The sequence below is a fragment of the Phascolarctos cinereus genome, unplaced genomic scaffold, assembly GCF_003287225.1.
Source record: "Phascolarctos cinereus isolate Bilbo 61053 unplaced genomic scaffold, phaCin_HiC Scaffold_9;HRSCAF=440, whole genome shotgun sequence".
NCBI classification, from domain to species: Eukaryota; Metazoa; Chordata; class Mammalia; order Diprotodontia; family Phascolarctidae; genus Phascolarctos; species Phascolarctos cinereus.
This window is the reverse complement of record NW_027556402.1, coordinates 15,376,566-15,448,654: the sequence shown is the minus strand read 5'-3', so window position 1 is coordinate 15,448,654 and position 72,089 is coordinate 15,376,566. Positions and strand designations below refer to the sequence as shown.

General features: G+C 40.7%; 1 long non-coding RNA gene across 1 annotated transcript; it reads right to left on the bottom strand.

Moving 5' to 3' along the window:
• Positions 1–17,647: 17,647 nt before the first annotated feature.
• Positions 17,648–39,427, bottom strand: LOC110209664 (uncharacterized). Its single transcript, XR_013483925.1, has 6 exons — positions 39,207–39,427; positions 24,842–24,975; positions 23,815–23,879; positions 22,502–22,537; positions 19,269–19,685; positions 17,648–17,821 (listed from the first exon to the last, which is right to left on the bottom strand). It is a non-coding gene; the product is annotated as an uncharacterized LOC110209664 (long non-coding RNA).
• Positions 39,428–72,089: the final 32,662 nt, after the last annotated feature.

Genomic DNA, 72,089 nt, shown 5'->3' with positions numbered 1-72,089 from the left:
GAAGTCTTCACATGCTTGGGGTAGACATCCCCCTAACTCACCCACAGGTTTGACGTGTTTTGGTTACCCTCAACCTGGTTTGTCCTGACAGCCAAAATGGTTTTCCTGAAGTGTGGCCATGGAGCATGCTACATCTAATTGATTTCAGATGGTTAAATGATCCTGGGATGCTAATCATAGGCGATTGGTGATGGGGATAGCATACCAGATGGAAGCTCAAATGGAAGGCATTATAGAAGAGTCACCTAACCCCTCAGGGTACCCTTAGAGGACTGAGATATAGCCTTGCTCTGTGGGACCTGACTCATCAGCATGACTGTGAGTTGGGATGAGAATCCCTAGGGCTTTATAAAAACTACAAAGAAATAATGCAGTAATAGGCCCTGTCCTATCTCTTGGTCAGAACACATCTGGCGTACTGTGCACCTGAGCTTAGCATCCCATTTTAAGGAGGACATTAAGAACCTGGAGGGCGTCATAGGGAAGGCAACAAGGACTGTTAAGGAAGGCCCACTTCTGCAATATGGAGGTTGGGTGAAGGAACTGGGAATGTTTATCCTGGAGATGATAAGACTCAGGAAGGACAAGATAGCCATCTTTAATATCTGAATGGATGTCCATTGGAGGGACTTGGGTGACAATAGGGAACGGAGCTGCAAGAGATGAGTAGAAGTTGCAAAAAAGGTAAATTTTGGTCCTCAATAAGGAAAAAACCCCCCACCTTCCTAATAATTAGAACCATCTCAAAGTCTCATAGAGTCCCTGAGACTTAGTGAGTTGACCCTTAAGCTTCAAACAAAGGCTGGGTGACTATTTGCCATTTATACTTTGGAGACAATTTTTCTTCAGGTTATGTGTAACACTAGATGGCTACTGAGATCCTTCCTACTCTGAAACTCTGTGATTGGTCGTTACCAATACAATCCATGATGTGAGGCAGCTATAAAGTACTGGCCACCATCCTTTCTCTCCCTCCCCTGCCCCAGCCAGCTTTCTGATGCTATGACTAAATAATAATAAACATAGAGTTATATTTAAAACAAAATTTAAAACAAAAGCTATCATTTTGCTTTAAACATTAGATTTTAATAAGCTTCCTGTACTTTTAAGAATGGTTTGCTTACATACTAATTGAGTTCCTAATGGTATAAATCCATGCTTTTACAATGGAAATCCCAAAATGGGATTGGATGGATAGAAACTCCTTTCCCAGAATGTTCTGCTGGAGTCTGTCATACTATGAGGCATACCTCTACTTTTTATTACTCTACGATGATTTTTTTCTATACCTAATCCTGATTCCTTGTGATGACTACTGGCCTATTTTCCAAAGATTGAGATTTATTTCTTTAGATCAGAGGTTCTTAATCTTTTCGGTGTCATGGACCCCCTTGGCAGTCTTGTGAAGCTTAATACTACAACAATTTATTTTCTACATTCATAACTGCAGAAAATTCAAAATTTCAGTAGAGATTAGTAAAAATAAAGATGCAATTCCTCTCCATCTCAGTTCATAGACCCAATGCCATGTTAAGAACCCCTTCTCTAGCTAAGCTCCTTACATGGTCATGAATCCTAAGTAACTATATAGGAAATATATGTTATAATTATATGTAACATTGCCAGGACTTACTTTCAAGTCACTCTTTACTTCACTTTGCCAAAATATGAATAGCTTTCTCTGTTTGGTTGTTTAGATTCTAAAATACTTGCCAGTCAAGTATTTTAAATGCAAGGTGTGAATTACAGTTTTAATGGATGATTGGCCATGAAGAAATTGAAGTGAACATTGAAAAATACTAGCCAAAGTGGTCTTGGCCAACAGGGATTTAGAGTGAGGGCAGCAAAAGGAAGGACTTTTCTTTCTTAAAAAAAAAAACAACCTAAAAGGGAATCATAGGCTTTTAATTAACTCTGAAAGGTGATCATTGGACCCTTCCCAGCCAATAATTGGAGCAATGTCAAAGAAAAGTCAAGTTGCAAGTAAACCCAAGAGCAAGGAATTCCCCAAGAGATGGAACATTTTTCTATTTCAGTGGACATTGTGGAGCCATGAAAAATGAAACACAGCCATGTGACTTGGGAGCCAGTTAGAACAGGCACACCTGAGAATCCAGAGAAAAATCATCTGAGACATTTAAATTAATTTACTTATTCAGTTACATAACAATCAAATTATCAAAGAATTACTTTTATAGTTAGAAAAAATAATAACAATTCATCTGGAGGAACAGAAGGTTAAGAATATCAAGGAAATCAGCGGAAAAAAAAAGTGAAAGAAGGTGACCAGATCTCAAACTGTACTTCAGAATGAATGGAGTGGTAGATCAATGGAATAGATTGGGTCATAATATGCAGAAGCAAATGAATACAATAATTTAGTGTTTGATAAATCCCAAGATTCCAGCTATTAGGACAAAAACTCACAATGAGATAAAAAAAAAACCTACTGGGAAAACTGTAAAATAGTCTGGCAGAAACTAGGTATAGATCAATATCTCACACTATATACCAAGATAAATTGAAAACGGGCACATGATTTAGACATAAAGGATGATTTCATTAACAAATTAGGGGAGCACAGAAAAAAGATTACCTATCAGATGTGTAATATAAGCATGTAAGAGATAGAGTTTCATGGGAGGTAAAATGGATAACTCTGGTAGCATTAAATTAAAAAGGGTTTGCACAAACAAAAGCAATGCAGCCAAAATTAGAAGGAAAGCAATAAGGGTTTCTCTGATAAAAGCCTCATTTCTCAAATATATAGACAACTGAACCCAATTAAAAAAAAATTAAGCCATTCTCCAATTGATAAATTGCTAAAGGATATGAACAGTCAAGTTTTCAGAAGAAGGCAATGCTCTAAATTACTAATAAGTAGAGAAATACAAATTAAAACACATCTAAGGTATCACCTCAAATTTATCAAATTGGCTAAAATTACAGAAAAGGAAAGTGACAAATTCTATAGAGGATGTGGGAAAATAGGTACCCTAAAGCACTGTTGGTAGAGCTGCAAAGTTGTTCAACCATTCTGGAGAACAATTTGAAACTATATACTCTAAAACTGTGCATACCCTTTGACCCAGCAATACCACTACTAAGTCTATACCCCAAGGAGATCCAACAAAAAGGGAAAGGACCCATTTGTGTAAAAATATTTATAGCAGCTCTTTGTGGTAGCAAAGAATTGGAAACTGAGGGGATGCCCCTTAATTGTGGAATGGCTGACTAATTTGTGATTTATGAAGGAACATTTTTATGCTGTAAGAAATAATGAGGATGATGGTTTCAGAAAAAGCCTCAGAAGACTTATATGAACTGATGCAAAGTGAAGTCAGCAGAACCAGAAGAACAATCTATACCAAAAGTGGGGAACCGGCAGCCTCGAAGTTACTTATGGACCCTTCATAAAGGATTTGTTCTGTAAAGTTTGGATTCAGTTAAAGGGCCACACTTGATGACCTAGAGGGCCATGTGTGACCTTGAAGCTGCAGGATCCCCACCCATGAATGCGGTAATAGCAATATTATAATGATAATCAACTGTGAAGAACTTATCACTTGTGGTCAGTACAATGATCCATAATAATTCCAAAGGACTCATGATTAAAAATGCTATCCACCTCCAGAGTGAGAACTCTGAGTGCAGTTTGCAGTACATTTTTTTCTCCTATTTTTTATTTTTCTTGCTTTTTTTTTTTTAACAATAGGGCTAATGTGGAAATATGTTTTGCATTCTTTCATATGTAAAATGGGAATTGTTTTTCTTGCCTTCTCAATGCATGGGAGAGGGAGTGGATAGAGGGAGAGAATTTGGAACTGAAAAGAAAATTAAAAGTAAGAAATATATTTAAAGAAAAAAAAGAAATTATACTAGTGACTTCTTTCCAGATTGATGCACACATTCATCTGTCCTTTTTGCATGCAGGCAATCAGTTCTGAGCTCACCTAACTATGGTATCCTCCAATCTACATCCCTCCATTGTGTCAAGAGAGACATTGTAAAGTATTTTATCAAATGATTTGCTGAAATCCTGGAAAATTATATTGATGACATTCTGTGATCTAATAGTTTAGCAACTATCAAGACAGGAAATTATGTTAATGTTTCATAATTAAATTTTAATGAACCCATATTGACTCTTTTAAAATATATTTTTTATTATTAACTTGAAAAACATCAATAGACATGAACATTTTGATATACAAGGAACAGAAAAAGATAATGAACGCAAATTTCTATTACATGCATCTTTTTAATAAATATTAAATTTAATACATTAGTAACAAAACTGCTCTGCTTGCCCATGTCCCCTTTTGAACTAATTTCTTACTGCTCTTTTCTATGTATTTTTAAATTGTTTCATTGATGCTCTTCTATTTTTGCTTTCTCTTTACCTTCCCAATTTCTCTGTCCTGAGCCCATAACTCTGCTTCTGAAATGGAAGTCCCACCCTTACAACAAACAAATACAGTCAAGTAAAATACATCCAGGTATTGGTTGTGTCAGGAAACGTCTCATTGTGTACTCTAATCTATCACCATCTATGAAGAGGTGAAAAGTGCGCTTCTTTTGAACTTATGATTGGCCATTGCACTGATCAGAATTCTGAAGTATGACACACACTGAAACACACATATATACGTATATATATATATATATATATATATAGTGTGTGTGTGTGTGTGTGTGTGTGTGTGTGTGTCTGTGTGGTTGTTTTCCTGGTACTGCTTTCTTCAGTCTGCATATTTATAGAAGCTTTCCCAAAGTTTTCCTTCTTTTTTCTTTTTAAAAAAGATTTATTGATTCATTTTGTTTTCACATTAGTCATTTCTCCTTTAAAAGAAGCCCTAATGCTAAAATAATCCTTTCATATAACAACGAAAAACATTTAAAGAAAACCATAGACACAGTGATGGAAAGTATATGCCACTCTCCACCTCCCTAGTGCTGAGCATATAGACCTCTGATGAACAGGAGGAATGTTTCCTCACCTATAGTCATTACATGATAGATCATTGCACCAATTTAAGTGGGATTTACTTTAAATGTTGTTTGCATTTCCATGAGTACAGTCATTGTGCAGAGCACAAAGAGGCAGCTGGATGGTTCAGTGGATAGAGCTCTGGGCCAGGAGTTAGGAAGATGGCCTCAGGTAATTATTAGCTGTGTGACCCTGGGCAAGTCACTTAACCTCTGCTTGCCTTAATATACTGGAGAAGGAAATGGCAGACCACTCCAGTTCTTTGTGAAGAAAACCCCATCGAATGCATGCGCATGCTATGGGTGCATGGGGCATCATGAAGAGTTGGACACGATTCAACAAATAGACAACAACAAACACTGGACACAAGCATTATCATGTTTCTTTGAATATCTCATATTCCTCATTTTTTTATACTGCAATACCATTCCATTCTATTTATGCAGCACAATTTGTTTGGCTGTTCCACTCTTTTTCTGTGGTCCCCCCCCCTACTGTAAAGATTGCTGCTATGAATTATTTGGCATTTATAGGATTTTTCTTATAGAATCTTTCTGTGGTCTTCTTTAATTGCAGACTACATTAGGGTTAGAGTTAAAGGCTAAGAAAATTTTAGTAAATTTTCTTGCATAATTCTAAACTTTTCCAGAATGGATTGACCAATTCTTAGCTCCATCAATTGTGTATTAGTGCAGCTTTCATCTCACAACTCTTCCAACATTGACAACTCCCATCTTTTATAATCTTTATATATAATTTTATAATCAATTTGTTTGAGATGATACCTCAGAGTTGTTGTTGTTGTTTTTTTTCTCAAATGATTGTGTAACTGGAAACTGGGCAGTAGGGACCTAGTCTTAAAAATGTGTTCAGTGGGCTCTTCCTGCTGCCCACTTACATGGGGTCTCAGTAAACCTGTTTCTGCACATGTGCAATGGATGGGCCTAGCTTCTTTCTCAGAGTGTGCATAGGTATTTTGTGATTGTTTCCTGTCCACTTATTGCATGGTTAAGAAAAGAATTTTAATGGGCTGGTGAGACAAAACTGAATGTGCACACAAAAAGGCATGAAATTAATATCTTTTCTGTAAGCCTCATGGGGAGAGAAGTAGTACTATACTTGAGGGATTGGATACCTATTGGCCAGTCTCTTGTTATAGTTATTTTTAGCTTGCATGTGTTTGGAAATATTCCACATCATTTGGTGACTTATTTTGTGGGGAGAGAGAGGACAGTACTTTGTATTTTAAATTGTTAATTGTTTATATATCTTAACTATCTGACTTTTATCAGAAAGATTTGATGCAAACATTTTTCTCCACTCTAATGCTACTCTTCTTGACCTATTTGCATTGATTTTGTCAGTGCCACAACTTTTTAATTTTATACTCTAAAAACTGTATAATTTACCTTTGTGAACTCTTCTCTCCCTTGTTTGGTTTTGAATTACTTTTCCAATGATAGTTAAGAAGCATTCCTCCTGCAATCACTGCTGATGGTTTTCATTCTTCTGGAACTCCTTTAGCATGAGTTGCAGTAGCCTGGCCTAAATCTATTTTCTTCTAAACTTTTTTTCAGAGTTCCTAGAATTACTTCCCTTAGCTGTTTGTATTTTTGAGTTTACTAAGCACTGAGTTGCACTGTTGATTTTCTTTTGGGTCTCGATTATCTAGTCTGGCCCATTGATTATCTTTTCTATTTTATTAAATCAGTGCCAAATGGTTCTAGTTATTATTGCTTCTGATTCTTTTTTTATTTATTTGTTTGTTTGGTTTTTTCTAGGCAATGGGGTTAAGTGACTTGCCCAGGGTCACACAGCTAGTAAGTGTTGTGTGTCTGAGGCCGGATTTGAACTCAGGTCTTCCTGACTCCAAGGCCAGTGCTCTATCCACTATGCCACCTAGCTGCCCCTGATTCTTTTTTTATACCATAGATGAAGTTCAAGTGAGTGAGTAGGACCCTGTATGTTCTATTATGTGGCCATATTAACTGGAATTCTGCCTCTCTATATTTCAACTTCAGTTTATTTCAATACTTGGTTTTAATGAAGGTCATAGCTGATAAGGATACCTCTCGAAGACAGGTAGATAGATCCAAATGGAAGAACAGTATCATTGGTTGAGCTTACTAAATCATAATACTAATTTTTAATCTCATCCACTAGTTATGTATATTATTTTCCTGAAATGTTGCCAGTAAAACTGCATTGTACCAGATTCCAATGTTATTCATGCAAAAAAAAAACTGATGGTTTTTCTTTTTTTTTTTCATTTTTAGCAAATAGGTTCCAAATCTACTGCAGTTTTTTATTTGAAATACTTTTAAACAGGTAAAATTATAATTTCAAGTTTTTTTCAAGCATGCATATATGAGAAGTTTTGTAGGTAACACATCTTTTTGAACTACAAAATCATGTAAGAGTGGAAAAATTTCTCAAAAGTCATTTTTTAAGAATACTCTTACCATAGCATGAGTTTCTTTTTAAAAAGCAATAACTTTCTCACTCATTGGCAAAGCATCATCTTTTTCTGTTATCTATGGTAACTAAACACAGATATGTAAGACTGTTGGGAAACGGGGTTCAGACACTCCTTGGTACAGTTAGGGAGGTACGGGGGAGCTGTCGCAGCCTACTGCTTCCCTAGTTGCAAACTCTCAGAGTTCTGTTCTCTTTTAGGAAACAAAACTGAACCAAGTGACTGAAGGAAGCATTTATTTACGGTTCTTGCAAGAAGCAGGTGAAATGGTACCCCAGAGGGACACACAGACACACACACCAGACACACACACCCAGGAGCGAGAGCAAACCTTATATCCCCATGACGGGTGGCAAGTCCCTCCTAGCTGACTTTCGTTGGTACAAGTCAGCATAGGTCACAGACTTTCCGAAACACCTACGACATGTTTCCCTTGGTATGTTTCCCCTCCCTTCAGCACATGACACATGTTAAAAATGGCATCTTAACCCCGCTTGGAGGTGGAGAAGCTAGTATTCATGAACCCATTACCCAAGCCCACTCTAAGTAAAGCTTAACCTTTGTCCTACTTCCAGCCTCTGTAACCAAACAACCAGTTTCATCCGCTTTTAACCAGTCCTAGAACCTCTGACCTAGAGCTACCTTTTCTCTCAATTTCCTTATATGGAAATATAATCATTTCTTAACCTCTCACAAGGACCAAAAGCAATTTCTCCAAAGGGTCCTAGCAAACTATCAACAGCTTTATAAATGAATACTTCAAATTACTAGTGAAAAAAGAAATATAAATCAAAGCTACTTGGAAGTTTTCATTGACACCTAATAAATTGCAAAGATGATAAATGATGAGAAGAATCATTGTTGGAGGGCTTGTGGAAAGACAGTCACACTCGTACTCTTGGTGGAGATGAAAATTAGTCCAGCCATTTAGGAAGAAATTTTGAATTATGCTAAGTCAGTGACGAAAAAGCCTACATCCTTTTATCTAGAGATTTCGTTGCTGGGCATCTACACACAGGGAGTCAGTTATGGAAAGGTGGTCGATTACATATTCACCAAAATTATATCAGCACTTTTCATAGTAGCAAAGAGCTAGAAACAAGACAGATTCCCATCAGCTTAGGGAATGGCTTAAAGCAGGTTGTGGTACCTGAATGTGATAGAGTATTATGGAGCCATAAGAAGTAATGAATATAAAAAACACAGGAAGGCATGGGACAATTTATGTGAGGTGTTACAAAGTGAAATATAAGCAGTGTCTGGGATATATACACAATGTATTTATACAACGCTATATACAATGATTACAACAATGTAAATGGGGAAAAAAGTAATAACAAAATCTAAACTAAAAGCTATGTAATTATAGTAACTAAGCCTAGCCCTGAGAAAGAGATATAAATAGGTGCCTCCTTCCTAATTTTTGCCAAAGCAGGTAACTAGGAATGTGGAAAATACAACCGCATGTTGTTAGACCTGATTGATGGATTTGTTAATTTTCCTAAATGGTGTTGCCTAATCTCTCTCTCTCCCCCACCTCCTTTTTAGTTCTTGGTTATAGGGATGGTTGTCTGAGTGAGGAAGGGGAAGGGATATGTACCGGGAAAAGGAGGTGTTATAAAAAGAAGAGATACCAATAAAAAAATTTTAAATGTGACCTTTACCTTGAAGGGACAGATTAAGTGTATGTGTTTTACGTTGCCAGGAGCTAACCAGAAGACCTCTTTGTGGAACAAATGTTGGCATATGTAATCTTTGAGAATTAAAGGATTTTTAGTTAGGGAAGTTTGTTTTGGTAGTACTTACCATATAAATACTTTGCGACAAAAAACATGCTTCCCCCCAATACTCAATCTAATACTCTACAAGTATTATTTGTCATATATAGTATGTATCTTCTAATATCTTTTTTTTAAAGAAAATATTTCTTACTCTTCCTGTAGCGTATTTCACGAATTTGGAGAATCAGATAAGTTTTTTAGGTAATTGAAATCACAGGGACTAATTTTCTCAGATGCTTACAAGTGAAAATAGATATAAGATCTCAAGAACCTTGGCCCAGCCCAGTGTCCTCTGGCCCTCAGCATCACTCTCCTCTTGTCTAGACCCTCACCTCCCCTAGCCACCAAACAACAACAGAGCTAATCCAGAGCGGCCCCAGGAGCAGTGCTCTCTGCCACGCCCTGGCCACAGCAATCACTGTGACTACAACAATGGATCCCCTCTGAGTGGGAGGGGTGGGAGTGGCTGCCCTGAGCCTTTGTCCAGTAATGATATCCTTTGGAGCCACTGCCCCTATGGCTAACAGTGTTCCACCTCTTGCCTCTCTTTGGATCCCTGTGGTAATCAGTTACCGGCCACAGAGCAGAAAACTATCATCCCCAGCCTCATCCCCCACATACCACACATCTCCCACTCTAATCTGCTGACCCCTTCCACTGTTCCCTTTGAAATCCCTGTTTAATCATGGATGAACTTTCCTTCATCCTGCACTTCTTTGTCTCATGCACCTTTTACTAGTCGTCATTGAAATCTGTCTTCGCCCTTATGATACTGCCCAATCCACTGTGTTACTCACATACCTTCACTCATACCCCAACACAGTGGTTCTGGAGAGTGTTGGAATACCTCTTGCTCCCTACTGTCATTTCCAAAATCTCAGTTTACCTTTATACCTCTCTTCCTCTGAAGTTCAAAGTATTAAAATTTCCCACCCAATTCAGATTGTGGTGGCTGTTGTATCCTGGCTCCCAGGTCATTTTCCTCTTGTCTCAAGGCTTTTTTTTGGGGGGGGAGGGGGGCTAGGCAATGGGGTTAAGTGACTTGCCCAGGGTCACACAGCTAGGAAGTATAATGTGTCTGAGGTCAGATTTGAACTCAGGTTCTCCAGAATCCAGCGCTGGTGCTCTATGCACTGCACCACCTAGCTGCCTCTGTCTCAAGGTTTTTAGCACCTGGTTTAGCACCTTCTCTACAATTCTTGTTTTTATATTATGGGACATCAACATTTGTGTTGATACTCCTTCAGATTTCCTAACTTCCCAAGTCTTCAGTGTCCTTAAATCCCGTGACCTAGTCTTTTATTTCACCTTGCCCATAAATAAGGATGGTTACACACTAGATCTTATGATAACCCACAAGTGTTCTGCTTCTATAATGAAAACTTCTATTAAAGAATGTCTTCTTCCATAAAGAATATCTTTTAAATCCATTCTTCTATATAACCTTAACCTAAGTGTTACCCCTCCTAAACCCATTCTTGGCTTCTCTTGAGATCTCCAATCCCTCCCTGCCACCTTCAGCATTTTCTCAGGCTATTGCCACTACTTTGATCAATAGTCGCCAGTCAATAAACATTTATTAAGCACCTACTATGTACCAGGTGGGATTTTTGGGATGTTAAGGGAAGAGCATCTCTGATGAGAGGGCTTGCTGAGCCCTTTTCAGGGCTGCTCATTCACCTTTGGTGCCCACCTGTGGCTCCAAGAAGCTGTAGCATGGGCAGTGGCCACAGCCCAGTAAACCACCCCTGCAGACAGGAAAAACCAGGTGGAGGGTAATGGACATGCCTCATTCCTGTAGGTGAGGTTGGGGAATGTGAAGAGCTGCCCTGGCAGAGTGGGCAGATGACAACAGTTTGTTCCGATGACTGTGAAAGCAGCTGAAGCATGTGCTGCGGAGCTCTGAGAGATTGGTCAGACACTGAAGACACCAAGGTCATCCACTGCATCCCAGGCCATTGTGTCATCTTGACTTTTGTTTTACCACTGGGCTTTGATAACTTTGGAAGAGAGAGTGAGGGGACAACTTTGTGCAACTCTCCCTCACTTAAATCCAATTCACGCGCAAGTCAAGGCATCACCTGGGATGTCATTAGTCCTCTTTGAAAATGAGGGACAAACAATAACACCAGATGTTCAGCTAAGCCCTGGGGACACAAAGAAATTTAAAGACAGTCTCCGACCTCAAGGGGCTTACAGTCTCAGGGGGGAGACAACATGCAAACAAATATACAACCAAGCCAAGTACGGGATGAATTAGAGGTGATCACTAGGGAATGCCTGAGGTTTAAGGTGGATGAGGAAAGGCTTCACTTCCTTTCTGCTGTAATCTTGACCCTATAATGAGCCAATTCAACTTGAATCCCTTGTCCATTGTCCTGTTCCAAATGATCCCTTGACAAACTTCCGCCCTGGATTTGTCCCATCATCCACTTCCTTCTGCTAATAAAGCTGAAGGAAGTCATACAACTATGCTAACTGGGCATATTATAAATTCCTGTTGCCCAATTTTAATTAGGTTCTCAAGGAAGCTAGGCAATCCTTCTATTCTTCCTTAATTGATTCCTTATTCCTTATTCCTTATTCCACAAAAGCTTTTCCAAATGCTCTTTTCTTTCTTTAACCTTCTCACACTACCCTGTCCTCCCTCTTTCTCAGCTTTGGTTCTGGCCTCTTGATGGAGAAACCCAACTTCTTCATTGCAAAATCTCTTAGCATTATTTCACATTCTCTTCTCCTTTCCCTGAATCGTTGAGATGGTCATTCTCTTAGCCAAGGCCAGCCCCCTACATGTGTCCTTGATCCCTGCTATGTGCTTCTGTCTTCTCTAGCTGTTGGCAACCTCAATCATCCCATCTCCCAAATATTCAATCTTTCTCTATTTACCAGTTCTTTCCCAATTACCATTAAAAACACCAAAGTCTCCCCCATTTCTTTGAAAGACTTCTATAGATCCTGCATATAATTCATGAGACCCTCAAGCTATCATCCTGATCCACCTGAGCCTCTTCTGTTTCTCAAACTTCTAGACTAAGCAGTCTGTTCTAGCTGTATCCACTATCTTTCTTTTCACTCCTCAACCCTTCGCAATCTGCCTCTTGTCCTCATCCCTCAACTAAAAGTTCTTTCTCCAAAGTTACTAATGATTTATTTTTTTCTCTTAAAATATTTTTAATTTTTACTTTCAGTTCCAAATTCTCTCCCTCCACCCACCTGGTCATAGGTGTGATCTTTGTGGTATAGTGCTATAATCTCCTTGCTAGCATTTTATTTATTTTTTAAATTAATTTATGTCGATCTGAAAGTTTTGTTAAAGAAGGCAAACAAGTTAGGTGATACATGATTATATAGTTTATTCCCTTTTAGCTAGCGAGTCATGTCAACATGGAAGCCAGAATGTGATTCTGACTCTAAGATTAGGCAAAATGAGAGAGGTTTTATACAGTTTACAGTGATCAGACTCAGGATGTCTGTGTTACAAAAAAATACAGCCTCCATATGTTTTTTTTAACATATAGCATGGGAAAGGAATTTTCTTAATTGAATAGCTTGTAAATACAATAAAATAGGAGAATGTCAAAGTGTTAATTGAAATTATAGACCAAGATAAGAAGAGTCCCATTATTCAAGAGAGTGTCTTGTCCCAGACATCCTGGGCTTAGTGATAACAAACAGGAAGAATGCTGGTCAGTTCCATCTGGTCCAGGAATTTGCTGACATAGGAAGGGGTGTTTTAGTTCACTCAAGGAGAAAAAGATTAATTCAGGTTTTTGGCCCTTATTGGGGCTCAATTGATCTGAAATGATTATCATTTATTTTTATTTATCAACAATCACTTCCATGTGCTTTTAAGTTTAAAATTTTTCCTCCCCCTTCCTCCCCACCACCCTCCCCAAGACGGAGCACGATTTGATATAGGCTATACATATACATTCCTATTAAACATATTTTCACATTAGTGATGTTGTAAGGAAGAATTAGAACCAATAGGAGGAACCACCAGAAAGAGGAAACAAAACTCAATAGAAGAAAAAGAAAAAAAAAAGCAAGTAGTATGCTTTGGTCTGCATTCAAACTCCGTAGTTCTTTCTTTGGACGTGGATAGCATTTTCCATCACAAAACCTTTAGATATGTCTTAGATCCTTTCATTGCTGGGAAGGGTTAAGTTTATCAATATTAGTCATCACACAATGTGGCTGTTATTGTGTATAACATTCTCCTGGTTCTGCTCATTTTACTTAGCATCAGACCATACAAGTCTTTCCAGGTTTTTCTGAAGTCAGCCTGTTCATCATTTCTTATAGCATTGTAGTATTCCATTACATTCATATACCACATCTTGTTCAGCCATTCCCCAATTGATGGGCATCCTCTCAATTTCCAATTCTTGACCACCACAAAAAGAGCTCCTATAAATATTTTGGTACATGTGGGTCCTTTTCCCATTTGTATGATCTCTTTGGGATATAGCCTTAGAAATGCTATTGCTGGATCAAAGGGCATGCACATTTTTATAGCCCTTTGGTCATAGTTCTAAATTGCTCTCCAAAATGGTTGGATCATTTCACAACTCCACCAACAATGCATTAGTGTTCCAATTTTCCCACATCTTCTCCAACATTTATCATTTTCCTGTTTTGTCATTGGCCAATCTGATAGGTTGATGTGGTACCTCAGAGTTGTTTTGATTTGCATTTCTCTAATCAATAATGTAGAGCATTTTTTCATATGACTAGATGGCTTTAATTTCTTCATCTGAGAACTGCCTGTTCATATCCTTTGACCATTTATCAATTGGGGAATGACTTGTATTTTAAAATTTGACTTAATTCTCTATATATTTTAGAAATGAGGTCCTTATCAGAGAGACTGGTTGTAAAAATTCTTTCCCAATTTTCTGCCTTCCCTTTAATCTTAGTTACATTGGCTTTGTTTGTGCAAAAACTTTTCAATTTAATGTAATCAAATTAACCATTTTGCTTTTCATAATGTTCTCTATCTCCTGTTTGGTCATGAATTCTTCTGTTCTCCATAGATCTGATAGGTAAACTATTCCTTGCTCTCCCAGTTTGCTTACAGTATCAGCCTTTATATCTAAGTCATGAACCCATTTTGACTTTATTTTGGTATATGGTGTGAGATTTTGATCAATGCCTAGTTTCTGCCATACTCTTTTCCAGTTTTCCCAGCAGTTTTTTTCAAAGAGTGGGTTCTTATCCCAGAAGCTGGGTCTTTGGGTTTATCAAATAATAGATTACTATAGTCATTGACTACTGTGTCTTGCATATTTAACCTATTCCACTGATCACCACTCTATTTCTTAGCCAGTACCAAGCAGTTTTGATGATTGCTGCTTTATAATACAATTTAAGATCTGGAATGGCTAGGCCACCTTCCCCTGCATTTCTTTTCATTAGCTTCCTTGATATTCTGGACCTTTTGTTCTTCCAAATGAATCTTGTTATTATTTTTTCTAACTCTATAAAACAATTTTTTGGTAGTTTGATATGGCACTGAATAAGTAAATTAGCTTAGGTAGGATTGTCATTTTTATTGTATTAGCTCAGCCTACCCATGAGCAACTGATGTTTTTCCAATTATTTAGATCTGACTTTATTTGTGTGAAAAGTCTTTTGTAATTGTGTTCATATAGTTTCTGGGTTTGTTTCAGGAGGTAGACTCTTAGATATTTTATAATGTCTACAGTGAGCTTAAATGGAATTTCTCTTTTTATCTCTTGCTGTTGGGCTTTGTTGGTAATATATAGAAATGCCGATGATTTTTGTGGGTTTATTTTTTACAGTCTGCAACTTTGCTAAAGTTGTTTATTATTTCAAGTAGTTTTTTACTTGATTCTCTAGGATTCTCTAAGTATATCATCATGTCATCTGCAAAGAGTGATAGCTTTGTTTCTTCTTTACCTATTCTAATGCCTTCAATTTCTTTTTCTTCTCTTATTGCTAAAGCTAACGTTTCCACTAGCATTTTATTAAATATTTTTTTTCATCAATAATGATTAGGAAAATTGGTCTCTACTTGTCTTTCTGTTTTTGCTGTTCTTGGTTTAGGTATCAGCACCATATTTGTGTCATAAAAATTTGTGGTAGAATTCCTTCTTTACCTATTTTTTTAAAAAAAATAGTTCATACAGCATTGGAATTAATTGTTCTTTAAATGTTTGGTAGGATTCACCTGTTAATCCACCTGCTCTTGAGGATTTTTTTCTTAGAGAGCTCCTTCATGGCTTGCTCGGTTTCTTTTTTCTATGATAGGGTTATTTAAGCATTCTATTTCCTCTTCTATTGATCTGGAGAGTTTATGTTTTTGTAAAAATGCATCCATTTCATTTAGGCTGTCAATTTTATTGGCATACAGTTGGGCAAAATAGTTCCTAATAATTACTTCAATTTCATTTTCATTGGTGGCGTGTTCACTTTTCATGTTTGATACTGATAATTTGGCTTTCTTCTTTCTTTTTTTAAGTCAAGTTAACCAATGGTTTATCTATTTTGTAGTTGGTTTTTTTTTCACAAAACCAGCTCTTTGCTTTATTTATTAGTTTTCCTCAGTACTGCTTTGGCTACATCTCATAAATTTTGGTATGTTGTCTTATTGTTTTCTTTATCTTTAATGAAATTATTGATTGTTTCTATGATTTATTCTTGGGCCCATTCATTCTTTAGTATTCGATTTATTTTTAATTTGTGCTTCCAAAGCCCTTTATTGAATACAATTTTATTGCATTATAGTCCGAAAAGTGTGTATTTAATATTTCTGCTTTTCTTCATTTGTGAAGGTTTTATGCCCTAATGTGTGGTCAATTTTGGTGAAGATGCCAGGTACAGCTGAGAAAAAGATATTGACATAGTATATATATGTATATATACATATACACATATAAATATATACATATATGCACGTATATTATATACACATATATGTGCACATGCACACACATATAGACATATGTGTATATATTATACATGTGTGTGTGTGTATAAACTAGACATTCTCTGTCCTGATGATCTCTTGGGGTCCTCCTCCTCCTCATTCCTCAGAGTAAAAATAGGTACTTCCCCCAGTGTCCAACTCCCTCCATTATGAGAAGAGCCTCATGTATATTGACCTCCAAGTATTCACTGGTTTTCCTTCCTCTTCATCTCCGAGCCATAGTTTTCAACCTCTCAACATAGATCTCCATTACCCTTTTCTCTTTCAGGTGTATTTTCTTCTTCATTTCTACTTTGAAGCCCTTCTTTCAGTTTTTCAAAGAAAGTTTCATTCCCCTTCATAGCATGGAGAGTGGAGAGACAAGTGTTTCTTGAATTTCTTCACTGAGAATGAAGAGACCTAGGTCCTACTCCAGCTGTGTGACTGAGCAAGTGTGTGACTTTGGGCACTCTCTGTGTTTCAGGATTTTCAGTGGCAATGGGTATATATGCAAGAAGCCTTCTGCATTTCTAGGGCATACGTTCTAGAGGTCCCTTCAAGTGGAAAAAAAATCCTCGGTACTGATAATAAAGATATTGAAAGACAAAACTTCAGCAGGGTCACTTGAGAATGGGAATCTGACCTTTGCTGATGCATAGATTCTGCAATCCAATGTGAACCAGCAAACCTTTATTAAATGCCTACTATGTGCCTGATACTGTAATAAGTATGGAGATAGAAGGATAAAACAAATATATAGTGAAGGGTTTTGGAAGCACTGGGGAAATATGGCATGTAGACATTAAGTTTATGAATAATTATTTGAGATGGGAAAAGGTATGAGCAATTAGGATTTCAAAAAGATTCCATAGACACTCTTCAGTGAATGTATTACTACCTGCCCTCACTACCGACACTGTCGCAGTATGTGATATTCACACATGCAGTGTTAAAGGTTATTTTCTCATTTACAATGAAAGATTCCTCAAGATAAGCTTAATTACATTATTCCCCATCCCCCCATTAATGTTCATTCTGTGGAATGGGTGTGTGCTTCATCCATTCAGAACCACAGATGACAGGATCACACAGTTTGAGAGTGGGAAGGAACCTCAGTAGGTCACATGACCCAAGCAATTAAAAAAAAAAAGAATTTTCATTACAATGGACCTGACCAGCATTCCTCCATCTTTTCTCTGAAAACTTGATGTTGCAGGGGTAGTTAAGGAATGTCCTGGAGGCTTCAAACAGGCTGAGTTTGCTAATAATTTCTCAATATAAGTGCTGTGAGGGAAGAAACAATGTCGGATCTCAACTTTTTACATTCTCCACCATTCTCCATTTAGCACCATTCTCTGCACACAGGGGCCTCGAAAAAAGTATTTGCTGAATAAACAAATTTACAAATTGGTTCTCAGTGCTGCAATAGTTGGGAGAAAAGATGGAGACTAACATTACATATAATTGGATTATGAATCAAATGGTTGAAAAAAGCTTTATTGGAGACAGGTTATGCATTCATTCCTAGGTGATTAAAGAAGAGCCCGTGTTCTTAAAATTTCTTATTTCCCATCAAGTCAGATAGCGTTGATTTATTTTTAATAGTCAGCTGATTTCCACACAGTATTTATAATTAGCATGATCTGAAATAAAAAACAATAATACTTTAAACACATACAACTTTCCCTTTACATTTCATTAGTTTCACGATAACTGTTTTCGTAACTGTCAGAAAAACGTTTCCCATTCATTTTAGATTATTCACAATCAACCACTTAGCAATGCATTCAGTAGTGTCCTGTTTCCTGTATATGATTAATTAAAAATCATCTTTGAGCTGAGACCCACAGCAAGAAGAATAGTAAGCAAGTTTGTGAGCTGTCATTGTGTTCACATTTTTTTGTTGTTCAGTCTTATTTGACTCTTTGTGACCCCATTTGGAGTTTTCTTGGCAAAGATACTGGGATGGTTTGCCATTTCCTTCTCCAGCTCATTTTATAGATGAGGAAACTGAGGCAAAGTGACTTGCCCAGGGTCACTCAGCTAGTAAGTGTCCGAGGCCAGATTTGAATTCAGGAAGATGAGTTTTCCTGATTCTAGGCTGGACACTCTATCCACTGCACCACCCAGCTGCCCTTCTGTTTACCTTACTCTTCAGCTGTTAATACCTAAAAGTACAAGGGAAATCTACTCTACCCTTTAAGAAATTAACAATAATAATAATAACTACCATTTGCATAGTGCTTTAAGGTATGCAAAGTGCTGTGTACATAGTATCTCATTTTATCCCCAGGTGCCAGGCCTGGAGTCAGGAAGACTCCCCTTCCTGAGTTCAAATCCAGCCTCAGACACCTACTAGCTGTGTGATCCTGGGCAAGTCACTTACCCCTGTTTGCCTCAGTTTCCTCATCTGCAAAATGAGTTGGGGAAGGATAGGCTAAACTACTCCAGTATCTTTGCCAAGAAAACCCCAAATTGGGTCATGAAGAGTCAGACATGAATGAAAAACAACTGAACATCTTCACAACAACTCTGGGAGTTAGCTGTTAATTATTACCTCAATTTATACATGAGGAAACTGAGGTACCTAGAAGTTAAAGGGACTTGCCTAGGGTCACAGAGCTAGGATTTGAACTTAGATCTTCCTAACTCCAGGTCTAATGTCTATCTGGTTACCTGTAATTCAAATTCAGTTCCAGCTTTATGGAATTTAAGTGTAAAGGTAGACTTCAAAGCTAATTTCACTTACTAATGACAATAATCAAGGCTAGGTACAAATAAATGATTAATAGTGGGAATAAAGTGTTCTTGAAAATACTATAAATGTATTGATTGCACTTTATTTTGTAGGTAAATCTTTAGAAACGATTCAGATGCTCAATAACGTATCATCTTGATGCTCACAACAACAAAAAATAAGTCAAAGATGTATGATCTCTATGCAATGAAATCCAGAGATTATATTTTAAAAATCTGGTTTACTTTTTCTTTCCCATTTGAATGAAACCATGGGAAAAGCCATAGATAAGCAGATATGGATAATCCTCATGTATAATAGATAGTCCTTAGATAATCTCTAAGGATTCTTACCATTTCTTGCCTTGACGTTTTCCTCGTGTGAATTCAGAACTAAGTAACCGTGTATATTGCTGTTGTTACGATGTCTGTGCTTTCAGGATTGGCAGCAGGAGTGCTTTCAGCCCCGGTGACAGCTGTAATGGTAGAGATGGGAGCGGGAGGAGGAGGGGCTGTAGAGGATCCAGGAGGGCTCCCAGGAGCTCCATTTGCAGGGCCATTAAGACAAAGCCTTACACAGTTCTCTTGTGGGAAGAACGGTCCTTCCCCATCTCTTTCGTGTGCAGCAGGTGGACTTGGTGGCCCAAAAAAAACTACTGGAGGGGTTGGACCAGGACACCCTCCAGGCCTGGGTCGTCCTCTGGGACCCTGTGGTCCTCTTGGCCCTCTGAAAGGATTGCCGGGTCCTGGATTGTGTATGTCATCATGGTGCTTAGTACAGAGAGAATACATTGGAGATTTATGGGTAGGGATTTACTTAAATAGTATTTATTGAATGCCAGAGACAGAATGAGACAGAGAGAGATACAGAGAGACATGGAGGAAGGAAGAGAGGGAGGGAGGAGGAGAGAGACAGAGAGAAAGTGAGAGGGAGAGAGATAGGGAGAGAAAGAGGGTAGAGAGAGGGAGAGAGACATGGAGGAAGGAAGGGAGGGAGGGAGGAGGAGAGAGACAGAGAGAGAGAAAGAGGGGGGGGAGAGGGGGGGGGGAGAGAGAGAGAGAGAGAGAGAGAGAGAGAGAGAGAGAGAGAGAGAGAGAGAGAGAGAGAGAGTGTAGAGAGAGGGAGAGTAGAGAGAGGGAGAGAGAAAGAGACATGGAGGAAGGAAGAGAGGGAGAGAGGAGGAGAAATATATAGAGAGGGAGAGAGAGAAAGAGGGTAGAGAGAGGGGGAGAGGGAGAGAGAGAAAGAGAGAGAGACATGGAGGAAGGAAAAGAGGGAGGGAGGAGGAGAAATATATAGAGAGGGAGAGAGAGAAAGAGGGTAGAGAGAGGGAGAGAGAGAGACATGGAGGAAGGAAGGGAGGGAGGGAGGGAGGAGGAGACAGACAGAGAGAGAGGGAGAGAGAAAGAGAGAGAGAGAGAGAGAGAGGGAGAGAGAAACAGACATGGAGGAAGGAAGAGAGGGAGAGAAGAGGAGAAAGGCAGAGAGAAAGAGGGAGAGAGAGAGAGGGAGAGGGAGAGAGAGAGACATGGAGGAAGGAAGGGAGGGAGGGAGAGAGGAGAAGAAAAAGGAGGAGGAGGAAGACAGAGAGGGACAGAGTCAGACACAAAGAGAGATAGAGACAGAGACAGAGAGACAGATTCAAAGAGACAGAGAGCGGCACAGTGGACAGAGTCTTAGAGCCACATAAAGCCCTTAGTTCAAGTCCTGTCTCTAACAACAAGACTAAAACCCTAAATAAATGGCTCCACCTCTTAGCATCCCAGGCCACTCTCTAGAACCAGGCTGTATAGAAGGGCTTGTCTCTCTGTGATAGCTGAGGATGTCATTTACCTCATCAAGAGCTCCCTATACTGATAACATCACAAGTCTGGTGCAAAACAGAAAAATTGAGCGGCAGCAAGGTGGCATAGTGGATAGAGCACCGGCCTTGGAGTTAAGAGGACCTGAGTTCAAATCCAGCCTCAGACGCTTGACACTTACTAGCTGTGTGACTCTGGGCAAATCACTTAACCCTGATTGCCTTGGAAAAAAAAATCGACAGCTCCCTTGTCTAAAACCCTGACCTCTGTCTGGTGGGGAGACATAAAGGAAGTGGAAGATATGGTCCTTGGCCTCAAAGAGTTTATAGTCTAATTATCATCTTGTGAAATCACACATGGCACATTAAGGCCACACAGAGAAAAAGCAAAGTACAACAAAAGGAGAAAATAAGTCACAGGGGTGGGGAACTTGTGGCCTCGAGGCCACATGTGGCCCTCTAGATCCTCAAGTGCGGCCCTTTGACTGAATCCAAACTTCACAGAACAAATCCTTTTATTTTGCTATGTTCTTCTGTAAAAATTCCTCCCAGTGGCCTCTAGGTGGTGCCATAGAGCACAGAGCATTGGGCTTGGAGTTGGGGAGATCCGAGTTCAAATTTGATTTCAGACACTTACTAGCTGTGTGACCCTGAGCAAGTCACTTAACCTCTGCCTGCCTCAGTTTCCCCATCTATGTAATGGGGGTGATAATAGAACCTCCCTCCTGGGATTGTTGTGAGGATCAAATGAAAAAAATATTTCTAAAGCTCTTTGTGAACCTTAGAGTTAATGAAACCACATGTAACTATCTAAATAGACATAGGATCACATTCGTATTTGTCTGGAGCTGACGGGTCTTTTTGTCCAACTCTGTTCCACTTTGGGCAAAACTGAACCATATCATCTTGGTGCCTCTGGTTATTTAGGGCAGGTAGACAGGGATTAAGGGTATAAACACTTGCAGTGTCCAGTGAGGCGGTTATGGCTTAAGCCTGTTTCTGCTCGTGTCATACGTGGCAGAGACATATGAACCCACATATATGTACACACATACACATGCATATACACATATATACATACACATACATATACACATGCACATATATACATATACATACATATCTATTCATCTATCCATCCATCCATCTCTCTATCTACCTACCTACTGCTCTGGTGTCCTGTCACCTTCATCCCTCATGGGTTTAGTTCTGTTGCTGCTGAAGGGGCCTTCCCAGCTTTTGGTAGAGATTTGGGGGGTTGCGGGGAGTAATTTACTAGTCTTTCTTTAAGTGGTCACTAGTCTCTCAGTTTGTTTTGCTTCTCTGTTTTTTCTTTATTACAAAAGAGGATTGATTGTGTTCTAAGTGGGATGAGCTATACATGGAAATGGCCTTGATGTAAAAACAAAGGGGCCCAAAACAGTTTTGACAAAACTCTTTTGTGGACATTGGGTCTATGTGCACGTGTAGGCCACACACCAATATAGGAAGGGTTTGGCTGAATTGTTCTTATCTGGCTTCTATCTGTCCTGTTACTATTAGAAATTCGCTAGGCTGCTTTTTATCTCAACCCATTTTCTGTTAGTTGGAGAATAGAAGAAAACTTGTACATGTTGTACTCTCTTGTACTTCTCATGGAGAGACTACCTGAGGAAAGAAGGAAGGAAGAAGGAAGGAGGGATGGAAAAAAGAAATGAAGGAAGGAAGAAAGGAAGGAAGGAAGGAAAGAAAGAAGGTAAGAAGAAAGAAAAGAAGAAGGGAAGGTAAAGATGACATAAAACTTACTTTTCTATGGTGTCTCCTCTTATGTCCTTCAGCTGGCTAAAATGTTGTCCACATGTAAATGCGTAGTAAAAAAACAAAACAAAACAAACGAATTAGACTCAGTGCAACATGGCATAGTGGGTAGACAGCTGGCCTCTAAGGCTGGAATTAACCAATCAATCAACATTGATAAAGCCCCTACTATGTACCAGGAAGTGTGCTAGGTACTGGGAATACAAAAAGAGGCAAAAGAGAGTCCTTGCCCTCAAGAAGCTTACAATCTAATGGGAAGATAATATACAAATACACAGACACAGAGCAAGCTATATACAAAATTAAAAGGAAATATTTAGCAGAGGGAAAGAACTAGAATTAAGAGTGGTTGGGGAAGGCTCCTTGTAAAAGATGGGACTTTAGTTGGCACTTAAAGGAAGCCAGGGAGGTCAGTAGTTGGAATGGAGGATGGACAGCATTCCAGGCACAGGAGAAAGCCAGAAAGAATGTCTGAAGCTGAGAGATGGAGTGTCTTGTTTGTGGCACAGCCTGGAGGCCAATGACACTGGGTCAAAAAGGATGTGTTGGAGAATTAGGCTTAAGAAGACTGGAAAGTTAGGAGGGGGTAGGTTATGAAAGGCTTTGAATGCCAGATAGAGCATTTTGTATTTGCTTCTGGAGGCGTAGAGAACCACTGGAACTGAGTGGGCATGGGGTGCATGGATGACATGGTTGGACCAGGATTCAAGTTTTGTTTCTTGCACAGACTGGCTGTGTGACTTCGAGCAAGTCATTCCAGGATAGTGTTCTGGGCGCTTCTCTAAGGCTATAACTAAGCATGATGATGATGATGATGATGGTGATGAACAGCGTTTACATGTCATGCTCTATACGTTTGTCTTCTTATTTCCAAAGTCGGTACCAACCAGCACGGGGATGGAGGGATTGTCCTCACTTGGGAGTTCCCTCTGCCTATACTGAACTCAGGGCATGGTGTCTTCCAGTAGGAAAGATTATGCATTATTCTTGGTGATGAAACAAGGAAGAGGCAGAGTGGGTAGAAAACACATTTAAAGGAATTTTAAGCCACTCAATGTCACCGTCATAGAGATATATTAACATCATCATACAGCCAGTTCATTGGTGTCAGGGACAGAGTTCCCAAAGTAATTAATTTCCATTGTTGGTTGGCCTGTGGGTAATGATAATATCAAGCATTCTTTTTAAGAAAAGTTGAGAACAGCACTTTATACTGAACTCTCTCATGAACTAGGTTGCTTTAAGAAAAACAAAATGATAGACTTTGATAAGAAGATAGCTTTATGATACTGGGTACTTACAGAGAAGCAAGTAGTTATGGTCAAGACAACCGCAATCAGGATTAGGGCCTTCATCTTTTCTTACTCTAGAAATGGAGCGAGAGAATCTTCTGTTGAAGTTGGAAGAATTAATGAAACGAAACAGCAAATTTATTTTTTACTTAAATTTCAATCAAGGAATTTACGTGAAAAGATCATTCTCTAACTATGATATTGACCCATATTATTTAAAATACTTCCCAGGGGTTGAGGGTGGGGTGCAGCAGGGAACAAAGACACTAATTTTGAATTTAAATGAAGGCTTGTTTAAACAAATCAAAATTATACATTACATATTTTTGTTACTGCTACTTTGGTTATTTATATGGAATTGTTCTTTAGATTTGACATTGAGGATCTTTTCCACTTATATGTATATAATATATAAAATCAATTTCCATTTATATACACATACACATAATCAAATTTGTTAGATTCTGTTAACGAGAAGAAAGAAGAGCTAGGTGTCCATTTATAGACACTAAATTGTGATTTCATCAGGGTGTAAAGGATGCAGTAATGTGGTCTAATATAATCTGTAATTTGTAAGTCTTAATGAGCAATCTGGGGCTCAGAGATGCTACTTGCCCAGAATTACACAGATAATAAAGGGAAGTTGGAATTTATGTCTAGATCCTCTTGACTCAAGGTCTAGAACTCTATCCCGCATGCCAGGTTGTCTCACAGGCATGGATAATGGTTCATTTTTATGCTCACATCTCCAAATGCTAATTGTGACTCATCTATGAGAGATAAATTCTAAGGAGCTGCTCAAATCACATAGACTAATTAAGTGACTTGCCTAGAGTCACACAATTAGTAATAAGTTTTGGAGGTGAGAATCCCTGGTCTTCCTGACTCCAAACCCAGCAATCTACCCACCACCTCTAATTTCAATTAGATTTTTCAATTAATAATTTCAAGTAATAATTTCAATTAATTTCTGATTTTAACATCCTGTTAGAAACCTGATGAAAACCTGTCTTTGTGGATATAGCAGGTACCATACAGTGGATACAGCCTTCCTTCTCTCCCGGTCTTGCTGCCTTCAGCTCCTCTTGCTTGGAGATTTCCAGAAAGATTAGTGGGATTCTCAGCTTATAAATGGTTCTAGTTCTCATTTCCCTCTCCAACTCCTCCCTCCTGCATTGGGGAGAAAATAAAAAGTTTGTAATATTGGGGGTGTTGCTTCCGGGCTAATCCTGGCTATTTCCTGAAACTAATAAAGGAGTGGTCTGGTCAGAAGAACTTGTAACAGGTTGCCCTTTTTGCATTACAAAAATGTCCTGTACAATTATTTTATCTGTGCATCAGAAGTAAAAGTTTATTCATTATGGTGCCTTTCATCCATTTAACTCCATACTTTCCAGATCCATGTCTCTTCCTCTAAATGATATATTTTCCCATCTAATTTACCCTCTCTCCATTTTCTTTTAGTGTAGTCTTTTCTGTACTCTAAAATTGGCATCCTTGCTATGCCTAGTATTTAATGTTCCATCTTCTGCCTCTTTGGCTAGGCTGTCCTCAATGTCGAGATGTCCTCCTACCTCACCACCCCCTTAACTTTCTCTAAGGCTTAGCTCACATGCCATCTACTTTGGAAAGCCTTTCCTGGACTCCAAAACTGATTTGAACTCAGGAAGATGGGGAAGGTTTGAGGGAAAGATAATGGTTTCACTTTTAGATGTTGAGTTTCAGAGGTCTCCAGAACATCCACTTTGAGATGTCTACTAGGTAGTTGGAGATGACACTGGAGGTCAGCAAAGAGGTTAGAACTGAGTCCTTAGCACAGATATGATCACTGAAACCATGGGAGCTGATAAGATGGCCAAGTGATATAACATAGAGGGAGAAGCATGCCTAGGACAGAGCCTTATGGGACACCCATCATTAGCAGCTATGACCTGGATAGAGACCCAGTAAAAGATGTTGAGAAATATCAGTCAGAAAGGTTGGAGAAGAACCAAGATAGAGTAATGTCATGGAAACCTGTAGAGAAGAATGTATGAAATGATCTACAGGGCAAAGGCTACAGAGAGGTCAAGAAGGCTGAGGCCTGAAAAAGGGTTCTTAGACTTAGCAATTAAGAGATCACTGGTAACTTTGAAGAGAGCAGTTTTTGTTGCATGATGAGGTCAGAGGCCTGACCACAGAGAATGAGAAGAAAGGAAGAAGATGGTCTTCTTAAAGAGTTCAGCAGCAAAAGGGAAGAGAGAGATATGGAAATGAATAGATCAAGTTAGGGATTGAGGATTGGAGAGACATGAGCATATTTGTGGGCAGTAGGAAGCAGCCAGTAGTCAAGGAGAGATTGAAGATGAGTGAAAAGGTGGGGGTGATGGCATGATCTGCTGGAGAAGATAGGATGAAATAGAATTACTTGTACATGGGAATGAGTTTGCCTTGGTAAGGAGAAGGGCCATCTCTTTATATGAGACAAGTGAAGGAAAAGATAATGGGAGAAATTAACTGAATTATGAGAGAAGAGGAAGGGAGAAAAGGAGCTCTCAGCAAATAGCCTCAATTTTTTCAATAAGCTACGGGGAAGAGTTCTTAATAAATGTTTTAAAAAGACCTTTAATTGATACTTATTGCTTGTTGGTGGCTACTGTAGAAGGATACACAAAAAGAAATAAAATCCCACTAATTAAATCTTTACAATATTCTTTAATTTGCCTTTCCCACTAAATGAAGAGATTAGATTTAGATTTGGAGGTGGAAGGGACCTTGGGATTCATCTAATCTAGCTCCCTCATTTTACAAATGAGAACCTTGAAATCCAGAGAAGAGAATGTCCTTGATCAAGGTCACAAGGTAATAAGAATAACACAGGTGCAATTTGAACCTAGGTCTTCTGATTCCAAATGTCTTCCCATAAGACCGTACTGCTTTGTTCCTTTTTAGCTGCAAATGTTTCCTCTAAAACAGGGGACATTTTGTGTATCTTAGTCACAAAAGGCAGACCAGTTAGTTAACAATAGATAATGTCCACATTGTAGTAATTTGGATACTATTTCTAGGACACGAACTATAGTTATTCATGGTCATTGAATTAATGACTAGAAAAGTGAAAAAACAGCATGTACTTAGACCTAGAACACCTATTTGTATGTAATTGGTTATAATATTTCCAATGCCTTCCTTTCAAAGAAATTGCTCTCCTTAGCATGTTCACTTGGCACTAGCTCACAGCAAATAAATTCACTATAAATGAAAACACTCCATACCATTTTTATCCCTTGCCATTGATGGTGCGGACCCTAGAGACAATTCCTTATTTCTGGCTCTTAATTTTTAAAGAATTCCTTTATTATGTTCAACCCAACATAAATCTGACTCTTTTCAGCAGAAAGAAATTGAGTTTTCATGATGCAAAAATGCTGTACGTTAGCATGAACAGGAGCCCTAGTCTCTTTTATACCTTATTTAAAACTCTTTGGAGATAGAGGATTCCAGGGACCCTTCCACATCTCACAAGGGTGGGAGAAGAAGCCATATAAATGCTCAACTCCACTTCCTAGACTAGAGGGATGGATACTTGGGTCAAGGACAAGAACCTACCATGAAGAATTGAGATCATTTGACCATCCAGGTGGTAGTTGTTTTTCGTTTTTTTGTTTTTTTTTACAAACCTCAATAAAATCTCCAAAAAAGAGTGATGGTAAAATTATGCACCAGATGTAGACTAATGAAAATTGATCCATAAAATAAGAAGACAGAAATGTGCCAGGTAAAAGTCTTATGAAATACTGGCAGAAAACTTGAATACTTAGAGCTCCGGCACAGTGTCTCCATCCCCAAATCATTCAATGTGTCAGGCACTGTCTCTGCAAGCAGTTTCACAGGCATGTGCTTCAGGCTTCAGTCAATTAACAGACTAGTCAGTTAACAAGCATTTATTAAGTGCCTATTATATGCCAAGCACTGGGGCAAGAGCAGGGGATACAAAGAAAAGAAAAAAAACAAAACTATAAACACTCACAGGGTACTGTAATTTAATGGGGGAGACATCCAAAAAAATGGACGAGCAAGTTATACACAGGATAAATTAGAGATAATCTCAGAGGGAAGGCACTATCAGTAAGGGGAATCAGGTAAGGCTTTTTGAAAGATAAGAGATTTTGCCTGGGGCTTCAAGGAATCCAGGAAAGCTAGTAGACGAAGGTGACCTTGGCTGTGGCTTTGCTTGAACCTCACCCCCAACCCCACAAGGGGAAGCAGACAGAAACTAGAAGAAGGAAGTAGATGAGAAAAGCAATAGGGAGCATAGGACAGAATGAGATGGGGGTGGGCAAGCATCCGTACCTTAGGGAAGAAGGCTGCACGCACAGCTATGGCCTATCCTCTCCCACTGCAGCTTACTCTGGGCAGGGACCCGGGCTCCTCTGCACCCTAACACAAGGAGGCTAAGGATTCATAGCTTTGTATATGGCTGTACAATAGGAGAAGTAGGATGGGCAAAAACATTTAGAGGACAACCAGAGATAAGTGCCTGGGAATACAAGAGAGACCCTGAAAGACCAAAGGGCCGACAATGAAGCTTGAATAAAACCTGGGCTGATAATGAAAGAATGAATGAATATAAACTCACTAATTAAGTGCTGCTTTATGCCAAGCATCATGCCAAGCAGCTAGGCATACATTCACAGGAGCAAAAACAGTCCCTTCCCTCAAGCAGAAGAGCACAGTGTCTAGGAAGAAGCAATTGGTATAGAAAGTCATTGGAACGGTGAGTGGGGACATATGGGAATAGACTGATGCTACCTTTAAAAAAGCAATGGCTAGGTTGATTTGATCATGGAACCCAAAGTAGAGGTACATTGTGGAAACAAGGCTGCCTAGAGTAGGGTGGTTAGGAGGTAGGGAGTGAAAAGTAGCATGAAGAGAGCCAGCCTGACCAGCAGGATCCCCACAGCCAAAGCTTCAAAAATTAAGGGTGATGACAGTGTCAGAGGAGAGAAGGGGGCATGTGTGAGAGATGGTATAAAGGTGGTATCAATAGGACTTGGCACTAGATTGGACGTGGGGGATCGTGAGAGAGAGTGAGGAGTCAAGGATGAAACCTAGTATTTGAGCCTCGGTAACCAGGCAAAGAGAAAGACCACCTTTTCTTGTGAGACAGGGGTGAAGGAAGAGATGTTCCAGGCAATGTGCTAAATGCTGGGAAAACAAAGAAAGGCAAAAACAGTTCTTGCCCTCAAAGAGCTCATAGTCTAATGGCGAGGACAACATATGCTCCACAGGTACGGGAAAATTAGGAAGAGGGGAGGGTTTGGGGGGGAAATGAAGAGTTCTGTTTTGGTCATGCTGAGTTGAAGATGTCTAAGAGACATCCAGATTGAAATGTCCAGTGGGCAGTTGGAGATGTGAGAGTGGAGGTCAGCAGAGAGGTAGGGCTGGACAGGTAGAATTGAGAATCATCACCATAGGGGTGACAATTCAGACCATTGGAGCTATGAGATCATCAAATGAAATAGTACAGAAGGAGAAGAGAAGAGCGCCCAGGGCAGGGCCCTTTGGTATATCCATGGTTAGTGGGCATGACCTGGATGAAGAAGAATGGTGAGGTTAGAAGCCAGAGAGTTAAAAAGAAAACGAGAGGAAAGGAAGTGGGGACACCTGTTGTAGATGACCCTGACCTTCTCAAGGAGTTTAGCTACAATAGAGAGAAGAGATATAGAACTGGTAGCTGGTAGGCCGGATAGATCAAGTGAGGGTTGTTTTTTGGGCTTTTTTTTTTTTCTGAGGATGGGGCAGACAGGCATCTGTTTTTACATAGTAGGGAAACGGTAACTACACAGGGAGAGACCAAATATTAGTAAGAGAATAAGAATAACACAGGGGGTAATTTGCTGGAGAAGATGGGATGGAATGAGATCTCTTGTGCTTGTAGAGGGGTTTCCTCTGGCAAGAACAAAGACCACATCTTCTTGTGAGATGGGGTAAGGGAGACGGGTGGGGCACTGTACCAAATGCCAGGAATAGGAAGAAAGGCCAAAACAATCCTTGCCCTCAAGGAGCACACAGTCTAATGGAGGAGATACCACGTAAACAACTCGGCATAAACTCTGTGTGTGTGTGTGTGTGTGTGTGTGTGTGTGTGTGTGTGTGTGTGTGATATGCATCTATGTGTGTACATGTCTATGCATCACTGTAATTGCTCAGTCTTTTAAGTTGCGTCCAACTGTTTGTGACCCCATTTCTTGGCAAAGATACTGGAATGGTTTTGTCATTTCCTTCTCCATCTTGTTTTACACATGAGGAACCTGAGGCAAACAGGGTTGAATAACTTGTCTAGGGTCACACAACTAGTAAGTGTCTTGAGGCCAGATTTGAACTCGGGTCTTCCTGACTCCAGGCCCAACACTCTAATTCACTACACCACCTGGTGTAGATATGTACATATGTATATTCTAGATGTGTGTGTGTGTTCTGAATTGGAGATAAGCTTGGAGGGAAGGCACTAGCATCAGGGAGAACTGGGAAAAGAGTCTTGAAGACAGCAGAACTTTAGCTGATACTTAAAGGAAGCCAGGATTTAAAAATACAAATAGCAGGGTAGAAGATGATAGAAAGCACAATGGAGAATCTTTCCAAAGAAACAGAGGCTCTGAAAGAAGAAATGATGGATTTAGAACACAAAAATACAGAAATGGGGGCAGCTAGATGGCACAGTGGACAGAGCACCGGCCCTGAAGTCAGGAGGACCTGAGTTCAAATGTGGCCTCAGACCAAACACTTGGCATGTACTAGCTGTGTGACCTCGGGCAAGTCACTTAACCCCAATCACCTCCCTACAAATAAATAAATAAATAAACAAACATAGAAATAAATAAGTAAATTTAAAAAATGCAGAAGTGGATGAAGATTTTTCAGCAGAAAAACAAAAGGAGATTGCTTTGAAAGAACCCATGAATTCTAAGCCTAAGTGACTAGGTTCCAAGAGATAATGTTAGAGATAAATTAAGGATCATAGTTTTCCCACATAAGAAACATGAGTATGAAAAAAGAATGCCATGTGACAGGAAGCACATGCAAGCACTCTTCCACCAAATCCAAAGACTGCCGCCAGAGGAAAAAAACCCACATTTAAACCCATATTGGTCTTTCAAGGTCTCTTTTATATTCCTAGGCACTTGTCTCTGGTTTCCCTCCACATTTAAAACTCAAAGGTATGTAGTAGTTAAATTTTAATAACAAACAACAACTTTTCAAAGAACTAGTAAAAAATCCCAACAAAAACCTTCAACTTTGAAGGAGTTCCCATTTCATTAACACAGGATTACTCTGTAGTCATGAGAAACTGAAAGTTCTACACATGTGCTATTGAGCCTAGGTGGAAAAAAATCACTCAGCTGTTATGACTGGGTCCATTATAAATTTATGTCACATGAGGTCAACTGGGCCCTCACTGCCGCCAGGCAATCCTACTGTACCTCTCTGATCTCACTATCCCTTTCTCCACAGAGGCTCTTCTAAACCTTTTCATCCCTCCTCAAACCTCCCTTAACTCTCCCTCTCCTCGCTCTCAGCCGAGAATCTTGCCTCATATTTTACAGAAAAAATGAGATTTTGATGATTTCCCTCATCTCCCTCTTCCTCATCTCCTATCACTCAGATACCTTCTGCCACTATCTCCTCCTTTACCCCTGTCTAACAAGAAGAGGTGGCCTTACTCCTTCACCAAGGCCTACACTTCTGCCTGTACAAACAATCCCATTTCATCCCATCTCCTCCAATAGATTTCTCCCTCTGTCACTTATCTTCAAAGTGTATGGGGTATTCAGGGAGGCCAAGCACCTCTGTTGGGAGGGCTTTACAAGCCCTTTTCAGGGCTGCTCATCCACCTTTGGTGTCCACCTGTCACCCGATTCTCACCTGTCACATCCTCATAAATTGTCTCCATATATAGGAAAAACCAGGGTGAGGGTGACCGATAGGCCTCAAATACGTAGGTGAGACAGGGGGATGTCTGTCCAAGTATGTGAAGAATTGCCCTGGAAGAATGGGCAGATGAGAACAATTTGTTCCAATGACCGTGAAAGTGGCTGAAGTAAGTTCTATGGAGCGCTTAGAGCTTGGTCAGGCATCAAAGACACCAAGGTGGTCCACAGCATCCTGGGCCATCTCCAGCCATCCTGACTTTTGCCCTGCCATTGGACTTTGATAACTCTGGAGGAGAGAGTGAGGCTGACAACTTTGTGCAGCTCTGCCTCATTTAAATCCAATTCATGAGTGAGTCAAGACATCACCCCATGATGTCATTGGTCCTCTTCAAAACTGAAGAGCAAACAACAACAAGAATCACTTGTCTTCAATTTCTTTCTGTTTACTGGTTCCTTCCCTGCTGCCTATAAACATGCCTATGTCTCTTCCATCCTCAAAAAACAAAGACCCCTCACTTTATCCTTTCGTCTCTGCTAAATAGCATCCTATATCTCTTCTGCCCTTTGTGGCTAAACCCCTCAAAAAGGCTGTCTACATTAGGTGCCTTCACATTCTCTCCCCTCATTCCTTAACCCCTTACAATCTAGCTTCTGGACCTGTCATCCTAGTCACCTATGATCTCTTAGATGCCAAATCCAATGGTCTTTTCTCAATCTGCATTCTCCTTGACCTTTGTGCAGCCTTTGACACTATTGATCACCCTCTCCTCCTCAATACTCTGTTCTCTCCAGATTTTTGGACAAAAACCTCTCTTGGTTCTCCTCTTAACCCATCAGACCACTACTTCTTGCTCTCCTTTGCTGGATCTTCAACCATCTCATGTCCTATAACCATAGGTGTCCCTCAGGGCTCTGTCCTGGGTCCTCTTCCATTCTCTATCCACACTACTTCACTTGGTGTCTCATCAGTTCCCATGGATTTAATTACTGTCTCTATGCTGACAATTCTCACATCTACTTATCCTGCCCGAAGCTGTCTGCTGACCACTAATCTCCTATCTCCAACCACCTTTCAGATATCTCAAACTGGATATCCAGTAGACATCTTAAACTCAACATGCCCAAAATGGAACTCATTATCTTTCCCCCTAAACCTTTCCCTCTACTAACTTCTCTTTTCCTGTGAAAGGCAGCATCATCCTCTCAGTCCTTCAGGCTTACAACCTTGGAGTCATCTTTGACTCTTCACTTCCACATCTGTATCTAATTTGTGCCACGGCCTGCCAATTTTACCCTTCCAACATCTCTCCTCTGACGCTGCCCCCTCATCACCTCATGCCTTGATTACTGTGATAGCTGCTGGTGGGTCTGCCTGCCTCAAGTCTCTACCCACTCCAGTTTATCCTCCGTTCATCGACTAAGGTGATTTCCCTAAAATATAGGTCTCATCATGTCACTCCCCTACTCAATAAGTTCCAATAGAGCCTCCTTATTGCCTCCAGGAACTAATGAGTTTGGTGTTCAAAGCCCCCTGACCCAACCCCTTACAGTCTTCTTCCACCTGATTCTCTGCCATGTGGTCTTTGATCCAGTGATACTGCCTCCTGGCTGTTCCTCCAACACGACACTTCATCTCTCGGTTTGGGGAATTTTCTCTGGCTTTCTCCTGTGTCTGGAATATTCCCTCCTCAGTTCTACTTACTGGCTTTCCTGGAGTCTTTTAACTAAAACCCTACCTTCTGCAAGAAGCCAACCCCAACCTCTTGTTTCTAGTGGCTTGCTTTTATTTATTTCCAATTTTTCCTGCATTTAACTTGTTTGTGCACATTTTTTTTTTGCTTGTTGTCTCCCCCATTAGATTGTCAGCTCCTTGAAGGCAGGAATTGTCTTTTACCTCTTTTTGTTTCCCTAGTGCTTCGTTCAGTGCCTGGCACATAGTAGGTACTTAGTAAATGTTTATTAACTAATTGACTGCTCTATTCCAAAAGTCAGAGGTGCTCAAGCTACAACCCAAATAAAAAATGTGCTGTAAGACTGGATATAATTATCAATGAAAAAGTCGGTGTTTTTTAAAAAGGGCATTTTATGCATTTCTAAACAATAACAACAGAAAACAAACACTCCAAAGAAGAAAAATACAGCAAAGATAAATAAGTGTAATTAATTTTTAAAACATTTTTTAAAACCAACTAAGTAATGAAGAAATTTTTCACATGTTTGTAGTATATCCTTTAAAGAAAATAGAAAATTTAATTGGTGGGGTATGAGAAAATACAAAGAAAGATACATGGAGCAAAAAATGATTTAAGTGCCATGTAAGGGGAACTTAAAAAATGAGAATTCAAAGAGAAAGGGCTCAGTGAATAGTCCTTAGACTAAATCTCATGATCCCCTATAAATATGATGATCATGATGATGATGATGTTGATGGTGACAGCTAGAATTCAGATAGTGCTTTAAGATTTGCAAAGCTTTTTATGTTACCTCATTTGAACCTCTCAGCAGCTTGTGAGATAAATGCTAGTGTTACCTCCATTTCATGAATTAACTGAATGAGACCAGGTGATTTGCCCAGGGTCACAGTTTACAAAGCGTCTGAGGTAGGATTCTCACTCATGTCTTCCTTACTCCAAATCCAGCACTCTATCTATCTATCTAAGCTGCATAGCTTTTAATTAATGTCTTTGTGTGAGGGGGAGAATGTAGTGGGAAGTTGGGCTATGGGAAAAGGAGAGATGAGAGATGGTCATTGCAGATGCATCCTGTGGTAGGAGCAATGTCCTAATCTCCTTCGGTGGAAGTAGATTAACTTTTACTTACAAGGTATTGAAACCTTTCTCAAGACTTGGGTGCTTCAGGGCACTAAAGGCTCAGACTGCTCACATCGCCTGCTCCTCATCAGAGTACAAAGAGCAGCTACCACGAGCTCCAGGAGCACTCTGGTGAACCACGAGGGGCATTTCAGGCAGGGAAGCTTCACTCAGTGCAATCAGCTCAACACCTCGATCTGTGTTCTTGTCGAATATCTTTCTCTCACTATTGCTAAGTAATTCTCCTCTTGCTGACTGCTGAATGGTCTACTAGGGTCTCATTTTGTTCCAGTATTGAACCTAAACTGGTCTGAGTCAAGCCAGCCCAGAACATATCACCACTCTATCTATATCTGACCAGACAAGGGACGATAATTCTAATTTCTCAACAAGAGATTTGGTGCTGGGCAGGGGGTGTTGTGAGGCTCAAATTAAATAAAGCACTTTGTAAACCTTAAGGTGTTATATAAATGCTGGTTGTCATCATCATCATCATCATCATCATCATCATCATCATTGGGGCTGTTATTATTATTATTATTATTATTATTATTCTCATTATCCTACAGTGACTAAGCTTCCAGTCTGATGATGATTTCTTTCCCTAAGTCTTCTATTGCACTACCACTGAGCTCATGCAGGCTTTACAGAGCAATGCACAGGTGTGTTGGTAAATATTTAACAACTTGTGCTCTTTGGGGGAGCAGGGAGGGGAGAAATGTAAGCACATGTATTTTTAAGTTTGATCTGCATTATTATAGAAAATTTAAGCAACAAAATAATGAACTGAGCCCTAAATTGTAGTGATTGCTGATTTTTAATGTGTAAATACTCACACTGAAAGTGCTGTTAGAACTAGCTCCAACACAGCCCTGGTGACAATAGGGTAAAATCAATGTGTAGGAGGGATGGGGAGATCACTGCCCTGGAGGGGAGGTTAAAGAATATTCTCATGGTGAGGACTGGCATATGCCTTTGGTAAGGGTCAGGGACTTATAACGGATTGCACCAGGGGTTGGGGGTAATATTTGCACATTAGGAGACTCCCCTTTTCTGATAAAGGATAGCAAAAGGCTGAAAACAAAATCAGTTCCCATCAATTGAGGAATGGCCAAACGGATTGTCACACACAATGTGCAATAGTCTAGTACTTCACCTCGCTCTGGAATCAAACATAAACTCATCTGTTGAGCTTCTAAAGCCCTTCATAACCTGGGCGGCCCCAATTATGTTTCCAGCCTCGTTGATCTTGCACTGTCCTATTCAGCCAAACTGGACCTTTCTCTATCTCACTCACACAAGATACTCAGTCTCTGGTTGTCATGCTTTGCATTGACTGTGCCCCATGCCTGGAGTACACATCCCACTCACCTCTGCCCCTTAAAATCCTTCTCATGCTTCAAGACTCATTTCTAACACTTTTCTATCCTGATTACTTGATCTCTTCAGCTGGCAATGCCTTCCCTCTCAAAAACCTTATTTAACTATGTTGTAATTCTCCTATTTATTTCTTCTGTATATATTTCCATATACGTCCTTATTGTTTGCATTAGAATGTGAATATTATTTCATTAATAGTATTTATATCTCCAGACATCTAGCACAGTGTCTGGCACACAACAGGCACTCAATAAAGGCTGTTTGATTTTTGTATCATACTCCTATAGGTAGTAGGATCCCTCCCCTCCAAATTATACCACTTTGTTGCTTTTCCCTGGTTTTCTCCACATTTCCACCCTTTCTCCTCTTCGTATCCAACTGATCCATAAGGTTTTTTCGTTTTTGTTTTTTTAAGAGCTTCCAAGTATCTGAGAATTCACGAGTTCCCATATAACTGAAGCCCTGCTCACTGACCACCCAAATCATCATTTTATTACAGGCCATGTTTGTCCCTTTTAGCTGCATTTCACCTGAAGCTTCTGCTGTGATATTCACTTATATTCAAACAGAACAAGTTGTGTTCAAAAATATTTATAGAAGACAAGCAATCGAAGTGGAAGACTGGCCCACTTTAAATTGTGTGGACAGAAGAGAAAAAGAATCCACATCCTTTCGATTACATCATCTTCCAATTGCCAATGAAGAAGGAAGAATCTTCCGGGAAGAAGCTAATAGAGGCAGAATGGGCAGGAATGCAGTAGCTAAGACCTTGGTGGGGGGGAAAAGAAGAAACTTAGATTTTGTTTTCTTAACAATAAAAAAAGATAAACACTTTTTTTAAAACCCAGAAATTTAAAATAGACATCTATATATGTCTGTGCAAGGTGTTTTGACCAATTTGTTTCTGAAATAAGCAGCATTTATATATCATAAATATATTTATATATATTTTAAAGCCCCTTACAAATATTATCCCTTTCAAAGCTGGTAACAAGCCAGGGAGGTGAGCGCTATTATTATTGTCATCTTACAGACGGCGAAACAGGCAGGCTGAGGTTGGGTGACTTGCCCAGGGTCACGTGGCTTGGAATTGTCTGAGGCGTCAGTTCCCTGCTCTGTAAAAAGAGAGGTTTGGCTTGGATGGCCTTTCCCTGGATCATTACGACCCGCTAAGTGGTCAGTGGGCCTTCGGCTGGGGAGTGGACAGACATTTTCTGCCTCCCAAGGGGGCCGCTCTAATATTGGTGAAAGTTTTATAAACTTGCCGCCTCCCACCAGGCTGCTTCGCCTGCTCTGCGGGACGGCCAAGCTGGGGGCGTGTGCACAAGAAGGACAAACGAGACTTGGAGGAATGAGGAGACTAGAGGGGCGCATCGCGCTCTTTCCCGCCTCAGCGGCCGGACACAGTGTGACGACACTTCCGGAGGAAGCGTCAGGGAAATGGCTAACGCGAGGCGGCCTTATCGCTGCGGACCTCTCCTCCCATGCCGCCCTCTGGGGGAGCGCGCGGACGGTCGCAGGGCGCTAGCCAAAAGGGCTGCCTCGAGTTGCCAGCTGGCCGATCAGGACGCGGCCCGGCACACCCTCCTCTTCATCTTTTTTTCGGCCATGCCATCTCCCACGAGCAACGGAAGCGGACTCAGCCGGAAGCGACTGTGCCCCTCTAGGCCGACGCCGTGTAGTCTCGCTGATTTCAGCCAGGCGGGGGCGTGGTGTCCTGGAGGACTGCTACCCACGTGACCGTCCTTTCCCTAGGGAAGCCTGTGTCCTAGGTGTTATCTGGCCACTCCTTCAGCCCCTCCTCTTGTGACTTTGACTCCAGGCCCTCCTGTAGGCACTCTCCTCCCCCTGATCAATTAGGCCTATTAAGCAAGCCAGCACCGACTTAAACTAGGGATGCAGACCTGGACTGACCAGCGTAGTGGTCAGCAGGGGTCTGCACCCTGCTTCTGGACCTGATCTCTTCAGACAGATTTCTTTTTCTTTCTTTCTGCCCTCTTTCTTTTTTTCCTTCCTTCCTTCCTTCCTTCCTTCCTTCCTTCCTTCCTTCCTTCCTTCCTTCCTTCCTTCCTTCCTTCCTTCCTTCCTTCCTTCCCTCTCTCCCTTCTTCTCTTTTCTCTTCTTTCTTTCTCTCTCTCTCTCTCTCTCTCTCTCTCTCTCTCTCTCTCTCTCTCTCTCTCTTTCTGTCTCTCTCTCTTTGTCTCTCTCTTTCACTCTCCCTCTCTTTCACTCTCCCTCTGTCTCTTTCACTCTCTCTCCCCCCCTTTCCCTCTCTCTCTCTCCCTCTGTCTCTCTCTCTCTCTCTCTCTCTCTCTCTCTCTCTCTCTCTCTCTCTCTCTCTCTCTCTCTCTCTCTCTCTCTGTCCCTCCCTCTCTCCCACAAATTTGCTGTCCAGCCCTCCCTCCCCCACCCGGTACTCATGCTGTATTGTTTAAATAGACCAGTAATGAGTGGACACCTACAGTCAGGCGAGACCCAAATTCAAATCCAGCCTCAGACACTTTCTAGGTTGGTGACCCTGGGCACTTCGCTTAACCCCTGTCTGCTTCAGTTTTCTCATCTATAAAATGGGGACAAGAAGAACACCTACCTTCCCTGGGTTGTTGTGAGCATAGGATGACACAGTAAAGTCTTTGTTAACATGAAATTGCAATATAAATATTCGCTATTACTATTTTTTGTTTCATGCCAGTAGGCCTTATGAAGTCTCTATTCTATAGTGATCAAAGTCTGCATTTTGTTTTGCCAAGAAAATGTTTATTTTTTTTTCCCTGGTCAGATTTCTATAAGGAAAGCTGGGTTATACTGGGTTAACAATACTGTTATAACATTGTGGGGAGATGGGGAGAAGACTAGGCCTGTGATTTCCTTTTGCTAAGGAAACTCCTGCTACTGATGCAGTCTGCTTCCTGCCCTTCATCTTACAGCCTTAGGGGCTGTGGGAAGTTAAGGGCTCCATTTATAAAACATAGAAGTATGTATCAGAGGTGGACCTTGGACCCAGGTCTTTCTGACCAGAGGCCAGCTTCCACTAGGCCATGCTTCTCATAGCATTTTAAGATTTGCAAACTCATTTTACCTAGTTTATTTCATTTATTCCCACAACACTGTGTTTATTTACACCTCCATCTTACAGTTGAGAAAACATCCAGAGCTAAGTGACTTTGCCCATGGTCATACAACTAGGTCTCTCCTGATTCTAGACCCAGCTCTCTTTTCCCTCTTACCACACACTGTCCCTTTGTAATTCCTAAAACATTTTTTTTTTGCCAAGCAAACTTCAGGTGTATAACACTACCTCATTTCTTTAGTTGGAGATGTTATTCTATACTGCATTCAGAGGGTGTCATTAGCATCACCTTCCTCTGGGTTGGAGGCATCAGTTTCAGTTGTGGAATCTTCCCTAGAGTCTGTGTGGCGTCCTGCAGTGGGACTGCCAGGTAAGGAATCTGTGGCATTAGTCACAGATTCAATTGGCCTGCCTAACAGTTTAGTGAAGAAGACTTTAATAGTGTTCCTATCTTCACACGTATTCTTGGCTTCTGATGCAGGGAAAACAGAGTGATCTTTGATTTTAAAGGCATTGAGAACAAGGGCTGTTGCATTCAACTCATCTTCAGGATTTCCCTCCATCCAAAGCCTATTATCATCAGCAGTATCTTCCTCTATGGAGTTGGAAGTTTTAGACATGGTGGTGTCTTCCTCCTTAGAGTTAGTCAGATCCGTCACACTGAGCACGTCTTTCTCTTCAATGATGCCATTTACTTTAGCCATGGCATTGGGGTCATCTTCCTCTGAAGGGATGGTTCTGTCAAACTCAGTGATTTTTCCTTCTTCCAAGTCACGCACTATAAAATCAGAGACTTCATTTGCTGTGTCAGTGGCATCATCATCATCATCATCATCATTCATTGGAAAAGCATCGTTGGATATTGAGCTGATGCTCCCAGCTGTATAGGAGATGGCTTCCTCTGCAGTGAGAGACATGGTGTCATCAGAGAGCGTGGTAGTGTGTATTGGAGTGGAGATGCCTTCTGCCACATCAGCAGTAGATGTTTCAATACCCTGTAGCTTAGTGTTAAATTCTGATGGTGTTTCCTTCAGAAGAGTAAATTTGTCTGCCACGGAGTTGGTGAAGTTGCTGAAAGTGTTCATGAAGGTGACAGCAGTTGTAATAAGGTCACTCTCTGGTGTTACATCCCTGATGTAAGATGGCCTCCTTCTGAAGTGATATTGTCATCACCCATGGAGAAAACAGTTGCTTCCGTTAGGTTTCTAGTGGTGTCTGTTGTGGGAGTTGGGGAATAGTTAGGGGGTGGATCTTCAGCAATCAGGGCAGCAGCATTAGGCACAGGGAGCTTTTCTTCAGGGGAAGAGCTTCCAGGTGGAGTAGTAATGGCACCAAATAACATCTCCGAGGTGGTCTCCCTAGTTGTACATGGATCACATTCAGTATATGTGGAGTCAACAATGGCCACAGTGTTCTCTTTGGAAGTGTCCAATGGGAAAGCACGAAGGTGAGTTGCAGTTTTAGTAACTGACCCTTCCAGGATTCCAAGGTTGTTCATGGGAGCAGAACAATCAGTTGCTAGATTTAAAAGATAGGATTTTGCCATTTTTGGATCAGCCAAAGAGCCGTCTTTTTCCGGGAGAGTGTTCTGAACTTTGTCGCTGGTGAGTTCATCTTGAAGAATATTGATTGTGTTCACAGACAGAGTAGTATCTTCATTGGATTTAGCAGTCCTTTTTCCAGAGATGAGAAAGTCATCTCCAGATCTGTTGGATAAAGAAGTAGGAGTTGGTTCTTTGGCCATTGTTGGATTGGCCTGAGCCATGAAGAACATGTCACCTGTTAAAACCGAGTACGACATTGTTTCAGAGTCTTGCTTTCCAAAGGAAATTCTGTCTGCTCCATGAACAGAAAAGGAAGTCACAATAGGTACGCTATTCTGTGGACTGGCCGGCTGATCAACAAATTTGGATAGGTCAGCTGTGATTTTATTCTCTTCAGACATAGAATTGACATCTTCTCTGTTGGGAAAAGTGGAATAATCCTGAGGGTCTAATTCATTGTCTTTCAGGATATTGCTACTTGATAGATAGGGTGAAAAGTCAGTGGTGTACAGAATATTTTCTTCTTCTTGAGTAACATCATCTCCTTCTGCTATAGCATCCTCTTCCTCTCTGTGAAATGCTACTTCATGCTCATCAGATGTAATCTCTACAGAAATATCAGCTTCATATATAGCAGCTTCATTGATAAAGTCAGTATCTTCCCTCAGATTAAAGGCAGCAGCTGCAGAGATAGTTCTCTTAGGAGATGGGTACTTTTCACCAGAGGTGGCTGTCTCCGTGACTGGGTCTTCTTTTATTGTGCCAACTGTATGGGGGCCAATGTAGGCAGGATTCTTTGGCAAGAGGGTAGAATCAGCTGGAGGAAGTGGAGATTCCAGCTGGAGGACCTGAGGGTCACTTTGAACATTGATACCATTCTGTTCTGGGATAGGAGCCCTATTAACAAGTGAAGGCTTTTCAGAAACGGGCCCTGAGGCCTCTGACATGGTCGTATCAGCATCATCCAATGACATTTCCTTTGAAGGAAGAGTTTCTTGGGTATTATCAACAGTGGCATCTTTTAGTAAAGTGGTATCATCTATGGACATAGGAACAGAATTTGCCCGAGAAACAATGGGGTCATCTTCAGGTTTAATATGTCCAGTGTGAAGGGTAGAGGCTGAAAACATGGGTGTGGGGGTTTCTTCTTCAGGTGTGATAGCATCTGCTAGACCTGGATTAGTTACTGGTTCAATGTCTTCAATCTTATGAGAAATGAAGGAGGACATGGGAGTAACATAATTCTTTAAATTGGTCATTTCTGCCACCCCATTTTCCTCCTTTTCTTCTGATGTGGCATCAGTTGCAGTGATCACAGGCTCTGCTCTCGGGTCAACGGTATTATAAGTAGAGAATCTGGTATCTTTGGTGATGGATGTCTCCTGGTTTTCAAGAGGGGTGATATTCTCAGCAAGACTAGTGCTCCCAATCACAAGGCTGCTCATATCTGTTGTGGTGAAGTTGGGATCCCAATCAGAAGCAATGTAATTACCCTTGTGGGTGTTTGCTATTGTCTCTGAGTGAGGCATGTCAGGCTCAAAGGAAATCACATTAATGGCAGCCCTGTTACCCTCTTCAACAGCTGTGATTTCTTGAGTTGTTTTAATTCCATCACTGATGACATCAGTCATGGTTATGGTCTCCATAGGAACTTTGCCTTTGTCAGCTAGAAAATTCTCAGCAGGAAATGCATCCTCACTGTTTTTCTCCTTGACGGTAGCGGAATCACTGCAAGCTATGGTTTCAAGTCCATTTGTGTTGGTCAAGCATGAATTTGCAACTACATTAAGGTCAGATACATTTGATTCAAGGATAATATAATTATCCTCAGAATTAGAGTTGTCCCCTCCAATTAAATCAGTATCATATGGAAGGCTTCCTTCTACCCGAATTACATTGTCTTCTGATACTATTGGATTGGCGTTTTCATTAAGGAGAGTTATTTCAGGTACGCTGGTGTCATCCTCTGTAGAAGTTTCCATTTGTACAACCACTGTCTCTGTTTCCTTGGACACTGTAAAGAAGTCATCTAGCAAAGCCTCATTTTTCCCCCATAGAGAAGCTGCAGCACTATCAGTTGTGGCGTCAGGAGTAAGGCTGGGGTTTTCATGAGTTAGTAAAGGGTTGTTGGCTAGGGATTTGGTGACATCTGCTTTAGGAATGGGAGAATCACCATCTCGACCAGCAAGGGCACCAACAGAAGTAACTTTCTCTGTAGCAGGCATGTTTGCTGTGGCACCCGTGTCAGTTACCATTTCCATGTTTTCATCTATATGGGAAATTCTGTCGGCTTCAGGGGGCATGAGCAGCCCTGAGGGTCTAGTGCTATCCTCTGAAGTGGATATGTCACTCCCAATGGTTTCGAAGTTATGTTTTGAGTATTGTTCTTCAGCTGCTGTGACACTGGTTTTTCTTCCTGGAGTAAAAGCATCAGCTGCGATATTCTTCATGTCAGAAACTTCTTTATTTTTGATGGGGGCAGGTTCTCCAGCAGAGCCGAAGTTGTCCATTGTTGAGGTCCTGCTCTCTTCCATAGGGAACTCAGTGTCTGGGTCTAGAATAATTGAAGAATGGGTTCTTTTCTCTTTTGGGTTAGATGTCTCTGGCAGAAAGGTGGTGGCATCATCTACAACTTTATCCTTTTGCTCCATAGTGGTTATTTTTAGAAATCTTGAAGACATTTTCTTAGTGCCATCAGAGCTGGAATAAGCTATTGTCTTAGGAGCCACAGATTTCAACATGGTGGTATGAATCTCAGAGCCAGACGGTTCATACTCAAGGATAGTGGTATGACTGCTTTCTGTAGAGTTTGTCCACAAAGGATTGGCAGTAACTGTTTCAGATGAGGAGTATGAACTATCAGCCTTGTTGTAGGATGCATAAGTCCCCAGTTCAGACGGCTCATATGTGAGGGTAGGCCTGCTTATAATGGGGCTTGGAGGAGCAATGGTGCAATCCTCAGTGACACAGGCAGAGACATTGTTGTCAAGGACAAGGGTCATCAAATCATTATTCGAGGTGTTTTCTTCTGCCAGATAGATAATATCTCCCTCTGCTGATGTATCTTCCTCTACAAAGGGAATTTCATCATATTCCACAGAGGCAGATTTCTAACTATGGGGCTTAATTCTGTCTCTGACATCTGCTCCAGGAACATTGGTAGAAATGATTAAAATGTCAGGCACCATGGCTGTTCTGGTGCCTTTTTTTCTAGCAGTGGCCTCAGCTTGCCTTGTGTAGATGCCCTTGATGATGGATGTACTAGAACCATTGGGAAGAAGAGTGGGTACCAGTGGGTCCCAATGGGAAGAAGAGGGGGTACCAACGGGAAAGTCTGCTTCCATTTTAGTGAGGGGCCAGCCTGAAGGGGCTGTCAGCCCCAGGTTGTAGGGCCTCAGCTGTGATTGGTGTCACATCTCTCCATGGTGATTTGTCTGGGATTTATTAGGAAGGGGAAGGTGCTCAGGGGTAGGCTTGGGGAGAGCTGTCAGTGGCCAGCTTCCTGTGGACATAGCAGTTCCCACTTCAGAAGCAGTGGATTCGCTGTTAGGTTGGATGTATTCCGAGGGAAGCACAGCATGCTTAGCTGCCATGGCAGGGCCTTCCCTGTAAGTGGAACTGCTGCATTTGCAGTCAGGTCTGCCCTGTATTTGTTTCCTGTATTTGCGCCGGGCATCCTGACATCTGCAGGAGCTGTGAAGGAAGTTGCTGGAGATTTGTCCTTCTGGGAATCAGCCATTTCTGCCACAGCAGTTTTGGTCTCCTGTTCAGGGGGTTTGGCGCCAGCCCCGTCATGTGTAGCACGGTCGCCAGGGGCAAGCACGGAGCTGTCTTTGTCTTCAAGGGGGGGCAGTGGGGACTGGACATGGTGTCTTTGGAGGCTGATGGAGAGTCTGCGTGAGGACCAACTTCACCATCTTTTCGAGCCTTTCTTTTTATTGAAAGGTAAGCTAGAAAAGTCATGTTGTCTTCAGCTTCCGGATACTTCTGTTCTGTGTCGGTAATTCCTGTAAACTGAACAGTTGTTTTTGTCATTCCGTCTGGGATGGCATCAGCTGGGATAGTCATAGTTTTAATGTTGTCATCAGCCATCAGAGCAGCTGAGTCACCTACAGTGGAAGGTTTTTCATCTCCAGGACTAATGGAATCACCAGCTTTAGTTTCTCCGTTAGTGGTTATTTGAGGTGGAGGGTTGACAGCTTCAGTGATGACACGATTGTTATTTGCTTCATGGAAAACAGAGCCGTCCTCGGGGTCTGCATTTTTGCCTTCAAGGATATTGTTACCCAACATGAAAGGTGAAGAGTAAGTAGAATATAGAGTATTTTCTCCTTCCTGAGTAGCATCATCTCCTTCTGCTACAGCGTCCTCTTCCTGCCTATGAAATGCTGCTTCATGATCATCACCCTCATGTGGAGTAGCTCCAATCACAAAGTCAGTATCTTCCTTTAAGTTAAAGGCAGCAGCTGCAGAGAGAGCTCTCTTAGGAGATGGGTACTTTTCACCAGAGGTGGCTGTCTCTGTGACTGGGTCTTCTTTTATTGTGCCAGTTGCGTTGAGGTGAGTATAGGCAGAGTTCCTTGGCAGGAGAGTAGAATCAGCTGGAGGAAGTGGAGATTCCAGCTGGAGGGCCTGAGGGTCACGTTGAATATTGATGCCATTCCATTCTGGGATAGGAGCCCCATTCACAAGTAAGGGCTTTTCAGAAACAGGCCCTGATGCCTCTGACACAGTCGTCTCAACATCATCCAATGAGCTTTCCTTCAAATAGAAGGATTCTGGGGGAATTCCAACAGTGGCTTCTGGGTTAAAGTTTAAAGGATCACTTATCAGTGAAGTGGTGTCACCTATGGACACAAGAGTGGAATCTACCTCAGAAACAGTGGAGTTGTTTTGAGGTTTAATGTACCCAGTGTAAAGAGTGGTGGCCTTGGATACAGCTGGGGTGCTTCTCTTTGTAGGCACAAAGGAACGTATAGGTGTCCTTTCCATCGAGGGTTCAGTGTTTGTACCTCCGTAGGAGCTGTCAGCATCGGGAGTGATGAAGACAGTGACAGGAGCACCTACTGCCTCTGGCATCTTCTTTGTCTCAGCCCCAGGAACTTCCCTGGGATCCTCTTCATGGACAATTTTGCTGTCAAAAGAGTCTCTGTCCTTTGAGGCAAAAGCTGCTGTTCTGGTAGAAGCCAAAGCGAGGTCCCTGTTGCTTGCTGTGGGGGTCTTGGCTCTCTCTGGAGCAACGGGGACATCCCCTAGGACATTTCTTTTCCTCTCTGGGTAAGAAATGTCAGGAGGAAGGAAGTCAGTTTCCATGTCAGCCAGACCATCCTTTTCTAAAATAACAATTTCTTCAAACTTAGAAGCAGCTGTTTCAGGTGGAAAGTTTGTGGCCTTAGCCAAGAAATATCCCCTGGGAGTCAGAAATCCATTTGGATCCAGGGCAAAGGCTGCATCTTCTCCAAAATTAATCAAATAACCTTTAGGTGTAAGATTATCTCTTTGGAAGATGCTGTCACGTGAGAGAAAGGGGGTGACATCAGTTACCTCTGGGATGCTGTTATCCCCCTTCCTCTTCCTCTCTTACTTCAGGTTCATGCCTTGAGTCTTCCTCTGTAAGAATTTCGTACTCTGGTCCAGAGACATGAGCTGTGGCATCAGTGTCTGGAGAGGTGGGGGTCACTGCTGCAGTGGAGGTGGCTGGGCTATTGGGGTTGTCAGCGATGGATGGATTTTCAGCTTCAGTCTGCCTTCTTTCTGTGGGTGTTCTAATGACATCACCGATGGAAGCCTCTTTTGCAGGGTGACCTGTGTGAAGTTGGTCAGATGGAAGGGTGAGATGCTGAGCTGACAGTTGATGACCATATCCTGGGAACAAAGTTACCCGGCTGTTTCTTGTGTTAGTGTATTCAGTGTATACCCTGGGGGCAGCAGCTGCTGTTGGCCAGTCTGTGACAATTTCTGGGCCATCATCCCCATAGCAAATGCCCTCAGCTGCTGGGATTCTGGTAGCGGTTACTGGGAGGAGGTCATTCTGGGTGTTGGTTGTTTCTGCCACTGTTCTTCCCCCTGCCTTTCTGTGGGCTTTGACACCAGCAGCAATGGTTGTGGCAGGGGCTCCTGATGTGTGATCCATGGGTCCTGTGGCATTCTCGGAGGAGCTGGGTGTTTTGTGCCTGGGCATGGGGCTGTTGGCAGTATTATCGGTGGTAAAAATGCTTGTGTCTCCCACAAAGAGGGCATTGTCAGTGTTAGGGAGAGCATCATGACTCCTTACATTTCCTAGGCCTCTCATGTCAGGTAGAAAGGATACAGCAACCTTGTCAGCTTCTCCACTCTTTTTTTCCACAAAAGCAATTTCTTGGACACCAAAGGTTGCCTTCACCAGGTTCCAATGGCCACTGTTTTAGAATTTGTCTTGTCAGTTGGGCTGTTAATATTGTTAGATTCAATGTCAGCCCCTTCCCTCCTGAGGGCAGCACTCCTTCTATCCACAGCCATTTTTATATCAGTAGGAATAAGAAGAGAGATTTTGGTACTCACAGCAGTTCTGTTGAAGGGCATTGCCTGACACAAAATCATTATATGCCGTTACTATATGGAGGGTTTCCTTCAGGTAGAGTCACGATCTCTTTCTTTGCTGTTGTTCCTACACCTGTGTGAGAGGACTCCTCTGAAGGCACGGTTTCAAGGATGAGCCTTTCAGAATTGTCTCTTGGGCCATGAATGCTAGATGGAATGTCTTTCACAGGCTTAGTGATAGCAGATGCCATTGTAGAAGAACTTTCAGAACTGGTGGGAGAAAACCTGTAAGTTGGTGAGTCAGCTGGAAGAAATATAGATTCCAGTGGGAGAACCCAGGGATCCCTCTGAGATTCAAAGATTTTCCCTCCTGGGTCAGCAGCTTCATTTATGGTCTCAGTATTTTCCACCATGGGTTCCCATGCCTCAGATGCTACTATTATTGAAGCATCAGTCAAGGGGTCTTGTTCTGTAAAGACTAGTTGGGCTTCATCAGCTGTGACATCTGGCAACAGGGAGAGAGTTTCAGATGTCAGTTGTGGGATATCTCCTGTGGACAGAGCAATGTCTGCTCCAGGAATGATAAACTGTCCTTCAGCCTTATTGTCTTTACCAGGGAGGGTAGTGCCATCAGCCACAGTCAGAGTAGCTCTATCTGCTCGTGTCAGGGCACCTGTTGTCATGGGGTCAGTTAGGGAGGCTTCTCTCTCATAGGGAAACTCATCAATAACAGAATCAGTGAAGGAATTCATGGGATCCATCCCAAGTTGAAAGTTTATCAGTTGGGGCTCAGCTTTATTACTTTCATTCTCTTGAGCTCTGGGGTCAGCTGCTGTGGTTGTAGAGGCTGCTTGCAGTCCAACAGCATCATAAGTAGCAGATCTGTCATCATTTTTGACCAAAGGTAACCTGTCTTTCCTATTGGAATCCTTACTATCAGTAATGTATGGCCTTGTGTTGGTCCTGTCAAGGACAGCATCTGGAACAGAAGAGTGAAGGGTCTTTTTCACTCTCGGATTGGACATTTCTGGAAGGAAGTCCACATCATTGTCAGCTTTAGCTGCCATTTGTAGAGATGCCAAGGGAAAGCTTTCAGTTGGACTCAAGTTGAAATCATCCTTGGTTCTAGGATTCACAGACTTCAAGTTGGAAGGATGTCCTATGAGATTACTTTTGCCACCTTCTGTGTCAAAATTATCCTCTCCAATAAAAATGGTGTGGTGATTTTCAATAATTCCTGCATCCCTTGGAATAATAATGATCCTAGACAGAGAATTAGGAGCAGAAGCCTCAAATCCATCTGGGCCATATGTGAGTGGAGTGATGTCCATAATGGGGTCTGTGTCATCTGTTTTAAGGACTGTCCTGGAATCTTCAGAAACAGAGCCATAGCCCTTAAGGATATTGTCACGGAGTGGAGTGATCATCCAGTCCACATTCTCTCTCACGTTTTTTGTTGGCAGAATGACATCATTTACCTCCACTGCCGTGGGCCCTTCTGTTGGAGGAAGTGTTTCGGGTGAGTGGTCTTGTCTTTCTCTACAGAGGGTTCCAAGTCATACTTGTTGACATCACCCATGTTTCTGCCATCTCCTTTAAAGGAAGTCGTAGCAGCCATAGGGAGAGCTCTGCCAGACAGTGTAGTAGTGTTTCCTCCTGCACTGCGCCATTCCCTGGCACCATGATGGTGGCTGGAGCAGGGGTGCTGTAGGTGGCTCGAAGCCCACCCAAAGCAGCCCTGGCTGGGAGAAAAGTTTGTGCTTCAACAGTATGCCATTCCGGGGTGATAGCAGGACTTTGAACAGATGCAGATTTGTTACGGATTATCTTCGTCCATGATTATTTTATAAGAAAAGGATCTTGAGCTTTAGTCACAGAGTCATAGTGAAGGATCCTTGGAGCATTAGCAGTCGTCAGCACATCCTTGTCTCCCGTGGCAGGAGAAGTGTCAGTGCTCAAGCTGGCAAGGCCGTCTTTGGTCTCGGTGCTGTCAGTCAAGATGGCAGGGGCCTTGGCCTCCGCAAGGGCAGCTTTTTTAATAGATGAGATGTCAGGGCGTGTGGTTGGGCTTCTCACAGATTCAGTCACGTCATCAGTGTGGCTGATAGGCCCTGGGTCAGTGGTAGAAGTCTCAGTATGAGTGCCCTTCTGTGACTTGGTTATTTCAGCCACAGTGCTACTGTCAGCATCTTCTTGGGGTTCTAAATGAACTGCTTGGGTTGTCGTCCTTACCTTAAAGGAAAGTTCATTGTTAGAAGGGGATGGGGTATGTTTTGTCACAGAGATTCCTTCATCTTCGAGGATGATGGGATTGATAGTGGGGTCAGCGCTGTTGGATGGCAAGGGCATTGCATATGCCAGGGTGAAGGAAGTGACTCCGTTAGGGGAAGTCTCCTTGTGGATGCTTCTTTCTTCTCCTAGACAAGAAATTTTAGGTAGAAAGGAAGTAGCATCAGGAACAGCCACACTGTGTTGGCCATGAATAATATTTTTTTTAAAATCAGGAGCAGTTGTTTCAGGTAAAGACTTTGTGGCATCACTAACAAAATAACCTACCCGAGTCTCAGATGTGTTTAGATTAGGTGGGTTTGCAAAGATGTCTGTGTTGGGGCTGGTGCCATCTGTTTCAGGAAGAATGGAGTCATCCTCAGTAACCAAAGCATCGAAGACATCATCACTGGTGGGTGAAAAGTCTGTAAACAGCTCATCATTGGAGATATACTCTTCTCCTTGTAGAAGGTTATCTCCCTCTGTTGTAGTGATTCTGTCTACATAAGGAATCACTTCGTATTCAAATATTTTGCCATTTTCAGAATTTTCAGATTCATCTCTGGTGCTATCAATAACAGTGACAGTGTTTTCTCTAAAAGCAGGAAAGGCAGTTATCCTCTGGTTCCCTCAATAATAATGCTTTTTTCATCCCTCCTAAGTTCAGACGCCCCACCATCCCGAGTGGCTCGGTTTCCATTTACAGTGGAAGTTGTCTCGGGTTCACCACTGATGGGCTCAGTCATTGGCGTGGTGAGAGCTACTGAAAAAAAAGCAGTTTCTAATGGAAGCACATTGTGATCACTTTCAGTGAATTGCTGTTCTGGGACAGCAGCATCTTTGATCTTTGCTGAATTTGTAGCTGAAAGCTCTGATAATTGCCTAGTGGCATGAGGCAATGGATCTTCTTTTTCATGGGAAGTTTCTTGCAATTGAGCAGAAGAAACAACAGGCTTAAAAGTGTTAACTGTTAGTTAGATGGGCTTAGCAGGCTCTGTTCCCTCCATGGTAGAAGACTCATGTTTTGCGTTGATGTAATTCATTGTAAGAGTGGAGTCCTCAGTCTCTATGGGAGGGGCTTCCTCTGCAGGTTCTATAGTTGAGTCTATTGCAACTTCCATGATTGTGGAAACAGATGTTTTGGGCCAGAGGGGAATGCTGATGACAGCAGGTTTAATATTGTCATCAAGAAGGACAGTCGTCTGTCTCTCTGCTGGGGCATCGTCTGTGTTTGAGAGAGTAGCATGGTTCTTTCTTCTAATTCCTGGGATGGAATTGTCAGGTAGAAAGAACCTGATATCCTCTGCTGCTTCGCCATTCTGTTTTACAGTTGCAGTTTCCTGGTCCTTGAAGATAATTTCTTCCATTCCATCAGCAGTGACATCTGCCATGTTTCTGGTAGCCATCGGCTTCTTCATGCTGGATATAAGAGGTACGTTGGGATCGCTATCTGTCATCTCATACAGCAAAGGTGTGGGATCCACCTTGGAGTCCAGAGCCTGAGTTAACGATGACTGAGAGCTCTTGGGGGTTGTTGCTCTGTTTCCTAAAGGGAAAAAGGTCATGTCGTACTCGTTTTGGAAACTGTAAAAGCCCGTGGTGTCAGAATCATCCACATCAGAGGCATCGTTATCAGATCCAAGGGCGAAACTGGTTGGAATGATGTTTGGCCCTGTGCCCTTTACAATTCACCATAGTACTTTTCAGTAGGTATCAATTTGGTCTCAGCTGCTGTGTCTTCTTCTGTCGAGGTTTTAGCCCGATTGCTGGTTCTGCCACTGCCCATGGATCTCAATGTCATATGTCTGGAGTTGGGTCGTCTTTGAACGGGAATGGAGGAGCCTTCAATGCAGATTCAAGATTTTCTTCCACGAAGGGAATGACATGACCACTGCCTGTAGAATGTACTTTTCCTGAAGCTGTCACAGCTCTGTCAGACGCTGAGGGTGAAACATGAGCTGTGGGAGCGGCTGCCCCGGGATCAGATTGAATGGGGTTGGTTGCATGTTTTGTTCGGTCTACTAAGTGTTCAGCGCTGTTGACTTGGGGCAAAGAAGAGCCATCTTTTGTAGACTTAGGGTTGTTGCCATCCAAAATGAAAGTTTTTAAGGTGTGATCATTTGGTGTGTTTTCTTCTGCCAGAATCGCTTTGTCAGGCTCTATTACAGTTCCTGCTTTGGCAGACAGAATTACATCACCCTCAAAGGCCATGTCTCCATCTCCAAAATTTTCATCCATTCTTGGAAGACCATAAGCTGTGGCTTTCATGTCATTTCTAGGGGTGATGGTAGAACTTCTGGGAACAACTCTACCAGATGAGATCCATTGTCCTTTCTCCATTGTAGAGTCATCTTCCATGGTAGTGACGGGATAATATCCTTTAATTCTAGCTTCTTTCATAGGAGTAGCAGTGGGATTGTTTAATAGAGGATCTGCAGTGCCCACCGTGGAGGTAGCCACATCAGATGTGAGTCTAGTTGGCCCATTTGTCAGGCTTGGAATTCTCACTGTAGGAATGGTGGTGTTTATTTCAGGAAGAGTAGTATAGTTTTCAGTAACTAAATCATCACTCCAATGTTGGGTCATATAGGTCATGACATTTTTATCAGGAGCAGTGGTATTTTCCAGAAGAACAATACGGGCATTTCCTGTTGCATTATCATCATTTTCAGGCAAAATTATTTCAGGCTTAAATTGAGTGAGAATAATTTTCTGGGTAGGAGTTTCAGAATCTCTGAGAAATAGAATATCATATACTTCAGAAGTAACTGGATTTCCAGTAAGCATGCCATTTTCAACTACTGTGGTAAAGGCTAAATGCTTGTCACCATTAGCTACAGGGTTACTGGATTTCCTCACAAACATTTTAGGAAAAAAAATTTGTAGCTTCATCTGTTGGGTTAGTGGCAACATCTTTAGTAATCATATTGCTTGTTGGAACAGCAACATCTTCCGGGATTTTTCTCAGTGTTATAAAAGGAATGCCATCTTTCATAGGTATAGCAGCATCACTTATACCAACTGGAAGTTTAGTCCTGGGTATCATTCCTTTAGTAAAGATCCTGGTGTTCACCTCAGCTACGCCATCTTCCTTTAGGACAATAGGGTCATCATCTGTTAAATAGTCTCCCTCCCAGTCAGGAACGTAAATCACAATAAAATCATCTTCCCCTAGAAGGTCTGGGGTATTCATTAAAGCTCTGAAATCTTCCTCCAAGAGATCTGTGTTGTCCATTATAATTATATTATCTTCCACTACACTGGGAGCAGCATTAACTAAATCCATCCCATCTCTCTCTCTTTCTTCCTTATATGTGCCAGCATCTGAGAAGTTAGGGACATCTGTTAAAGCAATGGTAGAATCTTTCAAGAAGTCAGTAGCCAAATTCTCAGGGTTTAGGAAGTAACCAGTAGCATGATATGCAGTAGTACTGGCTTTCTTATCCCGTGGGGTGGCATTAGGTAATGCTGTAATCTTTTCTGAATGGGTGACCTCATTTCCTCCAACTATAGTAAAATCAGCTACATTGGTTGTGGCTTCCTCTTCATTACTTTTCAATCTAGAAGTTTCATTATTGGTATTCACTGAAGAGTTAGGAGTGTCAGAATCAAGAATCCTGATAATGGTGTCTCTAGTGGTAGTGATAGGGGCTTCTGGGATAGATGGAGAATGGCTTGGTGGAGGATAACCAAACATAGATGAGCTTGGCTTAGCTTGTGGATATAAAGGAGCACTTCTTGTATTCCAGGGACTCTGGAAGGCATCTGTTGTACCATTGGCTGGTAGATACTGATCTTTAACAAAAGAGTTATTTGGAGTAAGTGGATGAGGCTTTAAATCACGGCTTTTATTCCAAACAACTTTGGTGCGGGGCAGGTGACTGGATCCAAAGGAAAGAGGTAATGACCTTCTTGCATCCTTGACAGGTAGAAGGTCACTGCTTGGGACAGTGGATGAGTGACGTGATTTATCCTGGTCCACATTCAAAGAGTTTCTTTCGACTAAGGTGGACCTCGGATCACCTGAGAGAAGGCTGAAGGATGAAGAATAGTTTTCAGAATCTGGGACAAATGCAGATTGGCTGGATCCCTTCAGTGTAGGCAGAGAATGTCGAATTACGGGTTTGAGAGAGAACCCAGGGTATGTTGCAGGTGGTTTTGTTGTTGCTGAGGTTATAGGCACTTCAGATAAAGATTGGCTTGCTAGAGGCTGGCGTGATAGAGGAAGACTTGCCATCTCTCTGAAACCAGCCTGGCCTAACGAAGGCTTTGTTTGCTCACGCTTGGTCAGGAAAGAATGGCTGCCATGGGAAGCATTTTGCATTGCAGGAGAATCAGGGACAGAGTGATATCTTGCAGTGAAGGCAGGTGTAAAGTGGTACCTTGTCCTAAAGATTGGCATGGAGAGATGAGTTGGGCTAGAGGTTGGAACAGGGTAATTCATTGCCCCGGAGTCTGTGAATGTTTCCTTGGTGCCTGGCCCAGAGTCACGAGTTGCACTGGGGCCTGGTGGAAAGAGATCAGTTGCCCTGAAGTCTGTTGGAGAACTATACTTTGAGTAGGAGTCTAGGGCAGAGGGCTTTTTTGTGCTGGAGACTGGTAAGGAGAGGCGAGTTGTCTTAGGTAATGGTAAAAAATTGGAGGCAGCCCTGGAGATTGGCAGAGAGCTTTGAGGTACAGGGGGGATGGGCATGGAATGGTGGCTCTCAACACTACCATCACTATAGTACTGTGTTATCTTTGAGACAGGCAATGAAGAGTTCTGTGGAGCCTCAATACTCGTAGAGTTATTTGGTCTTCCCTCCATAGGGGCAGACGGCCCTTCTCTAGGTGAACTGCCCCTAGATGCAGGGAAGGGGTGGTTTGTACCAGCATAGAGAGGTCTACGTCTCCTTGCCACCTTGAATGATGACAGGTAGCATACTGTCTCCTCGGTGGCTGAAGAGTTCCCATTGGTGGCCTGGCTGAGTGAAGTCTGATTGGCTGCAGCTTTGATTGGTGAGGAACCCAGATGTTGGCCTGGCCCATTTTCTGTTTCCTGGCCTTCGCTGCACTGTGGGGAAAGAAGCATGGTATTTTCACAGTAGCCTCCCTTGAAGACTTTACCCCCCTAAGAACCTGACAGTAGCAGCCATCTCGAGTGATATAGGAGGATTGAAAGACACCCTTCTCCTGGTCTTCTAGCACAGTAAAATACGCCACAAGATTCTCCATATAAAAAGTCAACAAGAAAAGAGGGACGAAAAAAATGACATGTTAAGGCTAAGTATCATGGATGTAAATTTAAATTCTGAATCAGGGCACATGTACTTACACACACCCATACACATACACCCTCACAAAGTAGCTTTTTTTGTAAATTGCATAATTCTCTTAACTTATATCAGTTGCAAAATAAACAATGAAGTTATTCTCTCCTGCTTCTCCCTTTCCTTGTGTTCCTTTGCCATCAAGCTTAGCAATTTTTACTCTTCTCTTAGATATAAATTTAAAAGAAGTTAAAGAAGTCAGAGTACAGAGCAGTTCAGGTTAGAAATGATAAATATTAATTTAGAATTATATAAATAAAATGACTAGAATGTTCATACACTTTGCCCTAGAGATTCCACCACTAGATATATGCCCTAGGAACCCATACACACCAAAATATTTATGGTGAACTTTTTGTGGCATCCAATTGTTGGAAACAAAGCAGATGCCCACACATTGGGGAACGGCTAAGTCGCTTGTGGTACATGAATATAACAGAATACTGCTGTGCTGGAGGAGGAATACGGAGATATGAAACACTTAAGTGAAGTAATCAGAGCCATATTTTATATAAACAAACAAATAAATGAGATGGCCACTGTAAAATGACTATTACAATGAAAATGGGAAGAACCACCACAAAACAATCAACAGTGAATGTTGCAAAATTCCAAGCACAAGCATGGCCCCCAGGAAGACCCAGGAGAAGATTCTGTCCCACTCCACCCTTCAGCAGTTCTGCGAGGCCCGTTGAAATGGAGTATTGCCTATGTCTTCAGACTTTTTTGTGATGTATTGTCCAAATTTACTGAAATCTCCCCATTTTCCTGTTTTTCTTTCTATTATTTCTTCTATCTTCTATTTTTCTTTTTTTATAAAAAAATATTTTTCCTATGACTCCCTGAAGGAGAGATACAGGGAGAAATTTTGGTGATGGAAAAACCAAAGATCAATATAATTTATTTTTTAAAAGAAATGATAATTTTGTTTGGCAAAATTTGCCCTTTTTTGAGCTATGTCTGAGTTGGTAATTTAATTCTGTCTTGTTTTGTTATTTTTTCCCTGACTTCTAACAGCACAAGTTGAGAGACACTCACACCCCTTCATTCCCCCTTTGTTAACAATTTGAGAAAAACTAATTAAAAATTAATTTAAACACTTTATTTAATTAAATCTATTTGAAAACTCTGAAACTTACCAAGAGACAATCGGCAAAGATTAAAATAACCGTGGTCAGGACATGCACCCTCATCTTGTCCCTGCTACTAAAGATGCAAGAGAACCCCATTGTTATGAAACAAAAATAAACCAACAACCTCTATCAAGTTCCTTTTTGTTACAGTATTACAGTCTCAAAAATCACACAAAGAATGATCTGAATATGCAATTGACAACAATGAAAATATGAAGTTAAAGTTACCATCTCAGTGCTTTGTTCCCCTCCATCAAACAGGAATATCAATGGGTGGTTTAGCAAGTGGACTTGGGCACTTCATTTACTGAAGCCATTGCGATTTAATAATTGATATCAAATTCAGACCTAGATTGTTCGTAAGATCCTAGATTTAAAGCTAAAAGGACCTGAGAGGCTATTATTAATCCAACCCCTTCATTTTACAGATGAGGAACCTAGGGTCAAGTAACCTATTAACTATGCATTACAGAGTATTAAATAGTATAGTTATTGAATGGCAGTAGAAGAAACTTTTCTGTGAGGAATGAAATCTCCCTTTGCCCTCCCCACCTCCTCAATAATAATTCCATCTGTAACAAACTCTTTTTCAGGTAAGCTGCATAGACAAAGACCAAATGATCATATCTGTCTTTATTTGGAATTATAAGTAATTATAGCAGAGCTCTCATTGCTTAAGGCTTCAAGAAAGAGTGGACAAAAACATCGTGTATAAACGATACCTGTATCAGACAGCCGGGTGCTTCCTTTCTGGGGCTGGGCCTGCCGCTATGGCCTCTCCTCTGAGTCAGCCTCTCTCTCTGCTGTTCGATGTGTGAATATGAAAATCGGAGACTGAGCAAGCCTGAATCTAATAAAGAAACTCCGACTCCCCATTCTCCCCCCTCCTTTTTTCCTGTTGGGGAGAGATAGACAAACTTTTCACTTGGATGGATCTACTTGGAGTTAATCCAGAGACACAGGATGGAGAGGAACTATAGGCTGGTCTGTGAGCATTCTCTAAGGAACATAGTGAGCTGTTATCTTATCTTGGTGTTGGAAGGGGGTAAGAATCCTGTTTAAAGCTTATGACACCTTCTAATATATTAACTCTCAAGCTTCTAAAGCCACATCTTCAGCTTTTCAACTAAAAAGAAGCCTTTCAGGTTCACAGCTACCCATTCTCCATCTCCAGTCAGGACTGATACTTAGAGCAGCCACAGCCTTCATTTAAATGTTTCTCTTAGTTAACTTCCAGTTTTCAACAACAGATTGAGAGTTTGGGGAGTCTCTACTGCTAGATGTCAGTTGTTTGTCATTTGGGGCACGGCCTCAGCCTAAGCATCTTCCTCTAAAGAATTTTTTTTTCATTCCCTAACTCAACAGTGGCACATAATTTGGAAAATAATCTCCCCCACCCACAGCAACAAAAAACCCACCTACATAGAAATGGTTACTGTCTTATGGTTCTGTTAATTTTTTCTGCAAAAATACTTTAAAATCACATAGACACAGACATATAAACCCACGCACATAGAGGCAGCCTGATGTGGTGAATAGTGGGGCCAATGGTGAATGACAAACTTGGATTCAAATTTTGTCTTTGATAGAACTGGCTGTGTGGCCCTGGGTGAGTCCTTTAAGTGGGTCCTCACTGCCCTTGAGAGCTTTCTAAGATTTCGAGCTACAGATAGTTGCTGATTTCCTAAACTAATTTCCTAAAAATCAGATTTTTTTTTAAAAGGATGTACATTTAAAAACACGAATATTTGCACAAATATACACATAAGTATAGAATACATATATGCATATATAGAATATGTAGTTTCTCATTTTGGGTAGATTTTTAGGTTTCATAAAAAGGTTAGGTTATAAGTACAGGATCAATTTGTACTCAGCCCAATATGATCTGCTATATCATATTCATATCTATAGGTTCATATTGCATTGTGCTAGCTATATATATTGTATATAGTAGGTGGGCCTTACTCTAGCCTTTTTGTGATATCCAACAAAATCTGCAAAGTACAAAAGAAAACACAGCTTTTGAATGATATTTCCCCCACAGAATTTAAATTTATCTGGAATTGCAGTGATGACTTTAGAACTTTAGGGATCTGTCCCAATGTGCATGTTGAGTGGAGGATTTCTTGCGGATTTTTCCAGGTTCCCTCAGTACTGCACCACCTCAACATGGCGCGAGGTCTTGTCTGTGAAGCTTGGTCTTTCAGATGAAAGGGAACATTGGAACGAATGCCAAATCCCTGAACCGATGTTGAAGGCCTTGGCTGGATTACTTAGTCTAGTCAGGCAGAGTTTTATGTTAAAAACATCTACTTGTGTGATAATTGCTTTCATCCAAAGAGATGTGCCAGTTCTTGAGCAATTATTGTGTCATTGAAGTAGTCCGGATGCCATTTCCATGACATTAAATATTACTCTTCCACAGAATTGAGGTAATCATTGGAAAATGATATGTATTTAAGCACTAGTTCACTCATTCGATAAGTCGTGAGCTTTTCATTTCAAGTAAGCCACCCTTGTCAAACTCAGGAATCCCTGGTTGGCACTAATTCATCTTTATGAGATTAAAGAAAGCCAAGAATTTTCCTCAAGTGATTTCCAAAGGTGAACTAAATAAAGTCAGAGCTTTAGTTTGTGACTTGGTGACATTCATCTTTGGGGGAGGGGAGGAAGCGGGGAAATGATAGTATAATGAAGTCCTAATTCATTGACCATTTAAGGAGAATACCTAGCCCAATTATTTTCAGTGAATTCCCCACATCCCACTTAGTATTAACCCTACAAGTTGATCGCTATTACTGGAACCTGCCATATGGTATGTTAAGGCAGGCTTATGGGATATATGATTAATGCATTTTCATAGAGTAAAATATTAAATACATTGCTGAAGTATTATGATTGCTTTTAGGTTATTATATTTTCATCTAAAAGTGATTCTTGTGCAATAAAACAATGGTACCTCCCCATAAAATGCTTACATTTTCGTGGAGGGGGGTGGAGGATAAGGCACATTATACAAATAAGTACAATGCAAGAGAGTGCTAATCAGAATGAGTGAGGGCTGTTGAGAAAAGCTAAGGACTAGAATGAGAAGAAGTTTCTCTGTGTCTGTTTTTGCTACATGAGATGGGGGAAGAGAAAGATGAAAGAAGAGATAGGGCCACTCTTCAGTGTGGATAGGAAATAAATAACAGAGGATGGGAGAAATGGAAGTTGTTCAATTCTTATTATTTTGCTTCTGCTTTCTCTGGCAATGAGAATGTTCTTTGGACTGAAAGTGGCAGAACACAAATGGCTAACAGGGAAATGATACCCAAGATAAGTAGGAAAGAACAATTGAGTGCCCAGTTATCTTCCATGAATTTGTGTCGCTTGGTTCAACATCAGTTACATTCTAGGATTCTGGAAGTACTAAAAGATGGGAAGGTTGAGCCAACGTCTATGAACTTTAAGATGATTGTGGAAAATGGCAGAAGTGAAAGGTGATTAGAGATGAAATTTGTCCTTATTTTCAAAGAGAAAACAAAAGAAGGAAGGAAGAAAAGAAAAAAAAAACAAATGAGCCTTTAAACTATAGCCCAGTGAGCTTGATTTCAATTTCTGGTTAAAATCTACAATGAATGTATTTGTGTGCTCTGAAACAATTTTATTTTGTTAATCCCATTTTTTATTATATTAGTCCTAGATCAGATATGTAGTTTTTCTTTTTAAAAATTCTTTTAAATCATAGTTAACTTGAAAAAAATTTGAGACATTAGCATTTCTTTATACAAAGAACAGAAAAAATATTATATATCAGACCATGAAGCTCTGTCATATACACCCTGGATATATATTATATATATGTGTGTGTGTGCATGTACATATATGTATATGTATGTGTGTGTATATATGCATATATGTATATGTGTGTGTGTTTGTGTGTGTGTGTGTGTGTATTTAAAGAGAGAGAGAGAGAGAGAGAGAGAGAGAGAGAGAGAGAGAGAGAGAGAAATAATATAATAGTCCCAGCATTGCCCTTCTTGCCTTTATTTCGGAACTGCCTTCTGTTCTCTCCAATGTATTTTTTTAATGTTTCATTGACATCCTTTCCTTCTTACTGTTTGGTATCACTATCACTACTTCCTTCAACCTCCCCCCTCCTACAAAAGAAGCTTTTCTTTGTGACAAATAATTCATGTCAAACAAACCAAATTCATATATTGGTCCTGCCTGAAAATATGTATTTCATTCTGCTTCTCTAATCCATTACCACCCACCCAGCCAACAGGCAGGAAACATAAATCATAGACCTTTGGAGTTGATTTGTTTTTGCATCGATCTGACTTATGTTCTTACAGGGTGTTTTACGTGACAATGTTATATCATTTTGTGAATTGTTCACTTGATTCTGCTCATTTACTCTAAATCAGTTTGTGCAAGTCCTTTTAGGTTTCTCTAAAATCTTCCTTTTCATGATTTCATATGGAACAATAAAATTTTATAATAATCGCATGCCACAATATTTTTTCAGTCCTTCCTCAATGATGGGCACCCACTTTATTTCCAAGACTAATTATAACAAAAAGGCCTACTATAAATACTCTTGTTTATAGGGAACTTTTTGTCTTTATCTGATGTCTTTGTTGCATATGCCTAGTAGTAGTATGGCTGAGTTGAAAGGTTTGCTCAGCTTAGTGACTTTTTGGGTATAGTCACAAATTGCTTTCCACAATGGGTAGACTTGTTCACAGCTCCATCAAACAGTGCATTCATTACTCTACTTGTCCTCAAAGAGCCCTTTGCCTCAACAATTACTTGTCATTTTTCTTTCTTTCTTTTTTTTTTTTCATATTTGCCAATGTGAAGACTGTGCGATAGAATTTCAGAGTCCTGTTGGTTGGCTTTTCTCTTGTTACTAGTGATTTGAAATATTTTTTCCCTCATATGATTGTTGATAGCTTACTTTTCTTTTTGGAAGAATCATATCCTTTGACCATTTATCTAAAAGGGAATGACTTATGTTCATATATATTTGAATCAATTCATTGCCTATACTGGATATCAGACCTTCATCAGAGAAATTCGTTGCAGTGATTTTTCCCATTTCCTTGTTTCCCTCTGGTTATAACTACGTTGTTTTTGTTTGTACAAAAAACATTTTAAATGTATATAATTGAAGCTGTCCATTATAGTGCCTAGAATTCTCTCTATCCTTTATTTGTTTCAGGATTCATCCACTATCCAGAGCTGTGAGTGCATCTCCTTCCTTTCTCCTTTAATTTGATTATGATGTATATATCTAGGTCGAATTTCCATTTTGAGATTATTATGGCATATTATGTGAGACATTAGTCTAAATTTCTGTCACATTTTCTCCAGAATTTTTGTCAAGTAGTTTTGTCCTTCACCCAGTAGTTGGAGGTTGGAGTCCTTGTGTTTATTGAACAATATGACACTATGTGTGATTGCTTCTCCGTCTTGTGTTTAATCTGCTCCATTAGTTAACTCTTATACATACATACATAGACACACATATATTTAACTGTTCTCAGTGGTTTGAAGCTCATTGCTTTGCAGTGCAGTTTGAGATCTGGCTCTATGCTCCCTTACTTCCCACTTTTAAAATTTCGCTTCAGATTTTCAATCTACAGATGAATTTTGTTATTACTTTTCACAGTTCTTTTTAAATATATATTTATTTCATCAAATATTTCCCAATTACATGTAAAAGATTTTAGCATTCATTTTAAAAAAATTAGTTCCAAATTCTCCTCTCTTTCCTGCCCTCCCTTATACCTTGAGAAGGGAAGCAATATATCAATTATATATGCGAAGTCATGCAAAACATATTTTCATGTTAGCCATGTTGAAAACATGAAAACATACAGAAAAAAACCAGGAAAAATAAGGAAAGTAAAAAAGGATGGTTCAGTCGGCATTCAGAGGTCATCAGTGCTCTCTGTGGAGGTGGATAGCATTTTTCATCATCGGTCTTTTGGAACTGTCTTGGATCTTTGTCTTGATTAGAGTAGCTAAGTTTTCCACAATGGTTTAACGTTATGATATTTCTGTTACTGTGTACAATGTACTTTCTCCTGGTTCTGCTTACTTCACTTTGCATCACATCCCAGGTTTTTCTGAAAGCATCCTGCTTGTCATTTCTTATAGCACAGTACAATTACGTCACAGTCATGTATCACAACTTGTTCAGCCATTCCTCAATTTCCAATATTTTGTCATCACAAAAAAGAGCTACTATAAATATTTTTATACAAATAGGTCCTTTTTCCTTTTCCTTTGATCTCTTGAGATATAAACTTAGTAGTGACATTGATGGGTCAAAGGTATACACAGTTTTACAGACATTTGGGTGTAGCTCCAAATTTTTCTCCAGAATGATTAGAGTAGTTTACAACTCTACCAATGGTACCTCAGTGTCCCTATTTTGCCACATCCCTTTTAGCATTTGCCATTTTCCTTTTCTGTTGTATTAGCCAGTTTGATAGGTGATACTTCAGAGTTGTTTTAATTCACATTTTTCTAATCAATAATGATTTAGAGCATTATTTCATATGGCTGTAAAGAACTTTGATTTCGTCATTTGAAAACTGCTTGTTTGTATCCTTTGACCATTTATTAATTGGGAAATGGATCTTATTTTTATAAATTTGACTGAGTTCACTATATATTTGAGAAATGAGGCCTTTTTTGAGAAACTTACTATAAAATTTCAGTTATGATTACTATTGTATTTACCTCCATTCTATTTTCCCCCATTTATCCTACTTTCTCTCTCCTTTCATCCTGTCCATCCTCAAAAGTGTTTTTCTTTTGACTACTACCTGTCCTAATCTGCCCTCCCTTCTATCAGATCCTCCACCTTCTCTTATCTGCTTCTCCTCCTATTTTCCTGTAGGGTAAGATAGATTTCTTTTTTTTAAATTATTTTTTAAAATATAAATTTATTAATTTTTAGTTTTCAATATTTACTTCCACAAGATTTTGAGTTCCAAATTTTCACCCCATCTCCCCCCTGCCCCCACCCAAGATGGCATGCATTCTGAATATCCCTTCCCCTAGTCTGTTCTCTCTTCTATCTCTCCCTGCCTTCTCTCATCCCCTTCCCCTTCTATTTTCCTGTAGGGCAGGATAGACTTCTGTACCTCATTTCCTGTATTTCTTATTTCCCAGTTGCATGTGAAAACATTTTTTTTAAACATATGTTTTTAAAATTTTAGGTTTCAAATTTTCTCCCTTACTCCCTCCCCACCCACCCTCATTGAAAAGGCAAGCAACTCAATATAGGTTATACACGTGCAGTTATGCAAAACACTTCCATAGTAGACGTATTGTGAAAAACTAACTCTGTTTCCCTTAATCCTATCCTTTTATTCTATTCTTTCTTTTAACCCTGTCCCTCCTCAGAAGTATTTGCTTCTGATTACCCCCTTTCCCAAACTGCCCTCCTCTCTATCATCCCCCTGCTCTCTTGTCTCCTTCTCCCCCTATTTTCCTGTAGGGTAAGACAGATTTCCATACCCAATTGAGAGTGTGTTATTCCCTCCTTAAGCCAAATCCTATGAGAATAAGATTCGCTCATTCCCTCTCACCTTCCCCTTTCCCTCCACTGTAAGAGCTTTTCTTTTCTGTTTTTTTTGTGTGATAATTTACCCCATTCTACCTCTCCCTTTCTTCTTCTCCAGTATAATCCTTCTCATCCCTTAATTTTATTCTCCAGATATGACCCCTTAATCTTCAACTCACCCTGTGCCTCTATCTATCTATCTCTATCATCTATCTATCTATCTATACATATACATATAATTTTTTTCCTCCAACTACCCTAATACTGACAAAGGTCTCATGAGTTATAAATATCATCTTTCCATGCAGGAATGTAAACAGTTCAACTTAATAAGTCTCTTATGATTTCTTTTCCTGTTTACCTCTTCATGTTCCACTTGAGTCTTGTATTTGAAAGTCAAATTTTCTATTCAGCTCTGGTCTTTTCATCAAGAATGCTTGAAAGTCCTCTATTTCACTGAATGACCATTTTTTCCCCTGAAGGATTATACTCAGTTTTGCTGGGTAGGTGATTCTTGGTTGTAATCCTATCTCCTTTGCCCTCCAGAATATTATATTCCATGCCCTGCGGTCCTTTAATGTAGAAGCTGCTAAGTCTTGTGTTATCCTGATTGTGTTTCCACAGTACTTGAATTGTTTCCTTCTGGCAGCTTGTAATATTTTCTCCTTGACCTGGGAACTCTGGAATTTGGCTACAATATTCCTAGGAGTTTTCCTTTGGGGATCTCTTTCAGGAGGAGATCTGTGGATTCTTTCAATTTCTATTTTGCCCTCTGGTTCTAAATATCAGGGCAGTTTTCCTTGATAATTTCTTGAAAGATGATGTCTAGGCTCTTTTTTTGATCATGGCTTTCAGATAGTCCAATAATTTTTAAATTCTCTCTCCTGGATCTATTTTCCAGGTCAGTTGTTTTTCCAATGAGATATTTCACATTGTTTTCTAATTTTTCATTCTTTTGGATTTGTTTTACAGTGTCTTGATTTCTCATAAAGTCACTAGCTTCCAATTGCTCTAATTTTTAAGGAAGTATTCAGTAATCTTTTGGACTTCCTTTTCCATTTGGCCAATTTTGCTTTTTAGGGCATTCTTCTCCTCATTGGCTTTTTGGACCTCTTTTGCCATTTGGGTTAGGCTATTTTTTAAGGTGTTATTTTCTTCAGTATTTTTTTGGGTCTCCTTTAGCAAGCTGTTGACTTGTTTTTTGTGATTTTCTTGCATCACTCTCATTTCTTTTCCCAGTTTTCCCTCTACTTCTCTTACTTCTCAAGATTGCTTTTGAGCTCTTCTAAGGCCTGGGACTCATTCATATTTTTCTTGGAGGGTTTGGATTTAGGAGCTTTGACTTTGTTGTCTTCTTCTGGTTGTATATTTTGATCTTTGTCACCAAAGTAAGATAATATAGTCTGACTCTTTTTGCTGTGCTTTCTCATGATCCTGGCCAATTACTTGAGTTATAAACTCTTTGTTAAGGTAAGAGTCTGCTTCCAATGTGGAGAATGTACTGTCCCAAGCTTCAGGAGTTTGTACAGCTGTTTTCAGAGATACTTGTAGGGACCTGTAAATTTTTGGTTCTTCCAAGGTGGTATGATAAGGGTCGAGGTGTTTACTCCTTTCCTGGCCTGTGCTGTGGTCTGTTAGTGACCACAAGTACTCCTTTCTGTCCTGTAACTGTGAGGAGAGTTTCTTCTCTCCACAGCCACCACAAGCTCCACCAAGCCAGCGCTCCTCCTCACCCCAGCACTGCCGCCCAGAACTGTGACCCAGATCAAAGCATGGGCAAAGCAAGAGATTCCTGCCTCAGCACTGCCAAAGAGATCCTGGCAATCCCCCTCTGATCAGCCACTGGATTCCCCCTCAGTCTGTGGGCTGGAAGCTCAGGAGGCAGCTGCCCCCCCAAGGCCGCACTCTCCGGGAACTGGATCTGAGACTCCACGCTCCTCTCTCAGCACTGCAGAAACAGACTTTTCCCACTGACTTTCTACGTTGTCTTTGGCATTCATGGATTGAGGAATCTGGAAACCTCCACAGCTGACTGCGATTCAGTCCTCTGAGGCCTGTTCCAGGTTCACTGTGGCCTGCGTGCCCAAGCCACACTGTGCTCCGCTACCCACCTGACGCGATATACCTTTCTGATCAACCATCCAGGTTGTCTTGGGCTGTAAATTTGCTTCACTCTGTGTTTTTGTGGGTTCTGCTGCTTTAGAATTTGTTTAGAGCCATTTTTTATAGGTATTTGGAGGGGTTTGGGGGAGAGCTCAAGCAAGTCACTGCTTTCACTCCACCATCTTGGCCGGGTAAGATAGATTTCTATGCTCTACTGATTGTGTATGTTATTCCCTCTTGAGCCAATTCTGATGAGATTATGGTTCAAGCCCTCCCCCTCCCCCAGCCGCATACATACCTCTCTCCTCTTCTGCTGTAAAAACTCTTTTCCATCTATTTTATGTGAGATAATTTATCCCACTATACCTTTTCCTTTCCATTTCTTCTACTTCATTACTCATTTTCACCTCTAAATTGTATTTTACAAAAAACATCCCATCACGTTCAACTCATATTCATGCCCTCTGTCTATGCCAACTGCTTCTAATTGCCCCAATAATGATAAAGTTCTTAAGAGTTACGAGTATCATCTTCCCATGCAAAAATGTAAACAGTTTAACCTTATTGAATACCTTGTGATTTCTCTTTCCTGTTTACCTTTTTATGCTTCACTTGAGTCTTGTATTTCAAAGTCAAATTTTCTATTCACCTCTGATTTTTTCATCAAGAATGCTTGACAGTCTTCTATTTCATTGAATATCCATGTTTTATAATCCTAGCTCCTTTGCCCTCTGGAATATCATATTCCAACCATTCTGATCATTTAATGTAGAAGTTGCTAAATCTTGTGTTATCCTGACTGTGGCATCATGATATTTGAATTGTTTCTGGATGCTTGCAGTATTTTCTGAATTTGTCTATAATATTCCTGGGAGTTTTCATTTTTGAATCTCTTTCAAGAGGTGATTGGTGGATTCTTTCCATTTCTATTTCACCCTCTGGTTCTTGAACCTAGGGCAGTTTTCCTTGATCATTTCTTGAAAAATGATGTCTCGACTCTTTATTTTTATCATGGCTTTCAGGTAGTCCAATAATTATTCACTTATCTCTCTTTGAACTGTCTTCCAGTTGAGTTGTTTTTCCGATTAGATAGTTCACATTGTCTTCTGTTTTAATTCTTTTTATTTTGCTTTATTGTTTTTTGATGTCTCATAGAGTCTATTTGGGCAACCAGTTTTGGCTAGAAATCTATTCCTATGCTTTTTAATTTGTGTGTGTGTGTGTGTGTGTGTGTGTGTGTGTGTGTGTTTTAGCATAAAGTGGGGTTGTACTTCTTCAAAAGCAGTTTTTGTTTCTATTGATATATTCATGAGATTTTATTGTTTTTGTAATTAAGATGGTCTGTTATTTCTGTAGTTTTCTCAATATCAAAGTGATCTTGCATGTATGGTATAAAGCCAACTTGGTCAAAGTATGTCATGTATTTGGTAAGTTACTATAGTCTCTTTGCTACTATTTTCTTCAGTTAAAGATATTGTTCTCTAAGTTTTCTTTCTCCGCTTTGTATCTTTCTAGCCTTGACATCAGGACTCAATGCTTATCCCTTAGAAGGAGTTTGGTAGGCTCTCCTATTTTCCTGTTTTTTTTTTAATATAATATTTATTTATCTCCTTGAATGTTTAATGGAATTTACTTGTACATCCATATGGTAGTTGATTTTTTTGGTTTTAGTTTTAGTTTTTGTTGTTAACTTGTGAGTTCTTTTATGACATTTCATTTTTTTTTCTGAGATTGGGTTAATTAAATGACCTGTTCCTTGTTCTGTTAATCTAGGTATCATAAAATATACATATATGTGTTATGTATGTATGTATGTATTATGTATGTGTATGTGTGTGCACATGCATACTCTTAAATCTCAGCATTCTTTTTGGTGCTCTTGAAACTATGTTTCTTCACACTCATGTTTCTCTATTTTAATACATAAAAATCCTTCTAAGCCTTTTCAGAACATTAAACTTTCTGACACCAGTGAAGCATCACTCCATTATGTGAATGAAGAGAGCCAGGTCCTCAGTTCTCCATCATAGATCACTTTCTCCTTCTTCTCCTTCTCTTCCTCTGCAGCAAGTGCCATTGAGAGCAATGTATGCTCTTCTCCACTCCTTGGCAACAAGTGGTATTTGAAAAGACAAAATCCATCTTTTCCTGCCTGCCATATGCAAATTGGCTGCTGCTTTTCTCAGAATACTGAAGCAGGTATGCCCCAGACAAGGGAACGATTGAGGGTCAGTTGTGAGAAATTGTGAATTTTAGATTTTTGGAGATCTTCTTCCTTTTTTTAAGTCAATACTCTGTGCCTATAACTAGTTTTGCGTACATTTTTTGAAGCATCTCTGTTTCCACTGGCTCTCCTGTGTCTCCTGTTTGTCAATGTTTTCTCTACTTTGCAAATTTTACTCAAATTATTATGTAAAAGAATGGCTAAACCCCCCAAATCAATCAACAAAGCAAACTCTGTAGTAAAGAATTTCCCTGTAACCTCATCATAAGTTATACACAAGTCCTTAATTTGAAAGGCTGATACTACTTTTGGCCACTGTTTAAGGCATGTGTTGGCACAAAGGAAACATCTTATGAATGATTGAGAAGATGGTCAGTCTCAAATTTTCAAGTTATATCATTTTGGGTTAAAGCTTTAGCTCTTATGTCTTTGGGAGTATTCTATTCCATTCCTTTCTGCCCTTTATTGTAGATGCAGAATAATGTTGTTATTCACATTTCACTTTTATATTTGGAGATCTTGCTTTTAGCCTCTTGTAAATTTTGTTGTATATCATTGAAATTGTTTATTTTAACCACTATATATCTTGGGGCTTAAAATACAGGGTTTTTTTTGTTTGTTTATTTTTCTGTTGACACTCTGTGTCTTCTTTCAGTTGGCATTTTGTTTTCTGTATACAGAAGATCTGGGATGATTTTCTTGTTATTTTCTGCATTATAGTGTGCTGTTTTTCTTGGGTCCTCATCTCTACTTTCTAAATGCTATTTCATGTGGTCTTCTCATTAGCTCCTGTGGTTTCAACTAATATTCTTCTGCAGATGATTCTTGGGTTTATTTATCCATCTCTGACCTCTTTCCTGATGTCCAGTCTTATATTCCTAACTGCCTATTAGACATTTCAAAATAGATGTCTCTTAGACGTCTTAAACTCAACGTGTCCAAAACATGTCCATTATCTTTCTCCCCAAACTCTCTCCTCTTCCTAAATTTCCTATTACTGTGGAGGGTGCCATCATCTTCTCAGTCACTCAGACTTTCAGCCTAGATGTCATTGTCAGCTCTTCACTTTGTCACCTCCCCCCGCCCCAAATAAGTTGCCAGATGTTTCCATCTTCACAGCATCTCTCCTCTGGCATTGCCACCATTCTGATGCAGACTTCCATGACTGTGTTGTTGTTCAGTCTTTTTTTAGTCGTATTCAACTCTCCATGACCCCTTTTGGGTTTTGGGTTTTTTTTTGGCAGAGATCCTGGAGTGCTTTGCCATTTCCTTCTCTGGCTCACTTTACAAATGAGGAAACTGAGGCAAACAGGGTTAAGTGACTCACCCAGGATCACATAGCTAATAAATGTCTCAGGCCAGACAAGTCTTCCTGACTCTGGGCCCCACATGCTATCCACTGTGCCACCTAGCCGCCCCGTTGAAATGGCCTACTGATTGTTCTCCCTGCTGCAAGTCTCTCCTGACTCCAGCCCATCCTCCACTTAGCATTCTAACTGATCTTCCTAAAGTACAAGTTTGGCCATGTCATCCCCCCACCCCAAATAATCAGCTCCGTTGACTCCCTGTCACCTCCAGGATGAAACCTGAAATCCTCTGGCTTTTAAAACCTCTTGTAACCTGACGCCTTCCTACCTTTGAAATCATGCTACTCCTTACACCCCCCCTGCCCACATGCTCTGACCAGTGATACTAGCCTCCTTGCTGCCTCCTGAACTAGACACCTCATCAGATTGGCTGGGAGACCTTTGCTCCTTAAGTTACTTCTACATATCTTATCTTTAAGGTCAGCTGCTTTGGCTTGTTTAGAAATCACATGCTCTTTTATCAATGCAGACCTTTTCTTTTGCTAGATTTCCCCCACTTAAGTAGTTTTGTACTCCAAATCTATTAAGCTTTCTTTCCTTTCTTTAGTGAAACTAATCTAGTTTATTTTATTTTTTATTTTGCATTGAAAGCTCTGAGTTCTGATTTCTATTTATTCCTAATTTTTTTATGAATATCATTTCTCTTTTGAACCATCCTGGAATATTTGTGTGTGTGTGTGTGTGTGTGTGTGTGTGTGTGTGTGTGTGTTCTATGCTGTCTTGGGAGTTCATAGGATTCAATATTTTGTTACTATTAGGATGTTCTGGGAAGACTGGCATCTCTGGTGAGAGGGCCTGCAGAGCTCTTTTTAGGGCTGCGCACCCACCTTTGATGTCCCATCTCTTACCCAGCTCTCACTTGTGACTCCAAGAAGCCATAGCATGTGCAGTGGCCACAGCCTGGTAAAACAATCTCGGCAGACTGGCTGAACCAAGTGGAGGGTAACCAGCAGGCCTCAAAATCATTAGGGAATTAGGGGGGTGTCTACCCCCAGCATGTGAAGACTCCCCCCAGCAGAATGGGCAGATGAGAACAATTTGTTCTAATGGCCATGGAGGCGGCTGAAGCAGGCTCTGTGGAGGGTATAGAGCTTGGTCAGACATTGAAGACGCCAAGGTCATCTGCTGCATCCCAGGCCATTGTTAAAAGAGTTTTGCAGTCTTAAAGGCTTTAAATCCTCTCCTTTCTAGTTTTAGGCTTCTTTCTGTTAGTCTATTTGTTTTGGCACCAGGATTTTGTAGATTTTTTTTAATTGAAATCTTTGTTGTTTCCACCTTTCCCCCTTAAATACCCCCTTTCCTCACTTTCTGACTTCTTATTTCTGGTGGGTACACTCTGAGGCTGAGTGGCAAAGCCGACCTGGCTTCCTCCCATATTGGACATTTATGTTTCACTGGTCTGGGTCCATGAGTAGCATCTGGGGAGACAGAATTGACGTCGACTCGATTTCAGCCCCCATTTTCTTCAGGTCTGGAGAAGTTACACATGCTGGCCCCTACCCCAGTTCCTCCCTCACATCTCTTTCTTTTGCTAGCTAGGCTGAATCAGCATCTGCCTCTTTTTTCATGATGGAGGGAGACTTGGAGGGTGTGCAAATGAGAGTCTCTGAAGTTATAGGGGTCCCTCATATATGGTGTGGCCCCAGGAAAAAGGCTGAACGTGTTCCTCCTCCTCGGATGGGGGCGCAGAATCTTTGTTTCCTATGTAACAGGGCTGGTATGTGCCTGAAGAGTCAATGCAGTAGTGAAGGAAGGAAGAATTCTATGATGGCGCCTCCACCCAAGAGTATAGTTTAGTTTGCGTATCTCTGCCATGCATGTGAGTGAACATTTTAAGGGTTAATGTTCTCGAGTGTGAGTTCATAAGGATTTTATCTTGTTGGTGTTTTCTCTTCTTTGTCCTGTAGATTCATCTGTAATTGCTCTACATCTGTTGACTAATTTTTTTTTTAATTTTGAGAATTAATGGTATCTGGAGAAAATGCACAATCAGCAATTTTGTTGGTCCTATCACCGCAATCACCCTGCAAGCTTTTTTGTATTCTTTTTTGTTGTATAATATTCCATATTTTTCTTACCTTTATGTAATCATTGTATAATCTTGTGTGATTTTTGACTGTGATTCCTTGGCATTTGGTCTTTTTCTTCCTGGCTGTTTGTAGTATATTTTCTTTGACCTGGAATATCTGGAGTTTGGTTATCACATTTGGGGATATGCTAAATTTTAGGTTGTTTTCAGGCAGTGACCTATGGATTCCTTTTATTTTAATTTTGCCTTCTGGTTCTAATAATTCTGGGCCATTTTCTTTTGTGATTTCTTGCTAGGGAGAAGATAAGGTAAAAATCTAGGCAAATTAAACAAAGAACAGAGCTTTGTGTGGAGCAGTCCACCAGAAGGGAGTAGGATGATAGTACGAGGCATAGACGACTTGGCCAGACCATTGGCTTGGGTTACATGAGCCCTGATAATGCATGTTCCTTGCTTGTGTGTCATGTAGCTGAGTTTGCCACATGTGGATGCCTACGAGTTCACCAAGTGTAGGTGCCCTATACGCAGTTCTCAAGAGGCTCTGCTCTTCCCAGTGAGTGTGAATGTATTGATAGAATCAGGATGCCCAAAGTTCTTGGCAGATTAGAGCACTGGAATGAATCTAGTAAGATATAATTCAATAGGAATAAATGTCAACTCCTGCACTTGGGTTAAAAAAAATCAATTTTACAAGTCCAGGATGGATGTGGAAGAGGGATTGGACTCGTTCAAGTCATCCTGTAATTGAAGAGTCACCTAATTCACAGTGACCTGAATTAGTCAGCATTAGAGTCAGGAATCCAACCCAGGTCTTTCAACTTTAAGACCACTGCTCATTATGCTATCTGTATAAATGTTTTTATCTCCTCTGTTAGATTGCAGGCTCCTGGAAGGCAGGAAGGATAGCAAGGTGGCTCAGTGGATAGAGCAGTGGCCCTGAAGTCAGGAAGGCCTGAGTTCAAATATGGCCTCAGCTGTGTGATCCTGGGCAAGTCACTTAACCCTGTTTGCCTCAGTTTCTTCATTTGTCAAATGAACTGGAGAA